At 41.5% G+C, this 60,948-nt stretch overlaps 3 protein-coding genes across 3 annotated transcripts; 1 reads left to right on the forward strand and 2 right to left on the reverse strand.

The window, feature by feature from the left end:
• Positions 1-4,155: 4,155 nt before the first annotated feature.
• lamtor3 (late endosomal/lysosomal adaptor, MAPK and MTOR activator 3) lies at positions 4,156-12,614 on the reverse strand. The gene is made up of 7 exons (XM_086274780.1): positions 12,509-12,614; positions 12,250-12,305; positions 9,260-9,294; positions 9,103-9,161; positions 7,495-7,628; positions 6,939-7,002; positions 4,156-4,496 (listed from the first exon to the last, which is right to left on the reverse strand). Exons 2-7 carry the CDS (start codon positions 12,256-12,258, stop codon positions 4,423-4,425), a joined length of 375 nt encoding a protein of 124 aa, XP_086130906.1. The 5' UTR covers positions 12,259-12,305; positions 12,509-12,614; the 3' UTR covers positions 4,156-4,422.
• A 9,793-nt stretch (positions 12,615-22,407) lies between these two features.
• LOC147306282 (uncharacterized) lies at positions 22,408-23,676 on the forward strand. The gene has a single exon (XM_086275849.1). The coding sequence runs from the start codon at positions 22,432-22,434 to the stop codon at positions 23,674-23,676; it is 1,245 nt and encodes a 414-aa protein (XP_086131975.1). The 5' UTR covers positions 22,408-22,431.
• A 9,198-nt stretch (positions 23,677-32,874) lies between these two features.
• On the reverse strand, positions 32,875-57,969 carry dapp1 (dual adaptor of phosphotyrosine and 3-phosphoinositides). Its single transcript, XM_086274758.1, has 9 exons — positions 57,834-57,969; positions 55,483-55,605; positions 54,571-54,704; positions 54,261-54,391; positions 53,666-53,713; positions 53,391-53,453; positions 48,131-48,216; positions 36,031-36,118; positions 32,875-33,578 (listed from the first exon to the last, which is right to left on the reverse strand). The coding sequence occupies exons 1-9, from the start codon at positions 57,890-57,892 to the stop codon at positions 33,555-33,557; spliced, it is 756 nt and encodes a 251-aa protein (XP_086130884.1). The 5' UTR covers positions 57,893-57,969; the 3' UTR covers positions 32,875-33,554.
• Between the last annotated feature and the right edge of the window lie 2,979 nt (positions 57,970-60,948).

The following is a 60,948-nucleotide window of genomic DNA, read 5'->3' on the forward strand; positions in this document are numbered from 1 at the left end:
CAAAGCAGGTGGTGAGATTACAAACACAGAGCGGACATGACAAGATTGGAGTTGTAAGTAAGGTATGTGCTAAACCTCGCTCTTATGTAGTTGAGTTGGACGGAAAGGAAGACAGGCGCAACAAACAACATCTTCTGCCTGTGAGCGAGCCTCAACCGGAAAAGCTCGCTACAGCACAAAATGAACTGAACACAATTCCACAAGTGGATGAAACTGAACCCGATAAAGCACAAACATGAAACGATTCAAGTTCAACTCGACCCACCACAACTTGGCACAAAACAGTCCGAACAAGTGATCAAGGACAGAAAAACGCAGGGTAAAATGAAAACACCTAAAAATTGCCAAGTACGCTGATGACAACTTCCACCGAATCAGATCTGGTAGTGTCTAAACCAAATAGTAAATACCTGGGTTAAAAGCACACTGATGCTGTATTTTCTGTTTTGAAATGTGTTTTCTCTCATGTTATGTTGTTGCATATTTTTTTGCATTTATGACAATGATTACCATGAATTTCATTCGACATATGAACCTTTATTTTTGTGTAATCCATAACCTGATAAGTTCTTCCATAGTAGCGGTGTTGTTTGATTTGGGTATGCCTAAGAGGTCCAAAACTAAAAGAAAAAAAAAGAAAGAAAAGGGGTAGATAACAGTAATGTTATGTTTGTCCATACTGCCTGCCGTTGCTGCTGTTACGGAGGTTTCCAGCAGATGTTGCTGTGGTTCTAACTTGGCTATGTGTGCTTCCTGTTACCTGCAAACAAACGCCTAAATGTGTAAAGTACACAGAAATATAACATATTTAAATGTTTCCAATAATCTTTGGTGCAGATATGATGTTTATGTTCTAAATAACAGAAAATCTGTAAATGATTAGCATTTTATATTTTACTATTTTACCAGTCACACAAGTCAACTCCAATAGGATGGACAGATGATGCAAACACTTCCAGTGTATATATGATATTAACAGAGCCAGTGTAATCAGCAGCTCTAGTTTGTAGAAACTAGTTTCAAGGGCAAGTATCACTGAACTGCTGTTAATAGGCATTATGCAAGATCACCACCCAATAATATCTAAACTGAAAACAGATGAAATAAAAAAATACTTTGACTATAAAATCAGCCACGTGTCAGGGGACGCTGCCACCTTGTGACGAAAGGAGGCACAGCGCCCTGGCACCACCCCAGGACTGTGAAACTTTATTTAACCTGCACAGTCTGTGGAGTAGTATTGAAACAAAGAGACAAGCAACCTGAGAAACTCCCGCTGCACAGCCTCTCCAGACACCAGTCGACGCCTCCAACACTTCAGGGTCCTCTCACTGGGTTCAGAATCAAGGCTCACGGCACCAGTGTAACAAGACTTAATTACACTTTGCTGTAACTAACTGGTCTAAAAATTAACTTGACATTGCGTTGTGTAGTAAAAGATGCATTGGGGTGGCTGTAGCTCAGGTGGCAGAGCAGGTCAGCCACTAATCAGAAGGTCGGTGGCTCGATCCCAGGCTGCCTCCTGACTGTATGCTAAATATCCTTGGGCAAGATACTAACCCCATGTTTGCCTACTGGTGGTGGTCAGAGGGCCCGGTGGCGCCAGTGTCCGGCAGCCTCGCCTCTGTCAGTGCGCCCCAGGGCAGCTGTGGCTACAATGTAGCTGCCATCACCAGTGTGTGAATGGGTGTGTGAATGGGTGAATGATGTAGTGTGAAGCGCTTTGGGGTCCTTAGGGACTAGAAAAAAGTGCTTTACAAATGCAGGCCATTTACCATGAGACTTTCTTATCCTTTAGAGAATCTGTTTATTATCTGGATGAGAACGGCATAAGTGCTGGTCAGGCAGGTTGGCTTGTTACAGGTGGCTCAAACACAGGACACTACAAAAGGAGTAACATGTTCTAGTAGCACAGCTTGCTAGCTAAGCTAGCCAGTGTACAATACTATTATGTGACTATTTTAGCACTTCACATTTGCAACAGTTCTCTTCTTATTAACACTCAGACAATTTATAGTGCTGCAAGTGGCATTTATGCACCGTTTATGAGAGAGGGTGCCATTGAGCCAATAAACATTACAAATAAACAAATACACGTGTTAACATGGCAAGTGTAATCACATACAACATAAACACTGTTACACCAGCATGACAGTTTTTTATCCTAAGTCTTTCACATCACAGTTATAATGAGGTCCATGAAGATCCAGTTCAGTCCACTCCCTGCAAGCAGCTCCTTACCCACCGATTCCATTTGCCTTCAACCCTCACATTCTGTTCCCACTGATACATCACAGCCCTCAGCCAAAATGCCAGCAGCCTGTTCCCAGTGAAATAGTGAATGATAAGGTCAGAACTTCCAAAATAGTTGTCATTCCTTTTTTGGAAGTTGAAGCCAATGTTGAAGGAACAAGAAGATAAAAGATGCCTTTGACTTAGGCTACGTTCACACTGCAGGTATTAATGCTCGATTCCGATTTTTTTGTCTGCTTGTTCACACTACAAATAAAATGTGACAGCAAACGTCCTCTAGTGTGAACCCTCAAAGCGGCCCGCATGCGCAAAAGAAGACTTCACACACAGCGTGCTCTGTTTAGACCAAGACCAAACAGTATTGTTTGACTGCTGGCCTTAATATAAAGACCTGTTTCAGACTTTACGTTTCCCAATTTAGCTTTAAGTTATAAAGTTATTTTGTTATTTACATATGGCCTAATAATGATCCTTATTGCTGTTTTAGAGGAGCGGTGCTTCAAAGGATAGTTGCACATTTCTGTCAGAATCTGCAGATTATACAGTACAAATAAAATGTTCACGTTTCTCCAACGCTGTCTTCCCAACAGTTTCACTAACGTCTACACTGGATGGCCAGGAAGCGTTCACGGTGTCTTCCCGGGCGCTGATAATTGGCGTCTGTCTTGTGTCAAAGACGGATTGAGTGCGACATGACCATTCAAACAGCAGTCGCTTTCTAAAACATCAGATATGTATCGGATTCAGTACCACATACGAAAGTGAACCAGATCAGATTTGAAAATATTGGATTTGTGCCGTTCACACTGTCAGACCATGATCAGATATGGGTCGCACAGGGTCAAAAAAGTCAGATTTGATGCGCTTTCGCCTGCAGTGTGAACGTAGCCATAGAGATCACAAGAAGAAGTTTAAGTTTTATCATTAGTCAAATGTATTCTCCTAAGGTTCCCATTACTGGATCTCCAGAAACATCGGTTTCATCTCAGAGGATGACTTTATGGAGTTCTGATAAGGAAAAAGAGCTAAAGCAAGGTCATTTATCTAAAGCAAGGTTATTTTTAAAAAGAAAACTTGGATGCCCCACATACAGATACAGGAAAGACATTTAGAAATTCCAGTCTTCCTACACTTAAGTCATTCAACAGGTTACTGGGAAACTGAACAAAGTAAAAAAAAAAAAGCAAATTAGAACTTCTAAGACCTAAACAATAAACCAGCTGTCTGAGCTTGCAAAGACCATATGCACATGACCAGTGTTGGGGAGTAACAGAATACATGCACCGCCGTTACGTATTTAAAATACAAAATATGAGTAACTGTATTCTGTTACAGTTACCGTTTAAAAAGGTGGTGTTTAGAATACAGTTACTTTGTTGAAATAAATGGATTACACTGCGGTACTTTCCTGTTTCATATTGTGGCGGGTCAGGACTGTTTGGAATAATCTTTTATGGTTCTTATTCGTCCACACTTTTCTGTACATCCAAATTGTTTTTAGCATTTTTTTCTCCATAAGCTCCTTCGTAATGATACCTTTTAACAAATTTTTACCGTTTGAACACTTGAGTTCCAGAGACTTGGACAACAATCTCAGCAAAAAAGTGGCAGACGAACATCATTGCAATGAAAATGTAAACCTGAATCTGTTAATTAAATGTTAACTTGTTATCTCTAAAAATACTGGTTAATATTTTTTAAATACCATATTTACATTTTCAAATTATATAAATCACATCTAAATATTCTCGGAATCATTTTCCCTTCATACATACAGCACTGTTACAGCAGTACATGACTAATATGATGAAATGCTTAAAGCAAGACCCTCCCAAAAAAAAAAAAAAAAAGAAAAAAAAAGTTAAATTCCAATAATTAATAAAATACAAGTAAAATTTAACCTCAGTTGTATTATTTTTTATTTGCAATTCCCCCATCCAACCAAAAACAACATTTTTAAATGCTTATAATTACAGATTTAATCAGACAAGAAATTCTACAAGAAATATCCATTAATGGCACAAAGGTGTACAGAAAACACAGCAAGATATGCACAGGTCTTATATTTAGTCAGATCTGTTAAAGACATGAATGCAGAAGCACTGAGAGCATGAAAGTGAGCAGGATGTGATGCAGATCATGTGACTGTGCAGCTGATATGTCACAGCTTTAAGTCACTTCCACCACCTGCCTCAGCTCCTCTATTAGTGAAGCCAGCTCTTTCTCCAGGCTCATTATCAGACCTGAGGACACACAAGGACAGTGTTGTACTGTTACTCAACAAATATGACATACATGTGAGGAGAAGAACTCACAACACACAGTGAGTACAGACACATAATATTTATGAGGTTTATTATCATTCCTCAGAGTGCGCCCAAATGCTACGTCTGCAGTTTGTCCAACGTTTGTTCATTCTGCGCTCCAGACGGGTTGAGCGCGTTTAAATTTTAATCGTGTTAATCGCGATGACCACATTAAAGCTGGCAGCCCTAATTTTGGGGGGAAATTACTTTGTCCATGTTTGGACTTCTGTGTTGTAAACGCGCAAATCAGTTCGTGCATGATTACATCGCTCCGCCCATCAAAAAGTCTGCGCATGCGTGAATATATCGCCCACCGTCAATATTTGGATTGACGATTGTCAGTTGGAAAATGTTTACACATCGCCCAACCCTACCACCAGGCCCGTTCTCTTCACAGATAATCTTGCAAGTGTCACGTCTGTCACAGCATCTCAAACGCCATCATTTCGGTCACATTTGCTCATTGGGCATCTACTAACTACTACACCACTTCCCAAATCTTCATGTTTTTCTGTAGTTTATCCTCAGGTACTGTGTGTGTGTGTGTGTGTATGAGAAATAAAAAAATAAAAAAAAATGTAATCCGATCCATTAAATATCAAAAAAGCACCTCACAAAACTGGCGACACGCCGTAACTCGGCTCATAACCGTAACACGTCGCAGCAGTGTGCTCACGTGATAGAGCGGCTGTGTGTATTTGTAGCCTCGCTACCAAACCAGCATTTCATCTCCGAGGAAGTCATCCCAGAGAGAAGTAAAGCAAGTGTGTAAGTTCATCTCTGAATGTTTGTAAAGCATTCCTGCGTTAAGCTTAACAACCGATATATGGAGCGATTGCCTCTCTCTCTCTCTCCTGCTGCTACTTCAATCGTGAAACTGATCAATGATCAGCTGATCGGCTTTTCTGTCGTGAGTCCGCCTCTCTTCTTTGTTTTTGGCCCACTTTGCACCAGAAAGAGGAAACCAGCGCCTGAACAGCAGCAGCACGTTTAAGCTTGATCAGCTGTTGTTAGAATTTATTTAATATTACTTTCTACACCAGGATCCTTTTCTACGCAGCTGACCGCTGTAACTGTGCAGTATATACACACACACACACACACACACACACACACATATATACATAGATATATATATTAGGGGTGCAACGATACACAAAATTCACGGTTCGGTTCGATACTTTGGTGTCACGGTTCGATATTTTTTCGATACAAAAAAATTTTTTCATGCTTTTTTAATTTGTCATTTATTAAAATTATAAATATATATTTTAACTCATAAGTACAGTTTTTAAATTTAATGTTGCTGAAACAACAAAGTAATAAAAAAATAAATCTGAGGAATCACTCATCTTTGGAAAAGAGAGTTTATTACAGAGAAATGTCTCTTTCAAAATAAAAGCTCTACTATACGCTTCTTCTGGGCTATATTCTCAGCAGCATATTAAACATATCAGGTCCCCATAAGGAGAATCCTGTGCTAACGGCTGTCTAAATGACTCGGCTAAAGTTAGTAGCATGGTGCTTGTTGTTTTTGTCTGCTTCCACTTGTCTTTGCACTAGGATGCTGTCGGAGTAAATGTGCAGTCATATTCGTTGTGTTCCCACTAGTGCTGTCAGCGTTAATCTGAAATGACGTTAACGCCACAACACGGCAAATCTCCGTTAACGAGCTACCGCGGATCGTTCCGTACGTGGGGCTGGACGGCGTCAACACCTTAACGAGCTAACTGCGCTAACGCACTAGCTCCCACCCATGTAATTGAGCATTGCATGGCAGATCCGACATACTGTTTTACTTTTGTCCATGACTCGCTTACCATCAGGGTCATACGTCACATGAAAACCAAGATAGTTCCAAAGGCCAGATCTGAATGAGGGTGGGGGAGGTTCAATTTGCCATGTTGCAACGAGATTAGCTTCTGTCTTGCTAGCTTGCGCTGCGCTCAGTGGATCTGCGCTCGACAGTGCAGCCTAGGCGGAGTAGTCGAACGCAGATCCACTGAGCTCTCAACACAGACAGCATCGTCAGAAGAAAAGTTGATAAAATAAATGTAAAATGTTGTATTGTTCGATACATATGCGTACCGAACCGAAAGCACTGTATCGAACGGTTCAATATCGGTACAAGTATCGGTGCACCCCTAATAAATAAATAAAAAATTTATTTATATATATATATATATGAAAAAATATGGGTATGTCCTGATAAATGATCAGAATTATAATATTTCTGACAGTCTGAGTCTAAATAGAATCAAAGATCCTGTGATTTGGTTAAATTTCACTTGTAATGCTGATTTTATATTGACAACTACTGACTCTTCATATGACATCTAAATGGCATGACACTCTGCTGATCGCTGGCTCAAACTTTACCTGTGTTGGCAGTGTTGCCGGCAATGAAGCTGATGACCAGTGGTAGCCGATTGAACTGCACAATCTGTTCAATCCAGAAACATTACATGTTATATAAAAAAAAAAAGTTAAATAAACTAGATATACTTTACCAAACCTGAGTTGGTCAATCCATACTCATCCTGACCTTAGAACAAACTGAAATAATGACATTAAACTTGGGTAGAGGTCAGGGCTTGAAATTCATATCTAAAATTTTAGCCCCTTCACTTCTGATATGCAGAAGAGCTGAAGACCATCATCAAAACAACCTGACCTTATGCTTGTATGCCACACTGATGCAGTAATTTGGGGCAAAGGACCCTAAAACAGGTACTATGCGTATAAATGAATATGCTGTTTGCTTTCATTATAGCAATAACTTAATATAATAATTTAACAATAGTGAAAAATAAAATAAAGGCTTGAAATATTTCGCTTTCTGTGTAACAAATATAGAATATATGACATTTTTGGAGCTAGACTATGGTATGACAAATATACCAAACTACTGATTGGTGGAAAGAAGGGGTCTGACCTGGTAGGCGTTATAATAGCAGATGATGCTCTTGTTCTTAGAAAGGCCCAGTTTGCTGCCCTGATCAGTGGCCAGAGCAAACGTAGACAGGAAGCCAGGTCTCAAAGCATGAACTGGGGCATTGTCGTTGGCAACTGCAAGGATACAGCAACGATGTCAGGGATGTAGGGATAAAACACTCTCCACATAAGGAATGTCTGCTGACATTTGTTTCAAATTAGGGCTGCCACAAACGATTATTTTGATAGTCGACTATTCGGCGATTATTTTTGCGATTAGTCGACTAATCAGATCATCATCCATTCAACGTAAAACTACAGCTTATTGCACCAGCATGCATCTGCTCTTATATAACTATCATTAGCTTACAGCTTTAAGTGTTTAAGGTATGTGCTAACTAAAAATAAAGACAAGATGATACTTTATTAAATTTTAATGAAATTTGCAGATTGTTTCAGTTGAGTTTAATAAACTCAGCCATCTGCCAAACCGATTTACTCAGGAACAAATAAAACACTGAAAAAAGCCAAACAACAACATTTTTAAGTTATCTAAGTGACTCATATGTCATGTTTAACCTGAGTAGCGAAAGACGGCGGTGGGTTTGAAAACGATTTGTCGGGGGTCCGGTGTTCTCACGGCTCTAGTGACCCTAGCCCCCGGCTAGCTATCGAGCTAGTGGGTAACAGACGTCTCCGAAAACGTCGGAGCGCTTTTGAAAATATGCGGTGTCTTGATAAACTGAGCAGATATTTGAGGTTTACACAGCTACATTCTCGCCTGAAAATATGTTAAACGTTTATTTTGTGACCCAGAAAGAATAATAAGAGTAACATTAAAACTAACTAGCCGCCGCCATTGTTGGAAACTGAGCAGGGCCGCGCTATGAATGCTGGGACACAGCTTCTTCTTCTTCGGGGTTTAACGGCAGCTAGCATCCTTGTACATGCAGTGCTGCCATCTTCTGTTTCAGTCCGTTATTACACTCTTAAATCCTGCTACTTATTCCTGCGTCTGTTGTGATCTTACAAAGCTTCAAACGACGCGTCGACTATTAAATCAGTCGTCGACGATTTTGATAGTCGACGTAATCGTGGCAGCCCTATTTCAAATACTGCCCAAACCTGCATAATTCACTATATTTATGATGCAACTTATTTGCTTTTTTCTCCACTAAAGAGCAACTGGTTACATTTTTCTCTAAATTAATATATAACATTTCTTGGAAATTCAAATTTGAAAAGATTTGAAACATTAATATATTTAGTAAAATACAAAAATCCTTTTTTTTTAAAGAAAAAACATCTTATGCCAAACAAAGTAAGTCAAGTGTGCTCTCTGCTCTGATGTTCTGTGCAATAGTATGTGAGTCTGAGCGATTCACAGACTAACTGATAGCTCGTGGACTTCCCGCCTGGCTGACTTCCACCTTCAGGAGCAGCTACTCCTATCAGGGCCAATGTGGAAACTGGTTTTAGGCTCTATTCAAACACACTTTAATTCTACTACCAAGTTTCTCTTCTGTTACTTTTGCTCTCATGGATTTTACAGTTTTCCACACGACAGCAGTGAGACCAGCAATAACCAGCCATTCAGAATGTTTCTTACCTTTAATAACCGGGACACCATCCCTATCAGTGACCACAATAGCATGAAGACCTTCAATGCTGAAGGAGACAAACAACAAAACTTCCTCATTAAACACTGAACATCCTGATAGTGTCGACTGTAACATTGAAGATTTTGTTACTTTAATGATACGCACCTTTGCAACTGTTTGTAAAGATATCTCTTCAAATCCTGCAAATAATTTTACATAAAAAAAAAAAAAGGTTAGATAGTTGGTCAGAGCTAACAAACCATACTTCATCGTCCAGTAGAGGGAGATCGTTTGCTGTCCGCTCCACTCCAGGGACGGCCCAGCTGGCTGCAGTGAGCTCTGTTGTCAGATGGAGGCAGCGTACAACAAGTATGTGTTACAGCTAGTCTGTGTGACAGTGCTATTATAGTCGACACATCACTGGTGTCGCACTGTGATTTTGATGTCAGCTGTGACACAATTTTTGCGGGGCATCAGCTGATTATGACCTTTCAATATTTGTATCTTGGCGGTGAGGCCACTGCAGAGACACACAGATATACAGAGGGAGATTGAAAACTTGAGTCTGTGGGGGAAAAAAAGCACACTTGACAAAGTCTTGACCACCTTATCTGGTGATACTGTCTGGGCGGCGACGCCTATCGTCTAGAATACTGCAGTGGCTTCCTGCACAGTACTGACTGGTATAAAAGAAGTTTCTGCGAACCATGGGTGCAGCAGTGAGCAAAGCGAGCATTACAGCGCGTACACTGCAGCCTGGTCACTCATGTGTCCGGTGACTTATCTGGACTTGGTGAAGCCAAGTATCCCAGAATTCTGTTTGTTCGAAACTTAGAAGCAGCAATGGTGGAGGAAAGTTGCTAGAAGTGTACGTAACGTTTGAGATGTTACCATTTCTGTGGAACAAAATTAACTCTTACAATATTTTCAGGATGTAGATGCGTAAACTTCAAATATTGCTCGATTTATCAAGACATCACCTATTTGCAAAAGTGCTCTGACATTTTTCCAAATGTCATTTTTGCTCTGACATTTTCATCTGTCATTTCATTTTCGTCCTCACCAGCTGAAGTCAAGGTTCACTACAGCTGGTGAGGACGCACATCATTTCCAAAACTTATTACAGTGTTTTATTTGTTCCTGAGCAAATCGGTTTGGCCGAGAATATAAATTAATCTTCATAACTGGGTCGTTTTATTTCAAAGTCTTACTTGGAGAGCTGTCAGTGTACTGAACTGAATATTTCACCAGTCCTTATCCCTGGATGTGAAAATGTGCTGTTTTTATTTTAACAGCTGACTCTGAATTAAATCTAACATTATAAATATTTTAATCCCACTGGGAGCAGAAACAGCATGTTGATACGTGAAGATCCTGAAGACTGCACCAGTGATGATCAAATTATGTTTTGTTTTTTTTAATATATTTTTTCAATTCTCTTCCAAACACTAGCTGTCTATTTTAACTTTTGAGTGTCTACTAAAATAAAAATAAAAGCATTCTGACATCGGACACGTTTGTTTCTGTTCAATAAGCAGCGTGAGCTGTGCATACACAGTGTTGGGAGTAACTGTATTCCGTTACAGTTACCGTTTAAAAAGGTGGTATTCAGAATACAGTTACTTTGTTGAAATAAATGGATTACACTGCGGTACTTTCCTGTTTCATATTGTCGCGGGTCAGGACTGTTTGGGTTTTGTTTGACAGCTACGTTCTGTTGTTCCAGGCGGCAGCGTTACGGTTGCCATGGTTACAGGGCGACGCTCTCTCTCTCTCTGCGACTGTGTGTTTCCTGGGTGAGAGAGGCCTTTTCGTTGTTGTTGTTGTTGTTGTGCTAAGCTAACAGGCAGAATGCTACAAGCATAGCTCTAAAGAATGTAGCATCATGGGCAGTGTAGTCCGTGTTGCAGGGAGAATAGACTGCCATACACGTTATGTGTCTGTGAGCGCGAGGAGGGAGAAAAAGGGGAGTGGAAAGGTACGAGCAGTCATCGAGCAGAAACGGGAGCTGGAAGCATGTAAATATAATAATAACCACTGCAGCCAAGAAGAGAGCCTGACGAGCCCAGTTGTAAGTAAGCTATTAAGACTCGACTGTACACCGTGTTCCTGTTCTCCTCCGAAAACAATAAGTTCCGTTGGAGCAGCCTTTCAACGCCTCTCTCTGTCTCTCACTAGCAAAGTTGACCCCTCCAACAAAGTAAAGCTATTTTTCGGCTACGAGCCGACAGGGACCCCGCCGTATTAGTCAGAGGTCCCTTTACTACAGTTCAGAGTCGCGGACCTTCAGTAACAGTAATAAATCACACAGCAATAGTACATTCACGTTGTTGTAAAAAGCATGATAATATATTAAGTAATCCAAAGTATTCAGAATACGTTACTGTCATTGAGTAACGTAACGGAATACGTTACAGAATACATTTTGGGGCATGTATTCTGTAATGGAATACATTTTAAAAGTAACCTTCCCAACACTGTGCATACATGTATAATATTTTGAAATAAAATTTGCGTTTTCTTCCTGGTCTAGCTTCCTCCCGGGTCTTGCGAAATCCAGACTTGCATGTGAACTTGCGAAGTACGGACTTGCATATTTCAGCACTGCGAAACTGCCTTGTATTAATACCCGCTCTTATGGCAGCACTGCATATTCTCCTGAACGATAGGCGTCGCCGCTCAGATAATCGCCACATAAGCGCTGATACAGGAAGAGAAGAGGTCAAAACCGGAAGCCGGAAGAGTTTTTCTTGTTTTTTTAAAAAACTCTTCCAACATCTCTCTTTCTCTGTATATCTGCACGTCTCCGAGTTTCTGTGCTGGAACGTCAATTAAAAAACAAACAATCGTACACTTATGCTTTCCACCCAGCTCCGGAGGCAGCGCAACAAACCGAAATACACTCCGCAGTGGTCGCCTCGACATCATGATAAGGGCACATGAAGCCGCTTCATTAATCTCCGACACCCCCAAGAATAAAGAGATCAAAATAAAATAAACAAGTAAATAAGTGTTTACTTTTGAGAGCGCTTTTAAATCTCGAACACTACTTCACGTGTCCCTTTTTTAATAGGAATTATCAGCAATACGTTTTTTCCTGCTTCTCCATTTTGGAGACGGGAACTCAAGAAGAATGACAGACGTCTCATACTTACATCGGCCATGGCAGCTATCGAGGTATCGAGACCGCTCGACGACTGCAGGGAGATGACTGTAATGATAGTTGTTCACACAGAGGACTCAGTACGTCGTCGGAACTTCACATTCTTTTATGTCAAATAAAGCACACAGCGGTTTCCCAGATAATATAAATGCGCGAGTTAACATCTCCTCATTAAACTAAAAACAAATAATAAAAATAACTAGACAGGCAAATTGGAAATACACATTAAAATCTCAAACGAAAGGACAAACCTTTGAACGACTTTAAAACAAAAACATAACCCTCGGGATCTGGAAAGGCAGGTTAAAAAAACATAATCACGTGATTACTTCTTCTTCTTGAATTTTGGTGGCTGGCAAACCACAAAGTGGTGCATTAGCGCCACCAATTGGTATAGACATGAAAGGTGCTCAAAAATCACTTTCTTCTCTTTTTGTAGTACATTGATCACCTTTCACTTTACTGAGCTTGGATCGGTTGCCTTTTGCCTATTCTCTATTGGTGTTTTTTGTATATGATGTAAACTGCACATTACTCATAACAGAAAAACACCAGCAGATGGATATGTATTCATTATATGAATACATTATTCTGTTTTTATTATTCTGCCATGTACAGTGTCCTTGAGTGTTCTGAAAGGCGCTTTCTTTTTTTTCTTTTTTTTTACATTGTCTGTGAGAGATGAAAGGCGCTTTCAAATAAAATGGATTATTATTATGTCTTCCTTCCATCGTTCCTTTCATGCTCCACCCACAGCTAACACTGCACCCAAAACGGTGAGGAGAATCCTTACAGCACTTCATGGGGCTTCTTCTGAGGGGAAATCTTCTCCCGCCATTCAGCTACAACAGAACATGGAGGCGATGGACCTCATACAGGGGGAATCCACCCCCAAGAAGACCAACACAGCTTCAGTTGAACAACAGGTATGCACCCCGACGAGACATCCAAGCACAAAGAAAAAGCTCAGAGAGTGGAGACTGCACACAAAGGAAGCATCGGTGATCATTGGAGACACCAATGTGGGCTTGATTCCTCCTTATGTTGCGGAGGGAGTCCAAATTGACAGAATGGGGCCATGCAGAGATCCTTGTGGATAAAGCAGACAGTGACACATCGGTGGAGAAGCTGGTTCTCTCCTTCAGCCTGAATAACAGGTGTCAGAGGGATAAAAATGTACCAATAAGGGAGCTGAGAAGAACGCTGAGGTCGGCACAAGAAAAATTCCCCCAAGCTGACATTTATATTCCAGTGATTAACTTTTCTTCTGCCCTTCCCAAAACAGAACAAGACACATTATTACACATAAACAATTTTATTGCAGGTTTAAAGGAGCACATACCTGCTCTACCTGCTGATAAGTTCAGCACAGAATCGGACAATCTTCGCTGGACGGACAAGACTGCAGAGCACATGTTGGATCATTGGAATGATCATGTTAATGAAGCATCTCCATGAAACCAATTTGAGTGACTGATTTTATGTACTTCTGTGCTTGAGGGAGGCTTCAGATGCCATTTTGTGAGAGTTTAGCCCCAATATAACCCACTAGAGGGTGCTGTAACTCCATTTAAGGGAATTTTCCCCTCCTCTTTACTTTTCTCCTTGTTTCTTCATTTTTTATTTGTATAGGCCCTTTTATGGCCATCCCATTATAAACTCCTGGGCCTGAAGCCTTCCCTAACCTTAACCTCTTTTAACCCCATGCAGGGAACCTAAACCTAACCGCCTAGAGCCCTGATTGAACATTGGGCCCTAACTTCATCCCCTATCTTCCGGCCCTAAACTTAACCTCTGGGTTCTCTAAGCCCACTTTCAAACCCCTTTATTTGGGATAAGAGAGGACACTTCCCTCCTGGAGAGCAATCCGTGAGTGACGTGGGGGCCCAGGATGGGAACAGGTTTGGTCTGTGCATGGAGTTTGGCCACCTTCGGTGGCCAACCTCCAAACTTGAGCTCCCCCATCTAAACCCCCTAACCCTAACCATACCCCCTCCCCCATCCTAATTCTAATCTTACCCTGGGGGCCATAACACAAAACCCTCATCCTAATGTTTACAGTAAATTACAATTGGACATGGATATTCTCTACATTACAAAAATTGATTGAAACCTCTTTTTATTGGATAAAAAAATTCCCTCTGTGGAGGGAAACTCCCACTAGGTTTATATCTGGGACTCTCCACCATTTGACCTTAGAATTGAAGAAGCTTCTCGGATGAGAGGTGAAACGTCTTCAAGCAACTTAAAGAAGTCCAGACGCTTTTCTTTCCAAGCTCCTTTGACTACGATGACCTGGATGACTGAGAACCTTCACAGAGATAAAAAATTATATTTAGATTAAAAAAACGTGGAATCACGTAAAACATTAAAAACAGTGTATTCAAAATAATATTTTCTGAAAAAACAGTTTCTGTCACGGACCCGGCTCTGGAGGACTCAGGAGTCCGTGAGCAGTGGTATTATGTGGTATTTTGCTCGTTTGTGTTGTTGTGTTTGCACATCTCTGTTGCTTGTGGGGCTCGCACACAAGAATTTCACTCGCATGTGCTGTGCCAGTGTGCCTGCACATGTGATGTGACAATAAAAAGTGATTTGATTTGATTTGATTTGATTATTGTTGTTGTTGTTGTTGTTATTATTATTATTACGACTATTATTTGGGGTCGGTGTCGTCTACTGTTCTGTCCACGTTTGTATGTAGAATGCATGTGTCTGCATCTCTCTATCTCTCCCCGTCCTCGGGGCTGTTGACGGAAGCGCGCGTCGTGGGAGAGGCGTGTCCGGGCGACTGTCGTCATCGGGAGTCCCTCTTTGCTGTTGCAGCTGATTACCTGACTAGCTGGTGGTAATCATCCCTCCCGGCTAGGAAGAGGTATTTAACCTGGACTCGCGGCGACAGTCGACGTGGGATTATTACTCTTGACCGGTATAGTCTGTGCGAGGCGTGTGGTCCGGGGAGTCGACTAGTGTGTGGTTAATTGTGGTTTTTCCTTCTTCCTCCAGGAAAGTCAAGCGAAGAAGCGAGTTGGGGAGCACACAAACTAAGGGGGCTACAGCACGGGACGCACTGGGAGCAAGGGATGAGCACCATTGGCAATTTACATCTGAGTAACTGTTGGACTGACCTGTCAATTCACTGTAAATAAAGTGCACTGTGGCATCGCTGAGTCCTGCGTTTTGGGTCCTACATTCCTCATCCCCACTGTGGTGTAATCTATAGTGAGGTATATCATGTGCCACTAGGCGGCAGTACTTACCCTTCTAGACAAGAAGTGAGGCTATGTAAGGGATATAGAGTAAGCTGGAAATAAAGATGGTGGTGTTCCACGTTATCGCCTAAACGAGGAGTTTATTAAAAGAGCCCAACTCAACATGGTGTCAGAAGTGCACTCGCTCTAGGCGGCGAAGAGAGACAGTGGAAAAAATAACCGTCAGCTTGGCGAACGGCTAGTGACGAAAATGACAGAGCAAGCAGCGGCGTTACCGGCGACTCCTGGCCCGGTTACGGCAGCTCCACCAGCGGCTACTTTCACCATCAAGCCACCGGAACCGTTCGACTTCGCAAAGCCCCAAGAATGGGAGAAGTGGATCAGACGTTTCGAGCGTTTCAGAATGGCAAGTAATCTGAATGGTTCAACTGATGCTAACCAAGTGAACACATTAGTATACTGCATGGGAGACGAGGCTGATGACGTGCTAAGGGGACTCGACCTAACAGACGGGCAGCGCCAGCAGTACGATGCGGTCAGAAACGCATTTGAGAGACATTTTGTCCCCAGAAAGAATGTGATTTATGAAAGAGCGAAGTTTAATAAGCGAGTACAACAGCCAGCGGAAACAGTTGACTCCTTCATAACAGCTCTATATGCTCTCGCTGAAAACTGTGAATATGGTGAACTCCACGATGAACTTTTGAGGGATAGGCTCGTTGTGGGTCTTAAAGATTCATCACTGTCGGAGAGAATGCAGCTCAACAAAGATTTGACGCTAACCAAAGCTATCACAATGGCGAGACAATCTGAGGAAATAAAAAGACAGCAAACTGACCTCAGAGGCGAAAGCAGCACAGGCAAAACAGCCATGGATGCCGTGCATGTCAGAAAGTCACAGCCCAATAAATTCAGAAGCAGAGATCAAAAGCAGTTCAAGCCACGAAAACCACAAATAACAAAACAAGAGAATAAAACGTGTTTTAAATGTGGAAAAACACAGATGCACCCAGCAGCACAGTGCCCAGCTAAAAATGCAGAATGCCACAACTGCGGGAAACGTGGACACTACGGGAGAGTTTGTAGGTCTACAGCTGTGCATGAGGTGGCAGACTGTGCAGATGGACTCTTCCTAGGTGAACTGGATTCAGGAGAAGACCCGTGGCTTGCTAACATCTGCGTGAGAGGCAAAAGCATGACCTTCAAATTAGACTCGGGGGCAGATGTCACAGCTATCTCAGAAGAGACATTCAAAGACATTAAGCAGCCAAATGAGCATCTGCAAAAAGCTGAAAAGCCACTGTATGGACCAGGAGGTGCAGCACTGACCGTGCTCGGGTCCACAAAGGAGGACATTTCCTACAGTGACAGGAGCACTGCAGAGACGATCTACGTAGTCAGAAACCTGCGTGTAGCTCTCTTAAGCAGGACAGCTTCTGTGAGACTGAAATTAATTGCCCGAATGGACAATGTTGACCTTGAGACAGTGAAGAAAGCGTACCCGAAGCTATGGGATGGGCTCGGGCTTGTTCAAAAACCGTACACGATTAAGCTGAAGCCCGACGCTAAACCTTATTCACTGAAAGTGCCCAGGCGTGTTCCGCTCCCACTACTGGGCAAAGTCAAAGCAGAGCTACAGAGGATGGAACAGTTGGGGGTGATCAGTCGTGTGGAGGAGCCCACAGACTGGTGTTGCGGCATGGTCGTAGCCCCTAAAAAGGACAAAGAGACAGTCCGCATCTGCGTGGACATGACACCTGTGTAGAGGAAGAACATTATATATATGTTGGGTGGCTGTAGCTCAGGTGGCAGAGCAGGTCAGCCACTAATCAGAAGGTCGGTGGTTCGATCCCAGGCTGCCTCCTGGCTGCATGCCAAATATCCTTGGGCAAGATACTAACCCCGTGTTTGCCTACTGGTGGTGGTCAGAGGGCCCGGTGGCGCCTGTGTCCGGCAGCCTCGCCTCTGTCAGTGCGCCCCAGGGCGGCTGTGGCTACAATGTAGCTGCCATCACCAGTGTGTGAATGTGTGTGTGAATGACTGAATGTAGTGTGAAGCGCTTTGGGGTCCTTAGGGACTAGAAAAGCGCTATACAAATGCAGGCCATTTACCATTTACTATATATATATAAAAAACACCCAGCACGCCCCTGCGGGCGGTTTATCCTTCAAGCTTGGGTACATATATATATATATATACACATATAGTATATACACACTGGGTGAATGTGCAGTAGTAGCAGCAAGCAGGTGAATTCTGTACATTAATATGAATAGATATCTGACTATTTTACAGGATAGACAATATAAACATATTTAAAATTAAAGGAATTTGAAATGTACATTGTGCCTTGGTTTAGTGTCTGGAAGAGAGTCCTGTCTCAGTCAATTATAGATGATGTGAGAGGGCGGGTGTGTGTGTTTAGGGCACGGATGGCTTGGGGATAGAAGCTCCTCTTGAGTCTCTCTGTCCTTGCCCGGAAGATGCAGAACCTTCTACCAGATTGCAGAAGTTGGAACAGTTTGTTGCCAGGATGGGACGGGTCCTTCAGTATCTGCTCTAGTCCGGCATCTCCTGGTGTAGGTGTCCTGAAGCGGGGGGAGAGCAATCCTGCAGCAGCGTTCTGCTGTACGGATCACTCTCTGGAGAGCTTTTTGGTCCTTCACACAGCTGTTCCCAAACCACGATGTCATGTTCTGTGTGAGGATGCTCTCCACAGCGCCTGTATAGAAAATCCTGAGGATCTTTGGAGAGACCCTGAACTTCCTCAGTTGTCGTAGGTGATACAGGCGCTGCCTAGCCTTTTTGGTCTGGACCTGAATGTGGGCAGCCCATGTCAGGTCTGAGGAGATGTGGACACCAAGATACTTGAAGGACTGCACCCTCTCCACTGGAGCTCCATTGATGATAATGGGCTTGTAGTCTCTGTGCTGACCCCTTCTGAAGTCCACCACCAGCTCCTTGGTCTTGCTGACGTTCAGCTGGAGGTGGTTGTCCTGGCACCACGATGCCAGATTCTTCACTTCGTCCATGTAGGCCGCCTCATCGTTGTTGGAGATGGCACCCAACACCACTGTGTCGTCAGCAAACTTCACAATGGTGTTGGAGCCATGGGTGGCCACACAGTCTGAAGTGTAGAGGGAGTAGAGCAGTGGCGAGAGGACACATCCCTGAGGTGCTCCTGTGTTGATGGTGATGCTGTTGGAGAAGCACCTGCCCACCCTCACCACCTGAGTTCTGCCAGTGAGGAAGTCCAACACCCATGCACACAGACGGCTGTTAAGTCCCAGATCCCTCAGCTTTGTGAATAGTCTGCAGGGCACTATTGTGTTAAACGCTGAACTGTAATCAACAAACAGCATTCGCACATAGTTACCCTGTTTCTTGTCCACGTGGCTGAGAGTGGTGTGTAGGACGTGGGCGATGGCATCCTCTGTGGATCTGTTGGATCTGTAGGCGAACTGCAGCGGATCTGTGGTGTCTGGGATGGCGGAGGAGATGATGTTCTTCAGCAGCCTCTCAAACACCTTCATTACTACCGAGGTCAGTGCAACTGGCCGGTAATCGTTCAGGGATGAGGGTTTGCTGTTCTTGGGCACAGGGATGATGGTGGATCTTTTGAAGCATGTGGGGACCACAGACTTCGCCAGGGACTCGTTGAAGATGTAAGTGAACACACCTGCTAGCTGGTCAGCACAGCAGCGCAGCAGACGGCCGGTGATGCCGTCTGGCCCCGCCGCTTTCCTTGTGTTCACCAGTAGTCCCAGGTACCCGCAGAGCAACGGCGAAGCGGAGAGAGGCGTCCAGACCGTCAAGAATCTCCTCAAAAAGGCTAGCGATCCATACAAGGCATTGCTGGCATACAGAACAACAGCACTGGCAAATGGCTACAGCCCGGCTCAACTTCTCATGGGGCGCAGGCTTCGTACTACCTTGCCAATGCTTCCTGAAACCTTACAGCCCTGTCTGCCTGATTTTCAGCAGGTTACTTGTTCGGAGAGAGAGAAACGGCTGAGACAAACCGAAAGTTTTAACAAGAGACATAGAACAAGAGAACTGGATAAATTGGTGCCAGGACAACCAGTCTGGATCACGGATGCAAGAGCACAGGGCACAGTGACAGCAGTCCACCCGACTCCACGATCGTACGTCATCAGTGGGCCCCAAGGGACAATTAGAAGGAACCGCAGTCATCTTGTGCCGATCCCGCAAACAGAGGCTCAAACCGAAGCCACACAGATCCAAGCTACTCCTACAGAGACAGTTTCTGAGCCAAGCGCACCCCATACACCAGGTGTGATTAGAACCCGGTCTGGTAGGGGGTGATTAAACCGAAAAGACTTGATCTGTGAAGCTGATTGTTTGAAAACAGAAAAGTGTGTTTCAAATGCTGAGTTGTGGTTTTGAGGGTAGCATGTTGAAAGGAAAAAAAATGTTTATTCTGTTACAGGTTGAAAAGAAAAAAAGTGTTTATTCTCTTGCGGGTGGAAAAGAAAAGAGAAAGTGTTTATGACAATACTGACTTTATGTTTCCTGAAATGTTGGGGTATGCCTGTATTGAAAAAACTATATGCAGTTATGTTTTGTTTGAAGAACAAAAGAATGTACCAGTCTGACTTCAGTAAGGGGGATGTGGTGTAATCTATAGTGAGGTATATCATGCGCCACTAGGCGGCAGTACTTACCCTTCTAGACAGGAAGTGAGGCTATGTAAGGGATATAGAGTAAGCTGGAAATAAAGATGGTGGTGTTCCACATTATCGCCTAAACGAGGAGTTTATTAAAAGAGCTCAACTCATCCCCACGGTCTGCCAGCCAGACAGTTTCATGGGACAGGGCATAAACATCAGTTTTAAAAAAGGAATATAGTATGGTAAAACAGTTAAAAAACAGTTATTTCATGACATCATTTTTCAAAAAACAAATACAGTTAAAAATATTAAATATTAAAAAGTTTATTGTACAATGTTTACAGTTCATATTTAATGGTAATGGTTATAAAGGTTCACATACAGAAGGTTAATATAAATTTTACAAAAGGAGAATTGGAAAGGGATTGACAAAACAAAAAACATTCACAGACAGAAGGGTATGAAGGGAGGTGGAGTCAGCCAGGGGTTCATTCGGATTTGGAGCATTGACGAGTGAACATCTCTTACCAGCCGCAGCACTGTGCATTACAGCCACATTTTCGCAGCAGTTTTTTTGTGTGCCAAGTGCCTGAAGAAGACCCTTGAGGGGTCGAAACGTTGCACGTACGGCACACTATTTTTTGAACGTTTTTAATTAATTAAATAAAGCTTTTGTTTTAATTTTTCTTTATTCTTTTTCCTTTTTTTCCCTTTCATTTTCTTCATTTGTATCTCGCCTCATAAAAGCTCACTTAAGAGTTATAATTATTTAGATAAAAAAGGCGAACCCACATCACAAGAACTACAACAATATACAAAACATACAACACAACAACACAAACGCAAACATTAGCCAAAGACTGAGGACCGGATGGCCTCAGCAGATTGGACCGTCGTCCGATACGGAAAAAGGCAGAGGCTTTCCCGTAATCGTGACAACCAGCAGGGTGGGTTTCCTTCGGGAGGGATGGCCCGTGCATTTCCTGCCTCACAGAGGTGGCAGGCTCAGTCCCCTAACCCTAACCCCCTAACCCTATCTGGTTAGGTGTCTCTTTAAGACACCCAAGTCGAGGGTTGATGGTGTCATCAGTTTGTGCCACTGCTCTCTCTCTCGTGTTATGAGGACACGTGCCTGCACACTTGTGCTTAACGAGGGACGGATTTATGTTTTCTTCTCCAAACCTTTTGTTTTGTTTTGTTTGCAACGCTTGGGTTGTGTGGACGCTGGGCGTTATGTTGTTGAGCCGCAGCCGTTCAGCCGGACTTTTATATGGTTGTTGAAGAAGGCGTATTAAAGAACCACCGTGGATTACCAATACCAGCGGGGGTGGGTGTTCTTCCGACTAGCCTGCTAGGTGTTTTACCGCCTCCTCTCAACCACGCAACACAACCCAATGTTACAAAATGGCGCCCGAACATCTTCTCCTGGACCTCAGTATGCAGTATCTTCGAGCAGCTGATGATTGATACATTAAAAGGTACATCACGGCAAAGTAGATCTAGTAGTAGTCTGCCATACTTCGCGGAAACAGACCAGGCTGGCCTCGACGCGGACGTCGGGAAGATCACCGATTCACTGGATCACGGAGGTGTGTTTCCACGGCAACGAGCGAAGCCGCCGCAGCGCTGTTTTCGGGATGTCTTATCGTTATCTGCTGAACGCCTCTACTGCGACATCTTTGGATTAACGTGGATTCACGCTACTTGGACGCGAGACGGATGCCGCTTCTTCATAGTTTCTGAAGTGCATGTATGCGGAGTGAAGCGCACCGGGGTTTTTCTCTCCCCTTCACCAGCCGAGCTCACGCTGCAGACTTTGCTTCATCTGCACGGTCTCTGCAAGTGGGAACTTTTCCACGGGACAAACCTCTATGCCGTGTCAGGACTGGACAAGTTTGGAGTCGACTGGAAAATCACTGTACTGATGTTGTGAGTGTATATATATAAAAAAAACAAAAGCAAAGAAAGAAACAAAAAAAAAAAACGCTGTCTATATTTCAAACTGATTTACTATTGATTCTCACTGACTTAACTGTTCTTATTGAGATGCTGTTTTAAGTGCATTTGACTTGAAAAGGTGTTACTCATACACAGTTACTCGTAAGTTTGGATCTATTTTACACCTAAATGCTTTTGATCCGGGGTGTTTACTCCTTCTACCTCCACGTTTCAAAGTCAGATAAAACATTTGAAGCTAAACTTCAGAATTCACATGTTTTGTATATTTTTGTGTGACCAGAACTGAAGTTGATTTCAGCACAACTGCTACCTTATATAGATTTGGGTTTTTGATAAGTGTGTATTATGGCTACTCATCCTGACTTGACTGACATGTGTGATGATATAGACTTTATGTTACACCCTAACCGACTTACTGCCAGACATAGTACTGCTGACCTTGGGCATAAAGTGCAAAGTCTGCAAGCAGAGGTTGATATGCTTCAGCAGTGCCTTCATGACTCTTTGGACCTCCAGAGGAATATTTTGGAGCAGTGGACTCAACAAAAAAGACCAGTCCCAAAAATACCAGCTGCCCAGATTACTCACCCTTTTCCTCAGGCCTCCTCTACTCCATATGTGCCAGGCCTACCAACCAGGGAAACGGAGCGATCTATCTCAGCACCTGGCCCCACGCAGTCCGCCAGGGCCTTGTCCCAATCCCAGTCAGATTCGCTGGAGCTAATTAATACAACCAGAGTCCTTGCTGCGGCATTGCATCAAGCTAAATTGGAGCCCAATGTGTTCGCTAATGATGGCAGTCTTCACCCAGAAGAATGGCTACAGTCTGTTAATGCTTACAAAACCTCCTTAGACCTAACAGACGCCCAAATCCTCAGAGAGCTACCACACTTCCTAGCTAAGGAACCAAGAAAGTGGTTTAATGTGCTCATTCCTCATGTATCTACATGGGCTAAGTTTTGTGAACTTTTCAGAACTGTCTTCTTGCCTGCTGACAACCAGGAGCAGATTTTGAGAGGCATCCTGGACCGTTTCCAGCACCCCGAAGAGCCTCTGCCAACGTTTGTTGCCCATATGCTCAGTGAATTTAGGAGACTGAGGAACCCACCATCTGAACTGGAGCAAATTGAGCTCATCTGTAAACACGCAGTGGAGAAGTACAGAGTAGCACTGTATGGAACGCCTGTAAGGTCAGAAATTGATCTAGTGCTGCGTGCCCATGAGCTGCATTCTGTTCTTGGCACCAGCCTTTCACAGCCTTCCCGAGCTCAGCTGAAAAACAGAGCTGAGGGAGGACCCCGCTGTTTCAAATGTGCCATGCCTGGTGTTACATCTCGTACGTGCCCTAACTGTTCCACTGATTTTCAGGGAGCTCGACACTCTCCCAGGATGGCTCCGGAGCTTCCTCAAACGCTGTCTCCCGACCAACATCCAGTAACTCAGCCTGCGGATCCAGATGAAACTGGCGTTGTCAGGGAGACGAGAGCAGCTGGCAGGAGGCAGGGAAACTTCGGGGGGGGAGAGTGTTTCACAGGGGCAACCCTCCCCCCAGCCAATAACTCAGCCCTCATCGCCTTTGTCAGATCAAAGTGTGCCACCAGTGCTCAGTCACGTTGAAGATGGAACTTCGCAAGCATCGTGGAACACCCCTCTCAGAGTTAAAGTGAACTTTAATGGTGCAGCTCTGGATGCCACACTAGATACAGGGGCATCTCTTTCAGCAGTAAATGCAGACCTGTTGTCTGAGAAAAACCAAAATCAGTCATTAAAGAATCCGTGGGATTCTCCACCCATAAGACTGGCCAATGGCACTAACTGCAGTCCATTGGGAATAACCTGGTTAACCATTGGATTTATGGGCAAGCGAGTCTATCAGCGGTTTGTGATAGTGCAGGACCTGTCATCCCCCTTTGTTCTTGGGATGGACTTTATGACTCGCACTTCACTAACTATACATGTCCCAACAAGAACTGTAATTATGGACGATAACCCCCCATGTCTTGATGAACTGGGTGAAAATGGCTTTGTGGAAGCTGATCTTGAGTGTGGAACTATGACCCTGCAGCACACCCCGCAGCTCTCCCTCCATGATAAGGCTGGAGAAGCTAACTTGGATTCTGAGGAGAGGGAAGAACTGTTGGAGTTGTTAAATAGTTTTGGTGACCTGTTTGATGGCCACCTTGGTCGCACTTCTCTGGCAGAACATGTCATTGTAACTGGGGATGCAAAGCCTGTTAACTTGCCACCATACCGCACCTCACCAGCTAAAAAGCAAATCATAGAAGAGCAAGTGGAAAAAATGCTACAGGATAACATCATCGAACCTGCATCAGGACCAGGGGCAGCCCCCGTGGTCATTGTGAACAAACCCCCCCGCGAACCACGGTTCTGTGTTGACTTCCGTGGTCTGAATCAGCTGACCGTGAAGGATTCTTACCCACTCCCGCGGGTGGATGAATCACTGGACTTTCTGTCGAGAGGGAAGTTTCTCACAACACTAGACCTCGCTCGAGGTTACTGGCAGGTCCCCATTGCTGAAGAAGCTAAACGAAAGACTGCTTTTATTACGCACTGTGGCCTGTTTCAGTTCAGAGTCCTTCCTTTCGGCCTGTGTAACGCCCCTGCGACTTTTCAGCGGCTTATGAACAATGTTCTAGCTGGCCTGATTTATAAGTCCTGCGCGGTGTATCTAGATGACATTGTTGTCGCATCACCGACCTTTGAGCAACACCTGCTTGACTTAAAAGAGGTCCTTGGTAGGCTTCAGTCCGCTGGCCTCTCTTTAAAGCTGAGCAAATGCCAATTCTGCCTTTCAGAACTCACCTTCCTTGGTTATCGGGTTACGCCGGCTGGCATTCATCCTGACCCTGACAAGGTGAGAGCTGTGACTGACTTCAGAGTGCCGACCACAACAAAGCAGGTGCGACAGTTCCTTGGCCTAACTGGCTACTATCGCCGCTTTGTACAGGACTACGCCCGCCATGCAGAGCCACTCTTCGCCCTCACTAAAAAGGACGTGCAGTTTCACTGGGATGACAAGTGCCAGGCAGCTGTGGACTTTCTGAAACATTCTATAACCTCAGCACCAGTCCTCAGGTTCCCAGATTTTTCGCGTCCATTCTTCATTCACACTGATGCATGCGATGCTGGTCTTGGAGCAGCATTAATGCAGAAAGATGAGGATGGCAAAGACGTTGCTGTAGCATTTGCTAGCTGTGCTATGTACAAATCGGAAAAGCCCTACTTAACTCCAGAGAAGGAGTGTCTGGCCGTGATCTGGGCCTTGGAACATTTCCGACCCTATGTCGAAGGCTTGCACGTAACCATTTACACTGACCACAGCAGCCTCAAGTGGTTGATGTCTCCACCAAACCCCTCTGGCAGGCTTGCTCGGTGGTCTCTTTGCCTTCAAGACTTTGACTTCAGCATTATCCACAAACCTGGAGAACATAATTCAATTCAATTCAATTCAATTTTATTTATATAGCGCCAAATCACAACAAAAGTCGCCTCAAGGCGCTTCATAGATACAGAGAAAAACCCAACAATCATATGACCCCCTATGAGCAAGCACTTTGGCGACAGTGGGAAGGAAAAACTCCCTTTTAACAGGAAGAAACCTCCGGCAGAACCAGGCTCAGGGAGGGGCGGCCATCTGCTGCGACCGGTTGGGGTGAGAGAAGGAAGACAGGATAAAGACATGCTGTGGAAGAGAGACAGAGGTTAATAACAGATATGATTCAATGCAGAGAGGTCTGTTAATACATAGTGAGTGAGAAAGGTGACTGGAAAGGAAAAACTCAATGCATCATCCAATGCATAATAAGGTGCCCGATGCCCTTTCACGTAATCCTCTACCAGATGTGGATGCCCCCATTGATCTTCTCCCTCCCTACGCCGTGATTGGGAGCATGGACCTTCGTGCTCTGCCTTCTGTAATTGTTTCAGACCGCCCGCATGTTCGTCAACTGCAGCTTGAGGACCCAGTCACAGGCTCATTGCTCAATCAGCTGGAGAGTGACCAACAAACTTGGGAGGATAATCAAGATCTGGAAAACTATGTTGTACATGATGGTCTCCTCTATTTCCTCGACCCAAAAACGAAATGTGGTCTCCACCCACTCAAGCAGCTTAACCCTTTAAAGCCGGTTGGAGCGGGCACGCTCCATTTTGCGTAACTATTTTTAAATCCCGGTAGCACTGCAACCACGTAAGCTAGCGCAATAATTTTTTTTGCATATGAAACCAGAGGAGTTGTACTTACATCTTATGCCATCAGCTTGTCCTCGGTCACAGTTTCCTTCCACATATAGCTTTGCAAAAACTGCATAAAAAGCACTTGCAGCAACAAAAACATAATATTCCAGAAACACGCTTTGCCGATCCGATCAGCTGTTTGTAACACTTCCTACGTCCATCAGCGTGAACTGTCGCATGTCCGCCATGACCTGCCCGAAACCGGAAGTGACGTCATTTTGCGGAAATGTAGTTTTTTACGATTGGGGCCTTATGAGCCTACACTTGTGTTTTTAAAAGTTATGTTTGAGTTTATGATTTTCTGTGTTGTTTCTGGGATGCTTACGACTCATATTGCACTGCTGGAAATAGTTTATTTTGATGCATATGCTGTTATTTTGCATATTTGCACTATAATATTTATTTTCGTTTTTCCTGCAGTGTATGAAAATTGGTGTATTTCAAAAATAAAACTATGAAGACACTTAAAATAAATTTCTTGTGGTGGGAAACTAGTTTGTCCAACTTTTTTGTATTTACAGTTTTGAGGGATAAGCCTCTTAAATTTCTCTAACTAGAAATATATGTTAAAAAAACAAAAACGATTTTCAATATTTTTGTAGTTTATTGCACTTTTTTGCAATTTATGTAATTACAATGCACCTAATGCAGACATATTATTAAAGTTTGGGCTATAATGGTTGTATTGATGTATAGCAACTTGAAATGCTCCCAAAAATGGCTCCACAGCATGTAAAAATATAATATAAGCTCTGGCGAACTTGGTTCTATGGTAGGTCTTAAAGGGTTAAACTGTTTGCTCCTACTACACTCCGTGGTTATCTGCTCAAGTATTACCACGATCATCCTACATCCGGACATCTGGGCATTGCAAAAACGCTGACACGCTTGCGTCTCAGATTCTTCTGGCCACACATGAACTTTCAATTCAATTCAATTTTATTTATATAGCGCCAAATCACAACAAAAGTCGCCTCAAGGCGCTTCATAGATACAGAGAAAAATCCAACAATCATATGACCCCCTATGAGCAAGCACTTTGGCGACAGTGGGAAGGAAAAACTCCCTTTTAACAGGAAGAAACCTCCAGCAGAACTTAGGGAGGGGCGGGGCCATCTGCTGTGATTGGTTGGGGTGAGAGAAGGAAGACAGGATAAAAGACATGCTGTGGAAGAGAGACAGAGGTTAATAACAGATATGATTCAATGCAGAGAGGTCTGTTAACACATAGTGAGTGAGAAAGGTGACTGGAAAGGAAAAACTCAATGCATCATGGGAATCCCCCGGCAGCCTACGTCTATTGCAGCATAACTAAGGGAGGATTCAGGGTCACCTGGTCCAGCCCTAACTATATGCTTTAGCAAAAAGGAAAGTTTGAAGCCTAATCTTGAAAGTAGAGATAGTGTCTGTCTCCTGAATCCAAACTGGAAGCTGGTTCCACAGAAGAGGGGCATGAAAACTGAAGGCTCTCCCTCCCATTCTACTTTTAAATACTCTAGGAACAACAAGTAGGCCTGCAGTGTGAGAGCGAAGTGCTCTAATAGGGTGATATGGTACTACAAGGTCATTAAGATAAGATGGGGCCTGATTATTTAAGACCTTGTATGTGAGGAGCAGGATTTTGAATTCAATTCTGGATTTAACAGGAAGCCAATGAAGGGAAGCCAAAACAGGAGAAATATGCTCTCTCTTTCTAGTCCCTGTCAGGACTCTTGCTGCAGCATTTTGGATTAGCTGAAGGCTTTTCAGTGAGTTTTTTGGACATCCTGATAATAATGAATTACAGTCGTCCAGCCTGGAAGTAATAAATGCATGAACTAGTTTTTCAGCGTCACTCTGAGACAGGATATTTCTAATTTTAGAGATGTTGCGCAAATGGAAGAAAGCAGTCTTACATATTTGTTTAATATGTGCATTGAAGGACATGTCCTGGTCAAAAATGACTCCAAGGTTCCTCACAGCGTTACTGGAGGCCAAGGTAATGCCATCCAGAGTAAGAATCTGGTTAGATACCATATTTCTAAGCTTTTCAGGGCCGAGTACAATAACCTCAGTTTGATCTGAATTAAGAAGCAGAAAGTTAGCGGCCATCCAGGTCTTTATGTCTTTAAGACATTCCTGCAGTTTAACTCATTGGTGTGTGTTATCTGGCTTCATGGACAGATAGAGCTGGGTGTCATCTGCATAGCAGTGAAAATTTATGCTATGTCTTCTAATGATGCTGCCTAAGGGTAGCATGTATAATGTAAACAGAATTGGTCCTAGCACTGAACCCTGTGGAACTCCATAATTAACCTCAGTGTGTGAAGAGGACTCTCCATTTACATGCACAAACTGGAGTCTATTAGATAGATATGATACAAACCACTGCAGCGCAGTACCTGTAATACCTACAGCATGTTCTAATCGCTCTAATAGGATATTATGGTCGACAGTATCGAACGCTGCACTGAGGTCTAGCAGGACAAGCACAGAGATGAGTCCACTGTCAGAGGCCATAAGAAGATCATTTGTAACCTTCACTAAAGCTGTTTCTGTGCTGTGATGAGCTCTGAAACCTGACTGAAACTCTTCAAATAAGCCATTCCTCTGCAGATGATCTGTTAGCTGTTTGACAACTACTCTTTCAAGGATGTTTGATATAAAGGAAGGTTGGAGATTGGCCTATAATTAGCTAAGACTGCTGGGTCTAGAGATGCTTTTTGAGTAAAGGTTTAACTACAGCCAGCTTGAAGGCCTGTGGTACATAGCTGATTATTAGAGATAGGTTGATCATATTTAAGATTGAAGAATTAATTAATGGCAGGACTTCTTTGAGCAGTTTTGTAGGAATGGGGTCTAAAAGACACGTTGATGGTTTGGAGGAAGTAATTATTGAAGTTAACTCAGAAAGATCAATTGGAGAAAAAGAGTCTAACTTAACATCAGTGGTACTAAGAGTAGCTGTAGATAATATTACATCTGTGGGATGATTACTGGTAATTTTTCCTCTAATGATAAGAATTTTATTTGTGAAGAAGTTCATGAAGTCATTACTAGTTAACGTTAAAGGGATTGTTGGTTCAACAGAGCTCTGACTGTTTGTCAGCCTGGCTACAGAGCTGAAGAGAAACCTGGGGTTGTTCTTATTTTCTTCAATCAGTGATGAATAGTAAGATGTTCTGGCTCTGTGGAGGGCTTTCTTATAAAGCAGCAAACTATTTCTCCAGGCTAAATGATGATCCTCTAAATTTGTGACACGCCATTTCCTCTCCAGATTACGAGTCGTCTGCTTTAGGGTACATGTTTGAGAATTATACCACGGAGTCAGGTACTTCTGATTAGAGACCTTAGTTTTCACAGGAGCTACAGTATCCAGAGTCGTACGTAGTGAGGAGGTAAAATTATTAACAAGATGATCGACCTCTGTTGGGGTAGCGTTCAGATAGCTGCTCTGCTCTGTCTTAAAGACATAAAGACCTGGATGGCCGCTAACTTTCTGCTTCTTGATTCAGATCAAACTGAGGTTATTGTACTCGGCCCTGAAAAGCTTAGAAATATGGTATCTAACCAGATTCTTACTCTGGATGGCATTACCTTGGCCTCCAGTAACACTGTGAGGAACCTTGGAGTCATGTTTGACCAGGACATGTCCTTCAATGCACATATTAAACAAATATGTAAGACTGCTTTCTTCCATTTGTGCAACATCTCTAAAATTAGAAATATCCTGTCTCAGAGTGACGCTGAAAAACGAGTTCATGCATTTATTACTTCCAGGCTGGACGACTGTAATTCATTATTATCAGGAAGTCCAAAAAACTCACTGAAAAGCCTTCAGCTAATCCAAAATGCTGCAGCAAGAGTCCTGACAGGGACTAGAAAGAGAGAGCATATTTCTCCTGTTTTGGCTTCCCTTCATTGGCTTCCTGTTAAATCCAGAATTGAATTCAAAATCCTGCTCCTCACATACAAGGTCTTAAATAATCAGGCCCCATCTTATCTTAATGACCTTGTAGTACCATATCACCCTATTAGAGCACTTCGCTCTCGCTCTGCAGGCCTACTTGTTGTTCCTAGAGTATTTAAAAGTAGAATGGGAGGCAGAGCCTTCAGTTTTCAGGCCCCTCTTCTGTGGAACCAGCTTCCAGTTTGGATTCAGGAGACAGACACTATCTCTACTTTTAAGATTAGGCTTCAAACTTTCCTTTTTGCTAAAGCATATAGTTAGGGCTGGACCAGGTGACCCTGAATCCTCCCTTAGTTATGCTGCAATAGACGTAGGCTGCCGGGGGATTCCCATGATGCACTGGGTGTTTCTTCTTCACTCACTATGTATTAACAGACCTCTCTGCATTGAATCATATCTGTTATTAACCTCTGTCTCTCTTCCACAGCATGTCTTTTATCCTGTCTTCCTTCTCTCACCCCAACCAATCACAGCAGATGGCCCCGCCCCTCCCTAAGTTCTGCTGGAGGTTTCTTTCTGTTAAAAGGGAGTTTTTCCTTCCCACTGTCGCCAAAGTGCTGCTCATAATTGAATTGAAATACAAGCACACACACAGATGAATCGACAGAGACATGCACCCCCACCTGTACTGATACCTCCACATTCACACAAATCTAGGCTCAGCATATGGTTCTGGTATTCATAAAGTAGGTCTAATGTACACAGTTCAATGTTGTTATAATATGTGAACATACGTGTTGACATATGTGTGATCTGTGACCTTTGGAGTGCGCATGGCGCCTAGATGTCTGCCGTATATGGACAAGGGAGCCTTCCCTTCCAGAGGGCCACCTTAAGTACGAACAGATGTGGGAGCTGTGACATACAAATGGAGTCAAGAGTGTTGTTCTTCTTGTTGAGGATGGACATCAGCCAACTGCAAACATCTTCTTAAATTCAGTTGTGTAAATCCACAAAGAGGAGCAGGTCAGCTGATCGCAGCCTGCACACAAAGCAAACCCAGTGGAGCTTATTATGAGAAGTGACTGTGAGTTGCGATTCTTTTCTCTAAGCTGAGCCACTGTACAGAACTTATGGTTCCCTAACCTGCTGACTCCTACTGTAACCCCTGACTGAACTCATTTTACTGTTTATGTGTGGAGGCAAAGGCCCCTCTTAAATGCAGGCAACAGAAAATAGTTATTTAAAAAAATGATCTTTTTCTGCATGTCTCCTACATAACAGATGACTGAGTACTTTCATTAGAATAAGAGTAATATTTGTACTATCGTCAATTTTACTTCATTATTATATTAATGTAGCACAAGGTTCAGTTACCCTTGTAACATATGGTTAGTAGATTGTCCTTCCTGAGAAGAAGGGACAATTGATATGCTGGATAAAGGATGTTGAATATGGAGCTGTCAGGCAGGAGGAGAAGAGGAAGGGCCCTAAGGGAGCAGGCAAAAAAAGAAGGATTTAGGGTTGCTTTCTGACCGACTGTGTGCTTGGCAGACTTCTGCAGCAGCTCCTGGAGTTTCTGGTACTTTGTGTTTTTCTTAATAGTTTGTTTTTTTCATGCTAAGCGGTCACTCTGTATTCACATACACTTGGGACCAGCTACTAGTGCTCTCCAAAACAAGCTGCTGTCCGGAGCCAGACTGGTCATCTAGCAGAAACTCAAGAGGAGACACTGCAGGTGCTGGGTGGAGGAAGAGTTAAAGCAACGAGAAGGACATGTAAACTCCATTTCACTGGGCATCATGGGGAACATGAGGTCTTTGGCTAATAAGATGGATAAATTCAGCTTTTTCAGTGTTCGGGTTGACGGACATGCCAAGATGAATGGTAAGAAAAAGACTGGAGGGATTGAAGTATTTGTTGAAGAAAGGTGGTGCAGTTCAATCCATGTTACCATGAAGGAACAGCTTCCCCCGCCTGACATTGAACAAACTAATCCATAAGGCTGGAACCATCACTGGTCAGAATTTGGAGGCTTTTGAGTCAGTGAGGGATAGGAGCTCACTAAACAGACTTCTTTCCATCATGGATAATCCACCTCACCTGCTCCACTCCATACTTCTGAGGCAGCAGAGCTACTTTTACCTTACACTGATTCGACCCTACTACCAAAAAGAATGCAGGAAATCATTCCTACTGTTCTATATCAAACTGCATAATAACTCTGTATACCCTCTGCAGCCCGAGACTTCGAGGACACCAGAACGCATGAGCATCGTGATCGTGTCGAACCTGAGCCACCAGCATCCTGTGAGCCCTGTACTGGCCAGGCCTTTGCTACGAGCCTCCTGCTCTGCTCTAACATATGGATGGATGGGAGTTAACTTTAAACTAGATTTTACTCCAATACACACATGGACAACTGGAGACCCAATAGCTGAGTTGACATTCCTGTTATACTCCTTTGATATTCTCAACTTGGGGAACATGCATCGTTGGAGCATTGTAATGTAAATTCTCTGAGGAGGAATCACTGCCTGATAGCAAAATTTACATTACCAGGTCCCAAGCAGACTCACAGATGCAGAATGAACTTTAGAATGAACTCCAGACTTTTTACTGATCTAATTTAAGAAGAAATTTACACTAAATGAACAGACTGTGGCTTTTCAAGTGGTTTTAATATATCGTATTAAATTATTGTACTAAACAAATTAGGTACACCAGTTAAATTGCTTGTTAACACAAATGTCAATCACATGACAGCAACTCAATGCATTCAGACATGCAGACACGATCAAAGCAACCTGCTGATGTTCAAGCTGAGTTCAATCAGAATAAGGAATAAAATGGTTAAAGTGTCTCTGAAAGTGGTATGGATGATGGTGCCACACAGACTGGTCAAAGTATTTCAGAAACTACTGATCTACTGGGAGTTTTTCTCACATCTGTCTGTACGAATTACAGATAATGATCATAAAAAGAGAACATATTCTGAGTGGCAGTCCTGTGGGTGAAAATGACTTGTTGATGGTAGATGTCAGTGGAGAACAGCCACACTGCTGATATGGAAAACACAGCTTCCAAGATTCAGTTATCTGAGTGAAATTCTATTATTTTCTTTAGCATTACCCATCAGCAGGTATTGGTCTGTATGTGATTAACCCATACAATCTATAGATACACCTTGCTATCCAGGTTAGCTAATTCAATTCAAATTGTAATTTAAATTAGCTCAGTGATTGTTTTCCTTCTCTTTGTCCTGTTGTTCATTATTGTGCATCCTGTTGATCTCAGTCCTTCAGTGCAGGTTGGTCTTCCTTCCATCTTGTTTCTCCAGTGACAGCCATCATCTGCCTTTTCTTATCTGGGACTGAAAAAAAAATCAAAATGAAACTAAAAAGACACAAAAATTTGAAACATTAAATGATAAGTTTATTCATTTTAAGATTACCTACAAATTTAGCTTGTTGGCTAACACTTTATACCCAACACTGTATAATAATGACAAACTATTAAGGGATTAAGCATTAGTACAGTATCAGTAAGTGCTTAATTCATTGTTTAAAAAACATTACTCCTCAGTATGTAATTTATAAATGTTTATGTTTAGGCTGTGTAAAATGCTCAGGAGACAATTCTGCACATAACAGCAGGGTGCAAGGTGCTAGCAGGCACGGCATAAATCGAATGCCATAACCAAGCAGCCAGCATAGTGTACAGGGACATCTGTGCTGAGTACGGTTTGCAAGTACCAAGGTCAAAATGAGACACGCCCCCTAGAGTGGTTTAAAATGACCGAGCTAATATCCTGTGGGACTTGCAGGCAGGCAGGCAGGCAGGCAGGCAGGCAGGCAGGCAGGCAGGCAGGCAGGCAGGCAGGCAGGCAGGCAGGCAGGCAGGCAGGCAGGCAGGCAGGCAGGCAGGCAGGCAGGCAGGCAGGCAGGCAGATAGATAGATAGATAGATAGATAGATAGATAGATAGATAGATAGATAGATAGATAGATAGATAGATAGATAGATAGATAGATAGATAGATAGATAGAATTTCGCCATAAACTGACCATGACCAGGGGCTCCCACAAGATTTCAGTCAGAGAAGTGAAAAGAATGATCAGAAAAGTTGTCCAAGAACAAGGAGAGCTACAGAAAGAATTGGAATCAAAGAAAACAATAAGCAATGCACTCAATGCATATGACTCCATACTGAAGACATGTTGAAGCTTTCATCACTCACAAAGGCTTTTGTCCAAAGTATTAAATATATTTCAGTAAATGTGCTCAATGTTTCCCTGTGATGTTTTCTAAATATTACACATAATTTGATTTGTGGATATCTATGGTTGATTTTTTTGCATGTGTGGAATGGATTGGTTATTACTGACATCTGGTGAGAATGTCATGTCAAAAGCACCTTTAGAAATATGTTTATTTTGAAAGTTGGTGACGTGCTTATTTAACCCACTGTATCAATGTACATCTAAATTGTTTGTTAATTACTTCTAAACAATACCATGAACAAGTTATAAACGATTCTAATCAAGAATCAACTTTTATATCTGTATTTATAAATTACGCACCAAGGAGCTTTTCAAAGGATAGACTTAGTACTTAATAATCTCTTACTTATGCTTAACAGCGTGTCAATATTATAAAATCTTACCACTTGTTTAAACTTTCCAGTATGTTGTGAAAAACGTTTTCACAGGATTGTGTAGAGTCCTGTGTAAAAGACCATGTGATTCAGTAGCTTATTGAACCACCGTTAGCAGCAATACTCTGAAATAATAAGAGTATTCTTCATTTTTCAAAGGACCACATAGCGTCTTACATAACTTTCTTTTCATATGACTGTACGCTCCGGCAAACACTCCAGAAATACTTTCCCCCTCTGAACTCATGTTACGTTATGAATAGTTGTCTCCTTTTTAATATATATGCAGATACACCCTGCATCTCTACATGTATGGAACTTTCATAGTATTTTATAAATAGTCAGTTAAGAGTATATATTCAAAGTGTGGTTTAATATATTTTGTCATAGTTAAAACAACCATGACAAAAGGGGATAATCAACTTACCAACACTGACACTACACACAAATGTCCACAAATAGTGAATACATTATGAACAAAACAGCAGTAGCAGTAAATTCTCCCAAACAGTGAGGCAACAACAGCAATATAACAGTAATTATCAGTGTTTGTTGGCTCTGTTAAATGGACCAATATGAAAAATAGAAAAGGAAACAACGGCTTTTCACCAGGTTTTGAAGCCTGGGTTGTGCAACTAAGACAGATTAGTCTGTCACTGGTACACTGCTTCAGGGGAATTTTGCAACCACAGTGCTTGAACCGTTTGAAAAACATTCACTGGTAACTGGCTGTAATGCTCTCCTTTATGATGAGAGAGATATAGTTAAGGTATTTTCTAGTAATACTAGTAGTACCAGGATTGTTCCTTATTTTTTGTCTGGTATAAAAACCCTTTCTTGCATTTAACAGATCACTGTGCAATCGTCTCAAGGCTATTTAAATAACTTGGAGTTGAAGAAATGTTGAGTTTGTCAGTAATAAGGAAGTGGCCTAATGTTACACAAGCTATTACAACACTTCACACAATGCTGGTACCGCTTAAAGTACAAATCCTCCTTCAGAGCCAATTCCACTGAGCCGTGACCTAAGCCTTATAAATATTAATGTTCCCTCAACATGTTGAACCTTCTACTGCAATATCCCATTTTCAGAAAATGTTTGATTTTAATTATTTTAGTTGATGACAAAAACATTCCTTCATGTAAAACATCCAGTTTGGACAAACTCACCAGTTTCCACCTCAACATCTTGATCCACTCATCTGCCTCCACACCCGTCTTAGCGCAAAGGTAAAATGTTCGATCTGGAAACACGAGACTGTGGACACAGAGAGCAGAAGGATGAGTTTTACAACATCCTGTATTCTGACGTTTGTGACTGTGTACGGTGTGTGTGTGTGTGTTTGTGCATGTACATGTAAGAAAAAACATCCATCCATCTTCTTCTGTCTGTTGAGGGGTCCCATTCAACTGACTGACTCACTATCTTACAGTAAAAAAGACCTGTAGGGCCAGATTTACTACAATGGATGAACTAGGATGAAGTAAAAGACCAGGCACTTTATATAACTAATTCATTCACACATGCACTTTTTCTAAGCTGTTAAGCGCTTACTATCTAGCATTCATACACCAAACTGGAAGAGGATTGAACCACCAACCTTCCAGTTGGTAGCTGACCTGCTCCCCCACCTGAGCTACAGCCACACCAAATGTAAATACATTCATTCACAATGCAACCCAACAACAGCAGTGCAAGTCAGTGTAACGTTACAAACAAGCAGGCCTGCTGAAGGTATAAAAATGTGTAGCGATACAGTTGCAGCTTAAAACTTGTAACGTGCTTATTTTAAGTGTGATTGGTGCTGCTATTCTCCCCCTGAAGGGAGTATGTACTCAGCTGTGTCTGTTTGCAGGACTAGCATCCACAGTTTTCAAGATATGTTCAATTTTGTGTGGTGGTCGATACGAATAACAGTTCGAGCTGATTTAATTTTGGTGAAAAGTAAAAGTAAAGTCAAGTAAAAGTTAAGGTTCAGGGTTGTGCTCTATGAGTCTTGTAGTTTTTTTTTGTTGTTGTTTGTTTATTTTTTGCTAGAGCTGGAGCAGCACAAGCCACATATTTGGATCTGGATTTTTAAAGTTTCAGTGCATCATTATTGCAACCTGTGTAACTATCCAGCTTCAAAAGGTACACTGAAATGATCGCATTCCATTCAGCCAAAGAAGTGTGTCTACTAAACAAATTAATGCAACAAATGTTTCAGGAAAATGGTCAAATTAATGGACCAAAGATGTGCTGTTGGCTTGCCCAATTATTTTTCCACAATGGCCTTTGTGGCAAACAAAGTTTTGCAGGGGGAAAACAGAGAGGTCTCACAGCTGCTGAGCACTTTGCAACAAATTTGTAATTTTTTTCATATCCATCATAAAATTTGGCTTGTAATGTTCAGGTTACTTTATTTGTCCCGATAGGCTGATTTGTTCTGCAGTCATGAGTCATCCATTCTCACATGCACACTGTCAGTACGACCATAACAGACAACAAATGAAGCTTATGCATAACTTCAATCATTTTGATTTCAGGAAGCATTATCTTTCGACCCCATCACAATCCCAAACCGTGAAGCTCTCCTGTGTAATAGCTGGAGTAAAAGTTCCTGCATTGCATTCTGTGAGGCCTGCAGTCTATTCTCCTCTCAGCAATTCTTGTTGCCAGCATTCAGCTTCAGTGCTGTGCAATCTTAAGAGTTGTTAAAAACCTGTCTGGAAGTTCTCATTATATATACCACCTTGGGAGCGCTGTCTCCTCAAACTGGCCTATGTTTTCATTGGCCGCTGCAAAATCGCTCTCTCCCTGGGCCACTCTTACTTCCACAACTTCAAATGCATCAAGTCCAATTTCAGTTACTAGAATTGCTACTGTTGTGATTTTTAGGGGAAAAAAAGTTCTCAAATCCTATGATTTACTATGCAACAGCATCACAAACAGCAGACAACAGGAAACAACAGCGAACAAGCTGTTAATCGTGACAAAGAAGACAAGGAGATCGAGGTTTTAAATACACACAAGATAATGAAGGAAGGGGGAACAAACACAGCTGAAACTAATAATGGTGGATGAGAGAGACGAAGTATAACTAAAAACAAAACACAAGTGTCAAAAACCACCCCAAAAAACATGGGAAGTAACATAAACATGAAAATATCTGACCCAGAGATGGGAACCTAATAAAGAATGGGGACAGAAAAGGGAACTAAGGTTATCTGTAACTAAAAAAAAAAGAGCTGAGGGGATAAAGAACAAAACAATAAGGAACCAATAAAAGGAGTGAAGGATTAACAGAAACTACAATTCAGTTCAATTCAGTTTTATTTGTGTAGTGCCAAATCACAACAACAGCTGCTTCAAGGAACTTTACATTCTAAGCGATTTGGCAATAGTGGGAAGAAAAACTCCCTTTTTTTTCTTTTTTTTTTTTTTTAAGTTTTTATTTTCATTTTTTAAATTGAAAACAAACAACAAACAAACAGAAACAAACAATAAAAGACATTCACAGTTATGGGACAGAGTAGGTATCATCAACTAGCCAAAGCTTGACTGGCCATTATGACCAAAAAAAAATAAAAAATTCTCAGGAACACACTCTAGTATCTTTATCTTTCAAACATAGCCTCAACCATCTGAGGACCGAGCACAGAAAATACGGGCGTATTAATAATAATAATAAAAATAATAATTATAATAGTAACAGTATTGGTAATTACAGAAATTTAAAACAAAACAAAATAAATAAATAAATAAATAAATAAAAAATAATAATAATAATTTTTAAAAAAGGAAGAAAAAAAAAAAGAAAAAAAGAAAAACATATCGTGTGAACCCCTCCCACCATCCCCCCACCCCTTTACCCCTGTATGGCTCTCAACTTCATCACATTCGTGTATCCAAACAGCCCATATTTACACCCGTCTATACACAAGAATCAGCACAACATTCAAGAATTCTGATCAGAAGGGCCTAACCAAGGATCAATTCAGGGTAAACCCAGAGGAATTTACGTCATCTCTATATTCTGTCAAGTCCAAAGACGGTAATACTGAAAGAAATGGTCCCCAAATTTTTTTAAAGGTTCGGTATTTCCCTTTTATACTATGCAATATCTTCTCAGGTGTACAGTAGGATGCTAACTCATTAATCCAATATCTCAGTGTTGGAGAATTTTCAGATTTCCAATGTGTCAGAATACATTTTTTAACTGCAGTACTCGCAAGTAAAATAAAATATTTCTTGTGGTAATCCACATTTATAGAATCTATGTCACCTAAAATCCATAGTTTTGGGTCCATTTCGACTTGGATCCCAATTACCCTTGAAATTATTTCAGTAGTCCGTCTCCAGAACTCCTCTATTACTGGGCAATTCCACAGCATATGAAGGAGATCACCATCTATCACCTTACATCTCAAACATTTGGGAGAGTAATTAATATCAATTTTATGTAATCTGTAAGGTGTATAATATGTCCTGTGGAATATATTAAATTGCATTTGTCTATGATTTGTAGAAATTAACATGGTCTGTGCCTGTTCCATTAGATGGTACCATTCTACCTCTTCATAAACATAGCCCAGATCTGCCTCCCATTTTCTTTTCAGAGACGTTTTGTTGCAGTCAGGTAATATTTCATTAATAATAGTGTATATTGAAGATGCTATTCCTTTTATTGACTTCCATGGTTTGGTGCAAAGATGCGTTTCAAAAGGACTTTCTTTAGGAATCTCAGGGAATGTTCCTTTGGTTTTTTCTTTGATCCAGTCTCTTATTTGTAGAAATTTTAAAAAAATTTGGTCTGGAAGTTTAAATTTTTCCTTTAGTTGTTGGAAGTCAATAAATGTATCATTATTGTATAGATCGGCAACAGTTCGAATATTTCTATCCTTCCATCCCCGCAACATGGAGTCGGAAATATGATGTGAGAGATCAGGATTGCCCCATAGGGGTGTCCTTCTAAGAAAAGAAATATTTATTTTTAGAAGTGAGTGGGATTCCTGCCAGGCACGGAAGGTGTTTAATATTATCGAGTTATTTGTGAGCTTAGATAAACATTTTTTCGTACCTAGAAATGGGACGTCTTTTAATGATATGGGATTCACCTCATATTGTTCTATTGGAACCCATCGAACCTCACTCCTCTCTGCATATAACCAGATCAAAATTGATCGGTATTGGGAGGCCAGATAATAATTCCTAAAGTTTGGTAGGTTGAGTCCTCCCCTTGAATAAGGGGCCTGTAATGAGGAGAGTTTAACTCTTGGGTTTTTCTTTTGCCATATGAAGGAGGTTATAAGTTTATTTAATTCTTTGAAGAAACTTTTAGGAACATTTATAGGGAGACACTGAAATAAATAGGTAAACTTAGGCAAAATGTTCATTTTAACAACATTAATTCTCCCTATGAGGGATAATGGAAAATCCATCCATCTCTGTGTATTAAGTTTAGTTTGCTCCAACAGTTTAATATAATTTAGTTTGAATATTTTATCCTCAGATTTACCAATTTGTATGCCCAAATATGTAAATCCATTATTACACCACTGTAGTGGATCTGTAAGAGCTCTAACACGATTATCTTGTATATTTAATGACATAATCTCACTTTTGGTATAATTTAACTTATATCCTGAAGCCACACTATATTCTTTAAGACAATTCATTAATGAGGGAATTGACTTGAGAGGGTCCGTTATATACAGTAGGAGGTCATCTGCATATAGGGAAAGTTTATGTTCACTTGTACCGAATTTGATTCCAGATATAGCAACATTAGTACGAATGGCCACTGCTAGTGGCTCGATCGCAATCGCAAAGAGCAAGGGAGAACTTGGACAGCCTTGTCTACAGCCTCTGGTTAGGGAGAAAGTGTCAGAAAGCACATTATTTGTTATAATATTGGCTTTGGGGGCGTTAAATAGTATCCTAACATAGCGGGTGATCTTTTCTCCGAAGCCCATGGCTTCCATTGTCTGAAATAGAAAGTTTGGTTCAATCCTGTCAAATGCTTTATTAGCGTCCATGGAAATTATTAGCAATGGTTCTTGATTTTTTTGAGCGGCATTCAATATGTGGAGCAGGCGCCGCACATTATCTGCTCCCTGTCTGTTTTTAATGAAGCCTGTTTGATCGGCATTTATTATCTTAGGCATAATGTCCTCCAATCTATGTGCAATTATTTTAGATAATATTTTATAATCTGCGTTTAAAAGGCTAAGTGGTCTATAAGAGTCACATCTCTGTTTGTCCTTGCCCGGCTTTGGCAATAATGTAATTGTTGCATTTTCCAGTGATTCCGGTAATTTCTTATTTTCTAAGGCTTCTTTAATCATATTTGTAAGTGGTGTCAATAATTTATTAGAAAAGGCCTTATAGTAATCAGCTGAGAATCCATCTGGTCCAGGGGTCTTATTATTTTGTAAACACTTGAGGGCTCGAAGAACCTCCATCTCCGTTATATCTACATCAAGCAGTTCTTTGTCCTCATTATGTAATTTAGGAAGGGTTATTCCATCTATGAATCTTTTTGCAGCAGTACCATCGACCCCTTGCTCAGATTTATACAGATCTTCATAAAACCGTTTAAACTCTGCATTTATGAGTACTGATTCATCAAAAAGTTTATCATCTTCCGTTAGAATTGTCCGTATAAATTTCTCCGATGTTTCTTTCTTAATTTGCCAGGCCAGTAATTTACTTGTTTTGTTTCCAAATTCATAGTAGTGATATCTAGTTCTGGCCATAGCTGCTTCTGCTCTGTTGGTGCATAATTTATCATACTGCAACCTTGCTTTTGTTAATGTATTAAGACATTCTTCCTTTTAAAAAAAACTCCCTTTTAACAAGTGGAAACAGGTGGCAGAATCAGGCTCAGGGAGGGGCGGGGCCATCTGCTGTAACTGGTTTGGGGTTGAGGGGCCAAAGACAGAAATAAGACATGCAGTGGAAGAGAGCCAGAGATAAATAATAACTAATGATTAAATGCAGAGTGGTGTACAAACACATAGTGAGTAAGAAAGGTGAGTGAAGAAGAAACACTCAGTGCATCATGGGAATCCCCCAGCAGCCTAGACCTGGCCGGTCTTTAAGTCTGACGTTATTAGCCATGTCTAGGTCCAAACACCGCTTCAGGTCCCAAAGTCAAACGAACACTGCAGCATCACTGAGAGTTAAAAACTGTATAAATTCTTTCATCTGTAATAAAATGATCAGCGTTGCTGCTTTACCAGGTGTAACAAGTAAGTTTAACATCCAGGCATCCATGAAAACAGGATTTATTACATTTAACAGAGTTAGAAGTTAGCTCGCTAGTTTCCACCTAAGCATGATATAGCATGTTCTGACTGAGAGATTTCTGAAAAATTAAAACGTACAGCTCTGCTATCACTTCCAACATAAATGAAGTGGGGGGCGACTGTGGCTCAGGGGATTGGGAAGCTCATCTGTAACCGGAAGGTTGCCGATTCAATCCCCCTGCTCTCTCTGTCCTGGTCGTTGGGCAAGACACTTTACCCTACTGGCCAACACCAGCAGGCCCACTCTGCAGGAGTTTGTAGAGTGGTGTGACAGCTCCAAACTTGAACTGAACGTGAGCAAAACCAAAGAGATGGTGGTGACCTTCTCCAGTAAGCAGAGGGATCTGGCTGCTTCAGTTACCACCATCATCCACGGGAAGCCAGTGGAGGGAGTTGAGGAGTACAAATACCTGGGAACCATCTTTGACAACCTCCTGAAATTCTCTGCCAACACAGAGGAGATTCTCAGGAGGTGCCACCAACGGCTATACCTCCTTACGAAACTCAACTCCTTTGGAGTCAGCACAGCCATCATGATGACTTTTTACTATCCCTTCCTGGGAAGCCTCATGACCTTCTCCCCACTCTGCTTTTTAACTCCAGCCGATAAGACCATTTCCCACACCAGAAACATAAACTACACTCTTTTTATACTGCCGACACTTTACTCACTTTTACTCACTTACAGTTATTTATTCATCTTTCAGTCACTTTAATTTTAAAACTGTGCAGTTTTGAAACTGTGTATATAATGTATATTCTGTGTGTTTATTATCTCACTCTTACTGCCTGTTTATGCCCTGTCCTTATCTTTAAAACCATGCTGCTCTGTTGTATGTTAATTGCCCCTTGGGGATAAATAAAGTCTTTCTGATTCTGAGATAATCCATCCACAACACAAGGTTAGCAGTGTTGGTCAAGTTACTTGAGGAAAGTAATCAGTAACTAATTACTGATTACTTCCCCAAAAAAGTAATCCCGTTACTTTACTGATTACTTATTTTCAAAAGTAATTAATTACTTAGTTACTTAGTTACTTTTTAAAAACACGATTTACAACCTGAACAGGTGATAAAGTGATAGATCTTTCAGCCCAATTCTACTTTTTCTGCATAATCCATCATACAAAATGTAATCAAAGGGAAAAGTCTCTTTTTTTTAACTTGTTTTATTAGTTTTAATCTTTTAACTTTATGCATCAAGCAAAAATGTAATTATATGCAACATTCTCTGACTGGAAGAAATGAGTTTAACATTTCCCAGTGTCCCAGTGTCCCAGTGGATCAGGTCAGGAGGCAACTGAGGAAGCTTCGCCCCAGAAAGGCAGCAGGCCCAGACAAGGTGTGTCCTAGGATGCTTAAGGCGTGTGCTGCTGAACTTGGGGAGCCGCTACAACGAGTCTTCAACCTCAGTCTGCGACTGGGGAGAGTGCCCGCCCTATGGAAGACATCCTGCATCGTCCCGGTCCCTAAAAGGAACCGGCCCAATGAGCTGAATGACTTCCGACCGGTGGCACTGACGTCACATCTTATGAAGACTCTAGAGCGGCTCTTCCTCAACCTCCTCCGACCACAGGTACAACATGCCCAGGACCCACTACAGTTTGCATACAAGGCGGGTGTCGGAGTGGAGGATGCCATCCTGTACCTCCTACACAGAGCCCACTCACACCTGGATGGGGGAAAAGGCACGGTCAGGATACTGTTTCTTGACTTTTCCAGTGCCTTTAATACCATCCGGCCCTGTATGCTTCAGGAAAAACTGAACAGGATGGAGGTGGACCCCTGCCTGGTGGCTTGGATCTCCGACTACCTCACCGACAGACCACAGTACGTCAGGCTGAAGGACATCACGTCTGACACTGTGGTCAGCAGCACAGGGAACTGTGCTGTCCCCTCTTCTCTTCACCCTGTACACCTCTGACTTCTGCTACAACTCTGAATTATGCCATATTCAGAAGTTTGCAGATGACACGGCCATCATGGGGTGTATCTGGGATGATCAGGAAGAGGAGTACAGAAGTCTGGTGAGGAACTTTGTCGCATGGAGTCACACAAACTACCTGCAACTCAACACCTCAAAGACTAAGGAACTGGTTGTGGACTTCGGGAGGTCCAGAGAAGGTCCACTGCCGGTTCAGATAGAGGGGGAGGAGGTGGAGGTGGTCAACAAGTACAAGTACCTCGGGCTGTGGGTGGACAATAAACTGGACTGGTCATGAAACACAGAGCACCTGTATAAAAAAGCCCAAAGCCGACTGTACTTCCTCAGGAGGCTGAGGTCTTTTAACATCTGCAGGAAGCTCCTGAGGATGTTTTACCAGTCGGTGGTTGCTGGAGTACTTTTCTATGCTGTGGTGTGCTGGGGGAGCAGCACAGCAAAGAGGGACTCATCCAGGCTGGAGAAACTGATCAGGAAGGCTAGCTCTGTGGTCGGCATGAAGCTGGACACTCTGGTGACAGTGGCAGAGAAAAGGACATTAAAGAAACTGCTGGACATTATGAACAATGCTGGGCATCCTCTGCACACGGCCATAAACAACCAGAAGAGTCTGTTCAGTGACAGGTTGCTTCTCCCCAAGACAAGAACTAACAGACTTAAAAACTCCTTTGTCCCACACGCCATCAGACTGTTTAACTCCTCTCTGGAGGGGAGAGGGAGGAGAGACAGGAGGACAAAGGAGGGGGGAACAACTAAGCTGTAGTGCCTCTTCACCTCACTGTACAATACCTTGTGCAATACTTTTTGTAAATAGTCAACGGTGCAATAGACTCCATACTTGAAATGTGCAATTCACTTGTATTTTTATTTTTTATTCCTATTTATTCTATTTATCCCCTTCGTATATTTTATTTATATTTGTCTCTGTATTTATATATGTGTGTGTGTGTGTGTGTGTGTGTGTGTGTGTGTGTGTGTGTGTGTGTGTGTATATATATATATAACAATTCTGTAACTGTAACTTCGGTCGTTGCTGTGCTTTTTGGAAGTCGAATTTCCCAGAGGAACCCACCCGAGGGATTAATAAAGTTCTATCTTATCTTATCTTATCTTATTTAAACCTATTTTCTGCACATTCCAGCTCATAAAATAAAATATTTTTTGTGTTTACACTCAGTCTTTCAAATAGATGCAAGTAAAACACAGCAGAAAATAAATAAAGTCAAAGACTCAGCGGTCCTGTTGGATCTATTTTCACCTGTAAAGCAGGAGTAGGGTAGGCGGAGGTTTACCCTGGTGCAGGTGTGCCGCGGTCAGTGGAAGAATCCACGAGTTTCTCTGTGAGTTTCCCATTACGTCGTAGCTACTCGGTGCTTGTTGGAAGTTTAGGGGTTTTTTCGCTGTAAAAAGAAGTTTTCTTCCCACGCACAGCGGACACTAATGTTTTTGTCACTTTTTATGGAATCAAACTCAAAGTAAGGTCAGTACTTCCACGCTTTAAACGCTGCACGCTCATACTCTCTCCCACAATCGATATGTGATCCACTGTTGATCTGCACACAGCTGTTGTCACTAACGGCGCACTCGCTTACGTCACTGTCATGAGACACTCTCGCAAAAAATCACGGTTTTAGTAACGCAGTAACGCAGCGTTCCTACGGGAAAGTAACGGTAATCTAATTACCGTTTTTGCAATAGTAATCCCTTACTTTACTCGTTACTTGAAAAAGTAATCAGATTACAGTAACGCGTTACAAGTAATGCGTTACTGCCCATCTCTGAAGGTTAGTCATTAATACATAGCTGCATGGGCTGGGCTGTAGTTACATCGTATTGTTTTAAAAACTGAGCTTTAAAATCAATAGCAGTAATAAAAACTGAGAGAAGCCGACAGTGATCACTGGCTGTTTTTAGGGGCTTGTTCGCATTAATTAGAACAAGATACAAAGCATTAAAACATGTTAAAAAAAAACAAAATCCAACAGCCTTATTAAACGCAGAGTAGTTTGGACCCCGAAGCAGGGTTCACCACGTCATCACTTAACCTCCTAGGACCTGGCGTCCACATATGTGGACATCACATTTCGGGTTGTCTAGACCAAAATACAAAATTTTGCTCTACAAGGGCCTGATATCCATTTATGAGGACATTGTACTGCCTCTCTTCTATCAAAATTTAAAGCAAATGTCATCATATGCGGATCTAATTTTTCTCAGAAACAAAAATCAGGTAAAAAAAACAATTTTACATTCATCTGGTCCCAATCAGCCCAAATGGCAAAGAGAAATTAAAAATGCATGCCATGAAAGAGTTCTGGTCTTAGGAGGTTAAAGACTGGATTTCAGCATAAATAAGGGAGGATTCAGGGTCAGAGTAAACAACTCCATTCACACGGTCATGACATGCATATTGCTCATTATGTGGAGAAACTGTGCAAGGGAGGGCTGAAGATGGATGTTGACTCAAATGTATTAGTTTGCACGTAGACAGCTATGCAGACATAAAAAGATAACAAAACACTGAGAAGAGACCAGGACAGACTTGACACAAAAGGGTAGACACACATAATAAATACAAGAAATCAAAAGCTAGGAATATAAATAATGAAAAATCAGAGGCACTAGGAAAACAGAGCTCCAGATGAACTAATACAGAAAACTAATACAGCACAAGAACACAAGTCAACCTATCTTAATGATTTTAATCAAACCCAGGACTATGACACCATCCGCTGCAGGGTTTTTTGTTGTTTTTAGATCTACTGTCTCCCACTTGTCCAGTTTCTTGTTTTATTGCACACCATGCCAACATATGTTAAAATGTAGGCCAATAGAGTCTTTGGATATTGTTTATGCAAAAATATTATTTGATACTGTCAAACTATGTTGTATTTGGCATTTTTCACAGATTCAACTGAAAAAAACAGAAACACATGAGGTGTTGCTGTGACAAGCTTCAAATTCCTTGAAGGTCTTTGAGATTTAAAACTGGTTCTTTGTTGTCTTTTATGGACACTGGTTCACCCATTGACTTAGTTGAATTAGTTGCCTTTTGCTTGAGTGATTGATAGGTCCATGATAAGTGGTTAAACAAAAGAAGAAAAACACATTCACCTGAGAATGATCTGACTGAAAATGACTGAAATGGCAGCCAATGACAAACAAAAACATTGAAAGACCTCCAGAAAGCCTGGAGAACTACTCCTCAAAACCATTCACAGAAATTACGAGCAAATCTGACTGCTTGGTAATAAAATATGAAGAAAATCATGGAAAACTGAAGCTATAATATTTGGCCCCAAACATCTCAGAAACACACTCTGCATCCAAACATGGATTTCAAAACTTTGGCGTCGTATACTTCTGTGAGAAGTCATTTTTAACTAGGATCCTCTTTATAACCTTATAATACCTATTTATAAACTGAGTGTTCTCAACTGTAGATGGACAGATTTAGGACTCTTGCCTGCTAAATATTCTTTAGAAGTTATTTTGACATTTTGCTAAAACACATTAGACCCCCCCCCCCCCCTTTTTTTTTTTAAATAACCATGCAATAGTTTTCACTGTCACAGGTACAATTTGTGCTTTCCATTTTGGCTCAGTATCTCTTAAATCAACTTTTTAACTTGTGGTGGCTCCGAGTGTTACTGAGCCTAGCCAGCAATTTCTACTTTGCCTTGTACCTTCCATACAGAGATTTCTCCATATTTTCCTAATATTATATTTTTATTTTGGGTTCCAGATTTTAACCAAAGTTCAAAGCTTGTAAATCCTCCAAAATGATTATTAATTATGATTATTAATAACAATATCTGAATATGAGTGTGGGTTGTGACAAAAATTCAAGTTAATAATTTGGTAAAATTATACCAAATCAGGCTGAGAGGTAAGGCAGTGAAAGTTCATGTGTTGGCCACATCTACAAAACGCTGTGTTGTGTTTCAGTTAACTTTCCAATATCCACCTTAAAGTAAATGATCACTTTCTCTTTATTCTAGTTAGGCACGTTCCTCAAATCTGTTGTTGGGTCACTTACCAAAAACAGTTGACTTTATCCTGAGAGTAGTCAAACTGGACTGCAGAGCAGGACCTCAGATCTAAGGTTCGAATGGGCTCCTCACACTGCAACAGAAAAATGATTCTACATACTTACTGTGCACATAAACAGGTAAAAAACACCTTCCCTGACATAAATGTAGCAAAGCCTTATTTTTGTAGGACAATTTTTAACTGCAGCTGCTATTTATTTTTAGCTCTTCCAGTAAAAGTCTAGCTATGTCCTCTGGCACTCATTCCAGCTCCGGATTTTCTGTACATCGAAACAGCTTTCTATGTTACATTACATCAGTAATACAGGTTACTGTGTTTGTTTACATTTTGTTACTGCTTTTTATGTTTTAATGTGTAAGTTCAATAAAGAAGATGTGTATACGCTCATCTGCCTGCATTGCTAGGTGTCGGGCAGCTTGTGTATTCTTTATATCACTAATATTTTTTAGTTGTGTGCAGCTCAGTACTGAAATATCAATTCCTCCAGTACAAGATATCTGTGTTCTAGAATAGTCTCATATTAAAATATCAATATTTTAGTTACTTGGGGAAAACTGGACTTTATCATTACCAGGAACATGGTAGAAAGTACAGTAACTATATTTTTGGAATAGTATAAACAATTTGTAGGAACTACTTCTTCTTCCGCCTGTCATAGGGATATACGAAATGTGTCACAGCTCATTCAGTTGACAATGTTGGCTGATCGTAAGCGGAGTCATGTAAACAGTGAAGATGCGTTTTGTGACACATGCAGCAAGGCCACAAACCTTGTCAAACACAATAAAAATAAATCATAACACAGAATATGATGAGTTTATGATAGGGCAAACTGAAGAGGAGAACAGGTTCTTCACTTCCATTCAGTTGTCTTAGATTTTAGCCAGGTAAGGTTCTAGAGTAGAGCATTTAAAGTGGATTTTGTCAAACCCATGTTCCGTGTTCGGCGTGTTTAGTTTTGCTTCCCGTGTGGCGTCATGTTCATTTGTGTCAGCTGTGTTCCCCGTGTGTTTCTACTTATTTCGTTACCCATATATGTATGTAAGTCTCCTTCTGTTCATGTCATCATCTGTTAACCTTCCCTTATCTCAAGTGTTCATGTATTTCCTAGTGTTCCTGGTTTTCATGTATTTAGTTTTACCAGTTTAGGTTTTTGTGACTAGTTTAGTTTTCGGCCACACTTCTTGTTATAATCTATTTCTGTTTCCATATTTCGTTTGTCTGCAATTGGGTCCACTGATCTCCACTCCACACGGTCTGCCATCGCAGATCGTGACAAACTGTGCATGTAGCCGTCTCCCTAATTTCCTTCGGGATTAATAAAGTATTCTGATTCTGATTCTGATTCCAATTCATGGTAGTCTCTGTCTCCCGCTGATAATGACTTCAGCTGGGCATGAGTGAGAGGCCAGTAGTTTTTCACTGGTGGTTTGTGAGAAACAAATTGTGGATAAACCTCTGGTCTTTCACTATTAACTGAAGGGAGGAGTGAAACTAGAAAGAGGACACATGTTTTCATGTCAGGATTTTTTGCTGGAGGGTGAACTTCCTTGAATGGACCTTCAAAGGTTGTAATTTCACAGAGTCACTGTATAGCGGAAAGAAGCTGAAGAGTTTTGACAAATGGAAATGAGAGACCAGATTGTCGAGCAGTCAGTATGGCTGCAAAACCAAGCCGAGGTCTGCTGTTGGTCTGCCCTTGGCTTCTGAGTATAATGAGACAGTAGCGATGGATCTACATAAAAAAGGAACGAAGATGTGACTGGCACACTGCGCTAGACTGGGCACTTATGGCTAAAAACAGTATGCTTAATCTACATGGTTATAGTCCACATCAACTTGTGTTTGGCCAAAACCCCAACCTCCCTTCTGTGTTGATGGAAAAACCACCTGCCTTAGAGGGCACAACTGTAAGTGCAGGAGTAGCTGAACATTTATCAGCATTACATGCTTCCAGGAAAGCATTTACTGAGGCAGAGTATTCAGAAAGGATCAGGGGGGCACTACCCAAGCAACTTGGGCCAACAGATGACAAATATAAGGCAGGAGATACAGTATACTACAAATGAGTCGACTGTACAGAGTGGAAGGGTCCAGGTGTAATTATTGGGCAGGATGGAGCTGTTGTATTGGTAAGACATGGTGGGACTCTTGTAAGAGTACAGCAGTCAAGGTTGGGTAAAGTGGATACAGAGAGTGGAGATAAACAAATACTGCAGAGTACTACTGATGCTGACACTGACAACAAAGACTCAGTTGAAAATGATGAGACAGAAGCACCCGATGGTGAACAGAGTAAGGAAGAAGACATCACTGGGTCTGTACACTCAAAGAAACTACTAATGGTGTTGTCCCAAAGGCCCGACTTGTGGCATGCGGGTTTGAAGAAGTTAATACTCAGGAACTACAAAAAGACTGTCCAACATGTGCATCTGAGTCCCTCAGACTGGTGCTAGCTGTGATATGTCAAAACAAGTGGAAAGTGAATTCAATGGACATTAAATCTGCCTTTTTGCAGGGAATGGAGCTGTCAAGAGACATTTATCTTTGCCCCCATCTAAGGCTGACAAGGACAATGTTCTATGGAAATTTAAAAGGTGTGTATATGGACTTGCAGATGCTTCACTTCATTGGTACAATAAGGTCAAAGACATTATGCTCAGCACTGGTGGTAAAATATCACAGGTTGATCCCGAGGTGTTTTATTGGCAAAAGGAACAATCTGAGATCACAGGAGTGCTTGCATGTCATGTTGATCATTTCCTTTGGGCTAGTTCAAGTCACTCTGCAACTCATGTCATTCCTGTACTGAAATCTACCTTCCTATTGGGGCGTGAAGAACATGACAGCTTCTTTTTAATGTTGGTATGGACATTTGTACAGTTAATGACGTAACGTAACCAACTTTACATTGACAACATACAACCGGTTCAGTTACAAGCAGCACAGGCTGTAAATCAATCAATCAATCAATCAATCAATCAATCAATCAAGGCTTTATTCGCCACATGCAGGTTGCCCTGCAGTGAAATGGGACACCCCCCCCCGACCTTACATACACAACACAGACATCACATGGGGATAAAGGTCGGTAGCGTTACAGAAAAACACTGAAATATACACTACAATGGGAAAGTACAAGAGGAAAAAAAGAGACCTCTACTCATGCTGGGCTCCTGGGAGGACAGTATGAGAACAGGATACAAAAAAAACTCCTCTGCACATTATGATGGTGGTTTTTCTTTAGTGCGAACAACTCATGGGAATTTCAAAGCTGTTCTTAACAGTCCGACACTGGTCTCTCAATCTCCCGTTGGAGAGCCGCGAGCTTCTCCATGATGTGATCAAACTTGCGCTCCGTGGTCTTGTCATTCGCTCAGAGGTTATTCTGAGTATTCACAGCAGCCGTAAGCTTCTCCAAGATCTTATCCATGCTGCACTCAGTGAGCCCATTCTGAGAAGTCGCGCCTCGTCCCATCGTTTCAATCCCAGCGGACAGTCTTGTGGGGGTTTGAACAGCTGGTTCCGCTCTCTTAATTCTCCAATAAGTCAGGGCCAAGCCAGCTCCGATCAGCAAGAACCCTGTTATCAGGGTTTCGAATAGGTCGATATCTTCAGCGTCCTCGATCGACAGTCCCGCCAGGCACACGATCCTCCATTTCTGCCACCCGTCCATCGTGTATCCGGCAGGGAAAGTCCCTCCAGGACACTCGGGCTCTCCCGAGCCCAGACTTCTCGTTGAGAAAAGGGTGTCAATAGCATTCAGAGACCAGTTAATCAAATCCATAATTCTCTTTTAGGTTTTAAAGAACGACAGTGAGAGACTGTTCCAGGGAAAAGTAAAAACACGAGACAAGACAAGGACATAAGAAGCTAAGCGGGGAAGATAAGGGAGAAGAGAGGAGAAAAGTGTGACCGCCTTCGCCGAGAGCCAAACGAGAAGAGGGAGAGGGAGGCTTCTTTAAGCGAAACAGAACGGGAGCAATTCAGGTCAAAATAGGACAGATTTTGTGGGTTACCAAACAAACGAGGCCAGATGTGATGTTTGACACATGCAGCCTGGCATCTAATATTAAAGATGTAACTGTGCAGTCCATTCAAGTGAACAAAGGTTTCTGTAAACCTAAGGCAGAGAAAGTAACTCTTAAGTTTCAGCACTTGGGTAACAGTGAGGATTTGGCATTGGTTGTTTTCAGTGATGCTTCTTTTGGTAACCTTCCTGATGGCTGTACTCAAGGAGGGGCATTAATCGTCCTTATGGGTAAAGGGGGAAAGTTTTGTCCTCTCTTTTGGCAGGCTAAGAAAATCAGGTGTGTGGTCAGAAGTACACTGGCAGGAGAAACTCTTGCCATGTCAGATGGAATAGACAGTGCAGTCTTCCTGGCAGCACATTTTTCTGAGCTTACAACTGGTAACACTGGTCTGAATGCTGTTCTGTTGATCTGTGTGACTGACAATCATTCCTTGTTTGATGCACTCAAGTCCACTAAGCAGGTTACAGAGAAGAGACTGGGGCTAGAAATCAGACAAACCCGTCTGAATTTGTTGGTTTGGTCAGATTCCAAATCTCAACTTGCTGATTGTCTGACAAAAAAGGGAGTTTCACCTTTAATCCTTCTACAAGCACTAGACTCTGGATACTGTGATCCTTTGTTTTTTTGCATTAAAATGCACTGTTATTTATTTTGTGTAGTTATAGTATGCTTCAGTTAAAGTGAAGCACATCTGAATTTCTTGAATGTTCATCAATGTTGACAAGTTGTTGTTTTTTGTATATATAGATAGATAGATAGATAGATAGATAGATAGATAGATAGATAGATAGATAGATAGATAGATAGATAGATAGATAGATAGATAGATAGATAGATAGATAGATAGATAGATAGATAGATAGATAGATAGATAGATAGATAGATAGACATATGTTTTAAACCTGTATGTTTATATCTTTATTTTACAAGAAAGAGAGAGATTGTTAACTTGTTGTTTTCTGTTATATCGCGAGAGTGCGGTAGCCTGCGGTGAATTGTGGTTTGTGTGCGTGTGCGGGAAAATGTGGTGTGGAAATGAAAAGCTTGTGTTGAGGCTACAACGTCGTGTCTTTTGAGTTTACACCAGAACCAGTTTGGAATCAGTGAGAAGATACACCAATAAGATGTACATCTTTGGACTATGAGAGGAAACATAAGCTTTCTGAAAGATGGCAGTGCTAGCCACTGCACCACTGAGCTGAGCAGACTTACCATTTTGTCTTTGAAGTATTTAAGTTCATATCTGTTGAGCGTGAACCACCTTTGCTTCCAGTTCTGCAGAAAAGATTGACAGCATATATAAAATCAAAATCAAATCAATTACTTCAATGTTACTTCATGTCAAACTCTGAAGCCATGTTTCTGAATTATTCTTGTTTCACACAGTTACATAAGATTTCTGTCTGCAACGAAACACAAACAGATTTCCTAAGTATTTGTGATGAGAATCAGTTAAGTAACTGTTCTTGCATGTCAACTGCTGTTACCTTCACAATTGCCCCTTGCTTCACCAGGAAGCCTTCCTTTGTCCCCAGCTGAAAAAATAGAAAATACATTTTAAATTGTAAACATTTCAAGAATAACTGTGGTTTATTCCAGTTTAAGCTGCATACTGTGAATAAGTCTTGGCTATATAATCTTTAAGTTAAAATAACTTGTGTGAATACCCATTACGAATAATGCAACATATTTAGATTTTATTTAGAGTAATGTGACGTACAATACAGAGTAATAGGTCACCTAGAAAATAAAAAAGGTTTATCACACCAAAAGTTGCTGTGGTCAGATAATCATTGTCCGTACATAAAGACTGAGGGAGAAATCTGAACTTATTGCAGTTGTTGCTAGTTGAATCCAAACGTGCTTATCACAACTGCAAAGCCTGATCATTTGAGCACAAAAAAGTCTCCATAATAAAAAAAGACTTTACGAATTGTTTAGGCATCATCAGAGCACACTACTTAATATTTAAACATGTGAGAGCTGCGAGCTTGTATTTATGACGAAAAAGAGCCCTTCCCACGAAATTCGTCAGATGTTGCTCACATGAGACTACATGGGTGTTTGCAATGGTTGTCGTACCGAAGGTGCATTTGCTACCAGATCATTTTCTGTGCGTCCTGTCTGTATGGCAGTGTGAACTCGCACAGATTCATAAATAGATGGCTCCTCCACACGCCATGGATACGGACTCTTCAAAACAATGAGGGTTCCTGGTTAAGAGACAAAGTTTGGTTATATGCCCGGCAAGCCGACTTTAAAACACGGAAGAAATAAAGATGGACGTACATTCCTGTTTGTCAGTATACTTCTTGGGTGTGTTTTAATGCAGTCTTTATGTGTGCATCATAGCTAGCATTACGTTTTTTGATGAAGATCATGGTCTGCATACCTGTGTCGCTGCCCAGCAGAGGTTGGTTAGCAAAGTGGTTGACAAAGTCTTGAAGGGTTGGAAACTCATTAAAACCAAACACATAGCCATTGCTATTTCGTGTCACCTGAAAATGCTTCACTGAATCCTTTGCCCTATGTCAAATGACAAACAGCATAAATGTTTCACTTTAAAAGTCATTCACAAGTAGAAGTACACTAACCACAGACCTGCAGATATTTAGCTTCAAAATTTAGCAAGTACGTGTTTCCTTTCTTCATCATTGTTAAGATTCACATACTTGCTTTTAACAAAGTGTTTCTAGGTGGTTCACTATCACCTCTCTGTTTTTCTCCCCACACACATGTGTGTGTATTTATATCCTTGTGGGGACATCTCATTGACATAATGCTTTCCTTAGCCGCTTACCCTAACCCTAACCATCAAAAATGAATGCCTAACCCTGACCCTTACTCTAAATCTAACCATAACCTAATTGTAACCCTGACACTAAAACCACATTTTGAGTCTCAGAAATGCCTTCAAACTCGTGGTGACCTGGATTTTGGTCTCCATGGGGGCTGTTTGTCCCCACAAGTACAGTAAACTACCAATTTTTGGTCCCCATGAAGATGTTAATACCCGTCCACACACACGCTTTGTGTGACTAATACTAGAATACTTGGTGAAAACTGCAATGAAAAACTTAAACCTTTAACCTCGACATTAAGGGGATCTGGTGACTCTGTTATTACTAAACACACCAGTGAGAAACCAAACTGTGCAAGACAAGACATGGGGAGCAAGGCGAATTTAACTAAAAGTAAAAAATAAAGCTATAATCAGGTAAGATAACTCTGCATCTGTTGTGACATCATTGTTTTGTCACTGTTACGGTTCCAAACCCATGGTGCACTTCCCTCGTTCACTCACCTAACGGACAGGGCGAAGCAGTCTGATCCCTCATTACTGTTTCTCAGGAGGTAACTTCCATCCGTCCCATTGGACAAGAGAAGGGCCTCTGCAGCATGGCGAGACAGGTCATAGTGGTACCACCTTCAAGGCAATAGTAATATGATTTTTTTTATTTTTAAAATCTAATAAAACCATTGTTAGATAAATGATATGAAAGGTCTAATTTTTATCTACATTTTGACACACGGCCCATCTTTTAGCTACAGTGTCAAATTGATTTCTAATATTTCAACAGAAACAACAGCAGTCTTTATACAACAGCATGGACAAATCACAGTAATCATCTGAGCTTGTGCTCAATTTACAAAGACTTGGAAAAACTTATTTGGCACCTAAAGCTGCTTGCTCAGTGTTACATGCTGAAACTTTTACATACAACACTGTACAGCAATGTTATTTCTCCATTTCACAACCATAAGCGACATTGGTGAGTGTTAAAATGTGACGATTTTGGACAACGACTTTAACAGAGAGTGAAGCTGGAATTAATCCTGGTCTAAAAAATGCAGATTTAAATAATCTGCCGTGGGCTTCATCTAATGTTTTTCCTGAAGACCAGGTCTGAATGAAAATGCTGACTTTTATAAGGAAAGTGTACTGCTGGGACTTCTGTCTCATATGCAGAACCTGTATGCTTTTTACACTGTTGTGCAAAATTACGTGAAAGAACAGGCTTATGTTATGATTCAAGGTCATCTCTGCAGTACTGTGAACCTCAGACTGTATGGAAATATAAAGGGAACTGGTAAAAGGATGTGAAAGTTCTTAATTTGCATTAAAAGTTGCTGGGACTGTTTAAAAATATCACTGAAGGCAACAGCTCAAGAAAAACCGCTAGATTCAAAAGGTTCTGATCATATTTTAAAACCAGCTGCAGAATTATCCGTTTAAATTCCACACTGAACATTAAGTTTTTCTATTTCTTGTTTGCAGAGTGGCAGTCCTGAGTTTAAATGCACCATCTGGCCGGAGCCTTTCTGTGTGGAGTTTGCATGTTCTCTCTGGGTACTCTGGCTTCCTCCCACAGTCTAAAGATGTGTGATAGTGTGGTTAAATGTTAAAGGGCGTTTAAGTGAATGTCTGTTTCTCTATGGTAGCCATCTGCCTCCCTGACAAGGATAAGTGGAAGAGAATGGATGGATGGATGTTTGCAGCGTTATTGAGGTATCATATACGACTGTTCCAGAAACTCCATGCTGACTTTATTCAGTGCATTTATAGTAAGACCTCGTTTGTCAGAGCAGTCTGTGGATACATCCTGAGGATTGTGGATTTGGAATTTGTTGCGTTTACAGAAAGCTTCTCTAACAATTCGTGAAATATATAAGCACACTAAAAGTTCAGTCACCATGTGTGCAGCATCCTGTGGTTTAACATTATATTTGTCCTTCCTCAAAAAAAACAAAGTATCAACAACGTTAGAACATACCATCGGTATGATAGAGTCACAAGTTATTAGGCCAGTATGATCGTAACCGTTAAATACCAGCTGCGTGTTTTCGGAGTTGAGTTTCGGGCGCAGTTTTGTTCTGTGCGGCTTTAAATCGAAGCGATTTTGTCGGCACCCGACTTCCGTAAATCAAACAAACAAACAAACAAACAAACAAACAAACAAACAAACAAACAAACAAACAAACAAACTGCTTTAAGGAGCGGAACGGGCAGTCCTCGACATCTCTGAAACGCGCCATGGCGCTTCTTTTGGAATTGCAAATATTGTCCTGAGTGGGTCTGATATGTGCAGGAGGGACCAGAACACAACAGAAAACTCCACAAAACATTACACGGAGAGAATTTATAGCTGAGCGAAGTGTTAATAGGCTGCACAGTGAGTCGGTACTGGAACTTGTTTTCGGCATGTTACAACTGACAATATTCCCCTCGTGCAAAGTAAATTAGAAGTGTACACATAACTTACGTAACAACCTGTTAACACGGAACTCAGCTGTTTAATTTTTGCTTTTAGAAAACGTTATATGATAATCATTTATGTTAGTAAGTTTGTAGATTTCAGTTTCACACTGTTTCACAAAACACTGATTTAAGAAGCACATCCTGTCATTCCTAAATACACAGCACAAGACAGAGACGATGAAACATGTCACAATATATGGTCTAAAGATAAACGAGTTAGCTCTTTGTAAAAGGACTTTACCGTGTAACAACAGTGGTATAAAGCTATGGTCTTGCTTTTTATCCTGCTCATCAAATTGGTGCGCGCTGGTGAAGAATCGCGTAAAGTATCGCTTTTAGCAGCTTAATGTTTTCCAACAGGTGAAAGGTGTTTATAATTCCTAACCTGGCCTTACCCAAGACTCGCTAACTCGTCACTCAAGTCCTCGAAAGATGCATCACTGAAAGAACTCATCTCTCCAGCAGATTTCAGTTAACCTTAGTTCGGTGTTGGTCTAACTAGTGGAGCGGCCAAATAGAGAAGTAAAAGCTCCTCAGCTCAGTCACGCCTACAGGAAATACACACGCTCACCAACCGCTGAATTAGGCACACGAGATACTCCGACACCGTGCAGCTGCCGCAGATTTGTCACCTGCACATCCAAGATGGAATCTGCTGTTCCACCCACATCCCAAAAGTGCGTTAATGGTTTGAGGTCTGGCGATTGTGGAACCCCCATTTGCGTTTAGTGAACTCACTGCCTTGTTCAAGAAATCAGTTTGAGATAGTCTGAAGAACACTTAACTATACAGCATCTAACACTTTACGAGATAATTATAATATAAATTGGGAAGCTGAAACACTTAAATACTTGGGAATAATTCTAACTAAGAATATTTCTAATCTATCACAAGTAAAGTATGGTCCCATAAAATTTGATTTAGATAGGTGGAATCTGGTGCCTTTCTTAAATTTAAATTCAAGGATATTAGCAGTGAAAATGAACGTACTCCCAAGACTCCTCTATTTATTTAGAACTTTGCCTGTTGAAGTAAGTCAAACACAGTTTGCGGAATGGGACAAATGGATTTCGCGCTTTATTTGGCATGGGAAAAAAACAAGAATTAAATTTAGATCTTTACAGTTAAGCAAGGCAAAAAGGGGGGGCAACGCTCGCATGCTTACAATACTACTATTATGCATCTCAGGTCATCCCCCTGCTGCAATGGTGTAACCCGAATTTGAAAGCTAAGTGGAAATCCATAGAATTCAATACAACCCCTAAATTCCAACTACGAGCCTCAATTGCGGATAAAAAAAAATTGGCAGACCGTTTAGAAGATAAAGGACCATGGATTAGCCACACTTTAAAAATATGGAATAAAGTGACTAAAATATGTGGCAGTGAACGAATACTAAAAGTATTTAGATGGTGTGCTTATGACACAGATTTTAAACCAAATGAAAGTGATAATAGATTTCAGTCCTGGATAGAGAGTGGACTAACAACATTCCATTCCTTCACACATAAAGGGACACTACAGAGTTTCCAGTCTTTACAAATAAGAAATGGCTTAAGACAAGTAGATTTCTTCAGGTTTCTTCAAATGAAGGATTACTTTAATAAACACTGCAATATCCCAAACCCAAATATGGTTGAGTCAGAAATTTTTAAGATAGTTAAATTAGCATATGATAGTTCTCTGGGAAAGGCAATCTCCAAACTATATGATGTGCTCCTTCAAGCAAGGAAGGATACTACTCAAAATGTTAAGATTAAATGGGAATTGGAATCGGGGATGGGTATAACAAACGAGAACTGGGAGAGGATTTGTAATTTTCATTGGTACTCAACAAGTTCTTTATCTTGGAGAGACCACTGTTGGAAGAACATTATTAGATTTTTCAAAACCCCTCATCAAACTAAATATAAAAATGGGACAGCAGAATGCTGGAGATGTGGATCAGAAGAGGCACATCATTATCATATCTTTTGGGACTGTCCTAACTTAAAAAATTACTGGCTGGGAATCCCTAAAACTTTGTGTGAGGTTTTTAAGATAAAATTTGACATCAATTTTGTAAATTTGTACTTGGGCTTGGTTGCTGGCTCGGTCCGGGGAGGGGACACAAAACTCTTACAAGCGCTATTAGCGGCCAGCAAAAAATCAATAACCAGAAAGTGGTTAAATCCAACTCCGCCAACACTTGAGGAGTGGTTTAATGTGGTTTTCGAAATATTTAAAATGGAAAAATTGACATTCTTTTTAAAAATTCGAGAAAAGACAAATTTTATAAAATATGGAATAAATGGATTAGCTTTGTGTCCCCCATACGCCCTAAATTTAGGTAAGACCAGCCCTGAATTGGTGTATCTCCCATGTATTGTACAATGTCAGGTTGACCCTCAACTTCATAATATGTACCTAATGTAGTCGTTGTAAATAAGTTAAATATGCTGCATTATGTAACACACTGTCAAGCCAATGAGTTATTTTTTTTTGTTATCAGAATGTAAAACAAAAGGACTAAGAAAAAGGTTGTTTTTTCTTATCCTTTTTTTTTGGCTAAATAATGTCAATGCACTTTATTGTAACAAGTCCTTTTTTTTCTCTTCAATAAAAATATAATTAAAAAAAAAAGAGATAGTCTGAAGTTTGTGAAATTGTCCAGCAATCAGAAGATGATAAAGGGATGGACATAGCAGCCTGTGGTGTTCAGTGGCGGTCCTAGCCTGTTTGGAGTCCCGGGCGAACACTCCCTCTGGCGCCCCCCCACCCCATAAACACACTCTGATAGTTTCAGGATGAGCTGCCATTATCCAATCACACATCTGCTTACCTGCATCTTTTGCTCGTTTCTCCTCCTCTTCTTTTCTATTTTTTCTAAACTGAGCACCTGATGGCTTTGAACTTTTCTTGTCCATCTTCCATTGGTTTTAATTGTGCACTCCAGTATGAACACAAATCCACCAACTCGAGGATCACCACAACATAACCTAACAGACGTACACCCAAGTTCACAGATTCACTTTGTCTAAGGTGTATTTCTGGGATTTCACACAACCCAGGATTCAAATCATGAATACATAATGGGCTTGGATTTACAACATTATAAATGAAATGTGCTCTATTTGGAAGCAGCCGGTGTTGTGCCAAAAAGTGATTGTCTGCCAGAAAGTGATTGCCGTCCGCGGGAGCGCGCGCAGCTGCTTAAAGCTGCAGCGCCTGGATTACTTGCGTTGCCAGCTACTTCTGTGCAACTGATATAACGTGGGGGAAAAAAACCCAAACACATTTATGCCTTTGTTATTAGGCAAAGGTATGCATTTATGGAGCTTTAACGTTTCTTGTAACCGAATTATGACGCTTGTCAGAAGGTTGCTTTCAGTGTGTAGCGCAGTCACGAATGACTACACGCATCACGATGGAATAATTAATGCCTACAGCTTTAGTATGTCTACTCTCGTTGTTCATATTTGTTATAAGACTGTCGAATAGTAGTTAAAACAATAAAGACCTATTGTGCCA

The sequence above is a fragment of the Aulonocara sp. 'chitande type north' Nkhata Bay genome, linkage group LG19 (assembly GCF_057382095.1).
Source record: "Aulonocara sp. 'chitande type north' Nkhata Bay isolate Kocher_YH1m ecotype deep benthic linkage group LG19, A_spYH_male_GT1.1, whole genome shotgun sequence".
Lineage (NCBI taxonomy): Eukaryota > Metazoa > Chordata > Actinopteri > Cichliformes > Cichlidae > Aulonocara > Aulonocara sp. 'chitande type north' Nkhata Bay.

Coding starts and splice junctions, on each gene's coding strand:
- lamtor3 (XM_086274780.1), bottom strand. Junction 9,162..9,259: donor CTTTACAAACAGTTGCAAAG/GTGCGTATCATT, acceptor TGTCTCCTTCAG/CATTGAAGGTCTTCATGCTA. Junction 7,629..9,102: donor TGGTGTCCCGGTTATTAAAG/GTAAGAAACATT, acceptor GTATCCTTGCAG/TTGCCAACGACAATGCCCCA.
- LOC147306282 (XM_086275849.1), top strand. CDS start 22,432: ATGTGTGATGATATAGACTTTATGTTACACCCTAACCGACTTACTGCC.
- dapp1 (XM_086274758.1), bottom strand. CDS start 57,892: ATGAGTTCTTTCAGTGATGCATCTTTCGAGGACTTGAGTGACGAGTTA. Junction 54,705..55,482: donor TGCTTCGCCCTGTCCGTTAG/GTGAGTGAACGA, acceptor CATTTGACATAG/GGCAAAGGATTCAGTGAAGC. Junction 48,217..53,390: donor AATACTTCAAAGACAAAATG/GTAAGTCTGCTC, acceptor TTTCTGTTGCAG/TGTGAGGAGCCCATTCGAAC.